The sequence below is a fragment of the Desarmillaria tabescens genome (genome assembly GCF_030435595.1).
Source record: "Desarmillaria tabescens strain CCBAS 213 chromosome Unknown EV420scaffold_34, whole genome shotgun sequence".
NCBI classification, from domain to species: Eukaryota; Fungi; Basidiomycota; class Agaricomycetes; order Agaricales; family Physalacriaceae; genus Desarmillaria; species Desarmillaria tabescens.
In genome coordinates this window covers 20,000-86,897 of record NW_026848333.1, presented here as the reverse complement: position 1 = coordinate 86,897, position 66,898 = coordinate 20,000, and the positions used below count along the sequence as shown (strand labels likewise).

Below are 66,898 nucleotides of genomic sequence, written 5' to 3'. Positions count from 1 at the left end.
CCACAAATCTGCATATCTCTTGTGAGGGCACGTTTTTTCACCAGGGCTGAAACGTACTAGGTCCAACTCCATACGATTCCACTTATCCTTAGTCAATGTCTTATAGCTTGTACGACTCATGGTTCCTCGAAGGCGTTATATGTACGAGCGGAAACCATTGATGTCATTTCCTCGGGGCACCACTGGTGGTACCGTAAGTAAAGATGAAGGTCATAAATTGCAAACATACTGAGTTTCGTGCGGCGTCACTGAGAAATCTGACACTCCAATTGCAAAGAGACATGAACGTCATCGACGGCTGACTTATCCGCCATTGTGTCGGATTCGGCATAGAAAAATCCACGAGGGAGGAGATTACAGTTGGCAGATACCGATATCAAGAGAGTATCAGATTCAGCAACCGAGACTACTGAGCACAACAAGAGGATCCCGAGTATTTTTGAGTAATTCCGGTTTACAAGCGTACTGGTCTAGCACTACCAGACAAAAGAAGCAGCTTAAATTGCGAAGACGCACAGAGACAGTGGGAGCATATACGCACAAGGGGCCCTTTTGAGACACAGTGCCAGGAATGAGCGACTCTGAGCGACTTTAGCGGGGGGCTGTGCAAAGAGTTGGGTCGGAGGGGCCTCTGCCAAACAAACAAAGGACAATGGGTTTCCCGCCACAGACCCCTTTTCTCTTGTCCTTCTTACCACCATCTTCCTTGCACAACGGTGGGGTCTCGGTCTTCTCCTTAGCAAGATATCCTTGCTCTCGTCGCGCTCATCGTCCTCGAAGATGTTGGTTGAAGGGCAGTCGACGGAGAGGGCTACGCGTTGCGAAGGAGGCTGAGGTCGTCATCCCCTCTTGTGCTGCTTTGGAAATTTCCACTCTATCGGCGTTATTCGTTGTCTTGCAGATTTTTTTGCCGGGTATTTGCGCGAGATTTTCGAATCCGTCTTTACCCTGCTTGGACGATGCAGCCAGCCACCATTTCTTCGCCAGTATCCGATAAGGGTCTGTCCTAGGTCTGCCTCTGCTAGCCACAGAATCATTCATAGTGTGACAGCCCCTGCCTTCGCTACGTCTAGTGTGTTGGTTTCAATCGGTGCCCAAGGGTCAGTGCTTTTTGCGACCACAGTTATACTTGTATACCCTATGAACTGCACTGTACGTGCATGCCCGAGTGCGAACAGCTGGTTTTGTGGGTCGATGGTCTGGCACCTCAGCGAGTCTGTGGTTGCGGATTGCGGCGTATGTACCTGGAGCTGGTGGGTTAGCGTACGAGGATGGCAGGCTTCATTGTTTTGTGAAGTGGTGAATTTTTTGTTTTCTGACTCTTCGCGAGTTATTGTTGGGCTGGTTTGCTACTTTTGGCATTTTATGGTGCGTTCGTAACGATTTAAACATCCTTCTGCGCTCATTGTTGACAGGTTTTCTTTGTAGTGATGGACGGTTTTTAGCATGTCCTGTCTCGCCGGCTCACTTTAATGTGTTCCAGCCACGGATATTGGTGCATACATACTTCTGCTGATATTTTCGTCCCAGGTAGGATTCGGGGGTTGTACAGATGGCGGCACGACATTTGTTACCTTCCGGAAATTTTGCTAGTTTTCATATGGATGTCTATTGTGTTCCTAACCTTTGAGTCTGTCGCTCGTATCTGAATGTCAACTTCTACGCGCTTCACGTATTGTTTCGTCCACGATCTTTGATGCTTTGGGTTAGTACCAGCACTCAAGGGAAGCTTCTCCTACGGCAGGCTTCTTCTGAGACGTCCCTCACATTACCAGGTGACTCGTGTCATTCTGTCGAAAAGCTACCGTGCTATGACAATGAGGGGTGGGTTCTGGAAGGCTGCTGCACTACGACTCCCCCTGGTTTGTTGCCGACAGCAGATGCACTGCCTATGACTGGAGTGCTTCTGCCCAGCACCCAAAAAATTGTTATTGAGGACAACATCAGCCTACTGCCGAGGCTATGAGGGAATACTCATGACGAAGTTTTACCATAGCGGCAGAGCGTAGGACTGGTTCGATACGTAGCAACATTGTTCCTCGTGTTTTTAGTCTACATCGATTAGCTAGTGCTATATGTACATACAGGGAGCCGTAGTACGGACCCCGGCACGCTTCTGTTGAGGGGCGATGTCGGGTAATAAAACATCCTATCCTATCCTACGGTAAAGCGTGATTTAATCATAATACATATAAAAATCCCCCGACCTGACCGTCTTTCTGCAACTTCACCTTCTTGTTCTCATACCAGAAGTATACCGTCATGATGCCGAGCAGAATCAATAGAAGTACTTGAAGGGAAATTGTTGCGATGATCCCCGGAAGGTATCGCGGAAGATCTTGCTGACGATAGATAGTAGTAGCAATGATCCCACCTATTCCACCGAAACTGACTGTGATCGCCGTAGTGACAGCCCGTTTAGATTGTGAGACGATATTATTGGAAGTCTGAGCATGGAAATGAGTATTGAAGCGCGAGAAAGAATAATGACATACGTATGCTAGAACACCAGGGATACTTGCCGAGCAGCCTGCACTAGCTAAGAATATTCCTGTTATGAGAGATGAGTCAAAGGAGATGTAGGAGAGACATCGCCAGACTCACCTGCATAGCGCCAACCAGACATGTCAGCATAGCCTATCAACGCCAGTCCAATTATAGTCATCAGTGCTTGTATGGCGAGGAACAATGCTCTCATGCGATATCTGTCCGACAACCACGCAAAAAATATGACACTAACAGCCTGCAGAACAAAATTGATAAGCTGCGAGTCCGATTGAAAACTCATGTCCAGCTACTTACCGTGAAAACGTACGGAGGAGTGATCTGTTCGTGGGATGAACATTAGCAGAGTGACAACTAGCCGAAGTTTACTGACAAGTAATAGAGACATCTCCAAATTCCAGCCCATGCCGCTCAAAATCGAACTTGCGAAGAATCTACGATAAATATCGTCAGTAAAGAAATATACATGAAAGCTGTAAGACGAACGCGACTGCGTACGCTGGGACTGTTTACACACAGATACATCGTAGCTACATTACTACTATGAACAGCACAGTCGGAGGTGAGAGTCAAGATACTGACCAAATATCCAGATTTTCCAATCACTGAGATGTAGCAGCACCTTTCCTCTCAATGAATCAGGCACTGAATCACCGCGATCCTCTTCAATACGTCGTAGCACCAAGGCAGTCTGTTTAGCGGTAAGGAAGGTATTCTTGTCGGGAAAATCGGGGATAAATATCCAAGATGCTATCCCAAATGCAATAGTGGCCGCTCCTTCGATGATCTGCAAGAATCAAGACATGTAGACGATCTTCAGCGTAAAGTTCTTACAAAGATCCACGCCCATCCACTGAGGCCTCCTTTGCCATCAAGAAGACTCAGAGCGTATGCCAAGATGGCGCTGAATCCACCAGCGAGGATCGACGTCACATGCATCGCAGCCAATCTACATCAAGCGAGGTCAGCCTAAAAGATTACAGCTCCCATGACACAGGCCCCTTCGTACTTCTTTTGAACTTCATAGCGTTTGTACCTAGTACACAGCATCGATGAATATGAAGTACAATGTGCTATATATGATTGGCCCACTCACCAGGTAGTCACGATGAACACCAATGCCGGGAAAAACCCTGCCTGATACAGAGTAAGCTACCAAGATGAGCCAACCATGCCATTTTATTCACCTCAAAGACACCTAGAAGAGTCCTGCAAAGCGCCAAATATTCCCAAGTTGGAACGAAGCCCATTGCCAGTTGTACAGCACCCCAAGTGATAACACCACCGCTCAGGAGATTACGGGCTCCAACTGCAGCGCAAGCACAAATTGCTTGGGAGTTCGCTATGAACATATAGTTATAAACGTGTCAAGGGAGCTTGAAGCGCGACAACATACAGAAGAATGTATGGGATGAAATAGATGCATGATACGATATTGTAGCGTGTGCCAACATCCAGTCCCTTCCAGTAGGGATGATGAATAGTAACCACAGCAGTAGGGATACATTCGTACGAGATCTGCACTCATTTTTGTAACAAGTGCTATGCCTATGTTCGTCCTATCAATGAGAGATAATGCGTAGAGAGATCCAAGTAGGGGTAAGAGCCGCCAATCGACGTGGCGCCTGCAAAAAATTGAGCATAGCGCACCGGAAGGACTGTAAAAATGAGACATACATTGTTTTGCGTTCAAACAATGCGGAATAGACTTGCTCGCCACTATCGCTGTCGGTCGCGACTTCGACATCAGATGACGATGGCAGGGGCTTCATAGAGAGTGTTGTCGTGTGTTCAGTAGAATCTGATATAGGAAACAAGGGGGGCATATCCGTAATGCCAGAAGAAGATGGAAGACCTCAGCTCGTTTCTTGATGTTTTAATAGCTCAGCAGAACTGACCAATCATGAAACCAAAGAGTTTTAGAGCATATCACCTAAATGCAGATAGAAGGGTCCCGTTGCAGTAAAGGTGCATCCATAGAGGAGAGCTATGTACAGTGCCCACCATTATGGGTCGAAGACGTACTTATTGGTTGCCGTGTCAACCGGAAGCACGGGTGCTCGACATTACAAGTCCGACACATAGTTACATACAGCTATCTTCCTACTCCCGTTAGCACCACATAGCTATGAGTATTTATGACTCCTTCAATCTTTCACGCCAAGCAGAACCGGTTTACCGGTCATTCTGCGATTGTTTATGTGGCTGAGCCGAATGAATTGGCCTTCTGATCAGCCACAACGTAGGGACACCTGAAACCGCTCACCCACGAATAGCCCACTCCCCTCGCTCCCTGTCATTGTGGCAGGCAGCGAGATCAAACTGACAAACTGGCCCTGACGAAAGCATCGGTTGCAAGCCAGGAGGATCTAGTTCAGCGAGCAAGGCCTCGGAATGTACTGGCGAGAGCACTCAAGGGAGCGATTCAACGAAATTCCAGGATTAAGTGGCAGGTAAAGAAGAATGTGTAACCGGTGAACAGGCTAACTGATGTAGGGCAGTTACCACCTGTCAGAGGCAAACAATGCGTCGTCCACAATACCGATATTTTTACCACGACATGACACAGAATTGGTCCGGCAATCCGGAAGACGCAGGAGTGCAGTCGAGAGTGTATTATTGGTATCACGTTGAGTGGAAGCCACAAAAATCTAGAGGGCGGCTAGTCTCATCAAGCAGACTCAGCAATCCGTATGAAGACGAGTTGTTCAATGAGGAAGGCAAGTTGCTTTTGTATGGCTCTCTTCTCTTTTACTTAACTCCCTTTTTAGAACTTCTCAATACTTACATCATCCGGCGTCTCATCCTTCATCGTTCTCCAGCACAAATGGTGCCAATTCCCGATAACGAACGGTAGTTCCCTAGCACAGAGGTGACGAAACTTTTGCGAACAGGCTTGCGAGTACTCTCTATGAGCTTCTTTCGTTGTAACCTGTAGGGCTTATGACTTGAAAGGACGGCCGCTGGCAAGCCACGGTACATACGAGTCCATGTATCCAGACCGTCATCTTGTGCGCGTGTTGATTCAAACTTTTGATATGCGTATCTGATTAGTGGGCTCTACTATAGGGTTATATACCGGAGTCGTTGCCGTCACATTGTGGAACATCTGTGAGGCCTTGAACGTGTCTACTACCATGTGATACAACCTGATGCGAATGTCATATTCACTAACAAGTCCCGGCCTGTCGGACGAGCCATAGTCGTCGACATAACCCTCCTCTATATTGTTACTGCCATTGACTTCGCCCTCATCTGGTCGAACATCCACTGCTCTGTATTTATCAACCACGGACAGAATCTTTGGACAGAAAATGTGTTTTATGGGAGTCCTGGGGTAACGACAATAATCAGTGCGGGTACAGCAAGCGCCGTCGGCACTATCCTTGCGGATTCTACCATGGTGTGTGAGGTTACAATGCTAATTTAGTAATTTCCGACTCAGCTTCTAACTCGGGTTAATTGATTGTAGATCTGGCGCTGTTGGATAGTCTGGGGCCGGCAGTGGGTGATCGTTCTCTTGCCTATACTTTTCCTTCTTAGCGCAACTGGTAAGATTTCCGAGATCCCTCACTCAGCTGGTCTACTTACAGATCAGCACAGCGTTCAAAATCATCGGTGAATACCAAGACTTCAACATCTCCAACGGCTACACCTTTGATTTCGTGCTCTATTCATCCTTCCTCCTCGCTACAACTTTGTGGTGCACCTCTCTTATCGTTTACCGCATTGTCACTGTAGGAGGCGAGGCAGTGGGGGGTGAAGTGAGAACTGACCGTCACATCATCGAGGTCTTGGTCGAGTTGTCGGCTCTTTATTCGGCATGCTTAATCTTATACGTGGGGTTCTACGCTCGTGATTCTTACTTGGGACCGTACTTTGATATCTTAGCGGGAAGTACAAGGGTATGCTTGTGTTCTTTCTCTGGGTTCACATCTAACAGACATGCCATAGGGAATTGCCCCGACGCTTCTTGTAGGGCGTGTCGCGGCAGGTCATGCCCGCCCAGACGACTCTTGGCAGGGAAGCGTCGTATTGGGTTCGCTCCGCTTTACTTTCGGGACGCACACCAGAGGCCATGGTTCCACGATGAGCGACGATCCTGAAGCTCAGCGGGAGGGAGATAGCGAGTATGGCCATCCCATCCTCTTAGTGGAATCCCAGGAAAATGGTCTCGACGCCCAGCAAGATAGACCGGAAGACGATCCAAACACCGTACTCGTTGTATCAAGGGATTGACGACGTGAAAATGTCTTTATGACTGCATGCATTTTTGATTGCCCTGTGTTCGTTTTGTATCCTCGTGCTATCGTTCATGCTCTACTTCTTTACTGCTATTGACTTTTATGCACATATTTTAGCCTTTACAAAGGTTTTAGTATCCTCTTACGTCCTCGTCTTGACGATGAGGGGTGGGTTCCGGAAGGCTGCCGCACTACGACTCCCCCTGGTTTGTTGCCGACAGCAGATGCACTGCCTATGACTGGAGTGCTTTTTCCGGGCATCCAAAAAATTATTATTGAGGAAAACATCAGCCTACTGCCGAGGTCGTGAGGGAATACTCATGACGGAGCTTTACCATAGCGGCAGAGTGTAGGACTGGTTCGATACGTAGCAACATTGTTCCTCGTGTTTTTAGTCTACATCGATTAGCTAGTGCTATATGTACATACAGGGAGCTGTAGTACGGACCCCGGCTCGCTTCTGTTGAGGAGCAACGTCGGGTAACAATACATCCCATCCTATCCTACGTGCTTCGATACATATATATGGTAAAGCGTGATTTAATTATAATACGTATAAAAATCCCCCAACCTGACCGTCTTTCTGCAACTTCACCTTCTTGTTCTCATACCAGAAGTATACCGTCATGATGCCGAGCAGAATCAATAGAAGTATTTGAAGGGAAATTGTTGCGATGATCCCCGGAAGGTATCGCGGGAGGTCCTGATCACGATAGATGGTAGTCGCAATGATCCCACCTATTCCGCCGAAACTGACTGTGGTCGCCGTAGCGACAGCGCGTTTAGATTGTGAGACGATATTATTGGAAGTCTGACCATGGAAATGAGCATTGAAGCGCGAGGAAGACAAACGACATACGTATGCTAGAATACCAGGGATACTTGCCGAGCAGCCTGCGTTAGCTAAGAAGATTCCTGTTATGAGAGATGAGTCAAAGGAGATATGGGAGACTCGTCAGACTCACCTGTATAGCGCCAACCAGACATGTCAACATAGCCTATCAATGCCAGTCCAATTAATGTCATCAGCGCCTGAATGGCGATGAACAATGCTCTCATGCGATATCTGTCCGACAACCATGCGAAAGATATGACACTAACAGCCTGCAGAACAAAACTGATAAGCTGCGAGTCCGATTGAAAACTCATGTCCGACTACTTGCCGCGAAAACGTACGGAGGAGCAGTCTGTTCGTGCAATGAAGTTTTCATTAGCAGAGTGACAACTAGTCAATCGGATTTTACTGACAAGCAACATGGACATCTCCGCATTCCACCCCATGCCGTTTAAAATCTCACTCGCGAAGAATCTACGATAAACATCGTCAGTCAAGAATTATACATGAAAGCTGTAAGACGAACCCAATTGCGTACGCTGGGACTGTTACACACAGATACATCGTAGCTACATTGCTATTATGAACAGCAAAGTCAGAGATGAGAGTCAAGATACTGACCAAATATCCAAATTTTCCAATCACTGAGATGTAGCAGCACCTTTCCTCTCAATGAATCAGGCACTGAATCACCGCGGTCTTCTTCTATACGTCGCAGCACCAGGGCAGTCTGTTTAGCGGTAAGGAAGGTATTCTTATCGGGGAAGTCGGGGATAAATATCCAAGACGCTATCCCAAAAGCCATGGTGGCCGCCCCTTCGACGATCTGCAGGAATTAAGACACGTAGATGATCGTCAGCGTAAGTCCTCACAAAGATCCACGCCCATCCGCTGAGGCCTCCTTTGCCATCAAGAAGACTCAGAGCGTATGCCAAGATGGCGCTGAATCCACCGGCGAGGATCGACGTCATATACAGCGCAGCCAATCTACATCAGCAAAATCAGCCAAAAATGTAACAGTTCCCATGACACAGGCCTGTCGTACTTCTTTTGAACTTCATGACGTTTGTACCTAGTACACAGCACCGATGAATGTGAAGTACAATGTGTTATACATGATTGGCCCACTCACCAGGTAGTCACGATGAACACCAATGCCGGGAAAAACCCCGCCTGATACAGAGTAAGCTACCGAGATGAGCCAACCATGCCATTCGATTCACCTCGAAAACGCCTAGAAGGGTCCTGCAAAGCAACAAATATCCCCAAGTTGGAACGAAGCCCATTGCGAGCTGTACAGCACCCCAAGCGATAACACTACCGCTCAGGAGATTACGGGCTCCAATCGCGCGCAGGCACATATTGCTTGGGAGTTCTCTATGAATATAATGGTTATCAACTTGTCAAGCGAGTTTGAAGCGCGACGACGTACAGAAGGATGTATGGGACGAAATAGATGCATGATACGATGTTGTAGCGTGCGCCAACATCCAGTCTCTTCCAGTAGGGATGATGAATAGTAACCACAGTAGTAGGGATGCATTCGTACGAGATCTGCAGTCATGCTCGTAACAAAGGCTACGCCTATGTTCGTCCTATCAATGAGAGATAATGCGTAGAGAGCTCCAAGTAAGGGTAAGAGCCGCCAATCGACGTGGCGCCTGTAAGGAACTGAACATAGAGCCCCGGAAGGACTATAAAAATGAGACATACATTGTTTTGCGTTCAAACGACGCGGAGTAGACTTGCTCGCCACTACCACTGTCGATAGCGACTTCGACATCAGACGACGATGACAGGGGCTTCATAGAGAGTGTTGTCGTGTGTTCAATAGAGTTTGCTCTAGAAGACAAGGGGGACATATCCGTAATGCGAGAAGAAGATGGAGGGCCTCACCTCGTTTTTGATGCTTTAATAGCTGAACGGGACTGACCAATCATGAAGCCAAAGAATTTTAGAGCACATCACCTAAATGCCGATAGAAGGGTCGCGTCGCAGAAAGAATGTGTCCATAGAGGAGAGCTATGCACAGCGCCCACCATTATGGGTCGAAGACGTACTTATCGGTTGCCGTGTCAGCCGGAAGCACGGGTGCTCGACATTACAAGCACGACACATAGTTACATACACCTGTCTTTCCACTCCCGTTAGCACCGCATAGCTATGAGTGTATATAGTAACACTTACTTGGCTCAGGCCATGCAGTGTGACTCGGAACTTTACCCTTTACTTTTTTAATTGATTTTGGCAGCTACGATCCCCGTCGGCCCGCTGGCCCCATACACCGCAGTCTCCCATCGAATCCACATGACCGACGGCACGAATCCGAAATTGATGACGATAGCGACTACCAGGGACAAGGCTCGAATGGTGCTCAAGGCACTGAAGTAAGGTACAGGGAAAAAAACTCACTAGGCCCAGAATTTATATATATGATCCAACGAATGTCGACCGTGTATCGTCTCAAACAGGAGCCCAGCACACCCTTAGCGACATCTGAAAACCTTAAAATTGCAAGGAAAGGCCTCCCCCAAAAGATACGCTGCATTGAATGAAGTGGCTGTCCGAAGAGAAACAAGTCGGAACTCGGGCCGTGAAAAAGCTCCTGCCAAACAGATAAAAGTTTTCCCACCATTATCTCTTTTTCTTCTACCACCATCCTCCTTGCGCAACGACAGGGCCTCGGTCTCCTCCCCAAGTACGATATCTTCGCTCTCTGCCCGCTCATTGTCCTTGAAGATGTCAGCTGAAGGGCAGTCAACGGAGAGGCCTTCACGCCGCGAAGGAGGGTAAGATCTTCGTCCCCCCTTGTGCTGCTCTGGAAAGTCTACTCTATCGGCGTCAATCGTTGTCTTTCCTCGGGTATTCGCATGATATTTTTGAATCCGTTGTTACCCTGCTTGCATAATGCAGACAGCCTCTATTTCTTCCTCAGTATTCGGCAAAGGACTGTCCCAGGTCGTCTGCCTTTGCTAGCCAGAATCATTCAATAGTGTGAGGGCATCTGCCCTCGTTGCGTTGATTTCAATCGGTGCCTACGGGTCAGTGAGCGTATGAGGATGGTAGGCTTCAAAGTGAGACGGCGAATTTGATGCTTTCTAGCTCTTCGCGACTAGTCATGCTTGAATTGGTGCGTTACTTTTCTTTGTTATTTTATGGTTTATTCTTAATGATTTAGCTGTTCTTCTTCAGTTCATTGTCGACAGATCCCTTTAACTTGGGATGGTTTCCAGCGTGCCGTGTTCCATCGACTGACCTCGACGTGTTTCGTCGTGGATATGGCGCATATATCCACGTTAGCTGCAGGTTCGTATCTTTCGCTCAAATGTTCTTTCGTATTCTCATTCTCTGCAGAAATTGGTTCAGTTGTATTACTAGCTACATCGAGATTTGAAACAGCACAATACATCAGTTTAATTCTCTTTTTACCAATGCTAGCACGCAAACTTGTGTCGCTGTTTGAGTGGGACAATTTTCTACAAACTTGCATACTTTCCCATGACAGCATGGTTTGCCATCACGAGTTTCGCGTTTTCCCTCGGAAGGGAGAAGATTTACAGTCAGGGTGGTTTCGAGAAGTCGTTCTGATCCGCAGAGAATCGTTCTGATCTTAAACCCTTCGATTCGGGAGGTCGTCATGATAGTGGTGCGGTTTCCACCGTTTCTACTGGGATGGCTTGCCGGGTGTGTAGACGCCTCGCACTCGTACTCGCATCAGAAAATCTCGGAAGTGTTATTGATGGTGACGGCCATCTCTGGTCTCTGTTGCAAGGTTTGGTATTCTTGCGGGTGTTCAACATTTCGCTGATCTTTTGACCCGTCAGTGATATTTGCTGGTAGTTATTTTTGCGGCAGTTCCGGCACTGGCACATCTACGATCAAGGGCGTGCAGGCCATCGAAAAAAGGGCTTTTCATTCTCCGTTCTCTCCCCCGACACTGATGCGGTGTACATAGCACTAAATGAAAACTTTCCCACTGACTTTCAAAGGCTGTTGGACTCGGCAGGGTCCACGACTGCCAAGCCACCAAAAATTGATCTCATGATATAGGTCGTGCCTGTTTCTCTGCTATATAAGTATGACGCTCTTCTGAAGCGTCTCCTTTGAGCTCCTGCTCGCCACCCGGTCGTTTTAATCCGCCATGCTCCAGTTTGTGAGCGAGTGCCTCGTGATCGTCTCCATCTCCTATCCGATCCTTTTCTTCTTCGTTGGGCTGCACCCTCGCTCAACCCATCTCACGCCCATACTACTCCTCGGGCTGACGGTTGTGTCGACGTTGATCGTTTCGACGATCTTGAATTTTATTCTTTGGTTATGGGGGGAGACGGAGGGGAGAGACGAAGATTCGTGTTGTCGAGAGAAGGGGGAGGCGCTGATCTGGGACGACAAGCCGATGTGAGTATCGTTCGTGTATGTTCACGTTCTTCGCTGAAATTCCTGCAGACCGGAAGACCTTGTCTGAGAGATCCGTACTGAGTCGAAACATCTTTTTCTGGGCGTTGAGGAACTACGTTATATATCGGTCTTTGTGTATGGAAGGATAATTGATTCCGAAAATTTAGCGGTCCTTTGGTCCGAGTTATCACCGGCGCTTGAACTCTTCTCGCGGCTCATGTTCTGATGACAAGATTTGCAGCGGCGGTGATAGGTTGCATCCAGTGTTGCAAAGATGAGGTCGGGGCTAACGACCAAATCTGTGCGTTTTTATCTGCAAGGTTCCCGGAAACCCAAGTCTGTTCATCATGAGAACTCATTGGTACTCTGGATACGCACCGTTTCCAGCTCGAGGTCTCACCCAAATATGATTCTTAGTACGAATCAGTCTGCTTACCGGAACAAACTTTGTCGACAACATGCTTGATACGGCAGATTGGTTTCAGTCTAGCTCACGTAGGTTCCGGTCGATGCTATCTTTCTTTTCAAACAAGATTCACTGCCATCCAACGCTGATGTCACTGACTGGTGAATCTTCCGCAAGGGCTTGGTGATGTTCTTACCGTCGGGGCATCGACAGTCCTTCCTTGGCTCTTCCGGAAGCTCTTATGGCATGCTCCTTGGTGCTCATATCACGGGCTTCCCGTGCCCGGTCTTCCCTTTTTAGAGAGCTCATCATCGCGCGCTTCAATTTATCAACTAGTATTAGATCCGGCCGTTGTGTTTGTCCGATCTCAGAGTGTATACATATTATATATGGCTGCATGCTGCATTACAGCTGTCCAGGCCATGTATATTGGCCTGTATATGAATTCTTTCCGGCGCTTCCTTTGTTTTTGAAAGCCGAGAAGGTATAAAACAATTCTGATAGCGTATTCCTCTTCCTGACGCTGGGGGAATAATAGGGTGTTCTTGGCGTTTCTCACGAGCCTACTTGTACCCTCCAAAGCAGGGTATCATAACTGCCTCTTTCGTCATAGAACTCGTCCATTAGATGGAAGATTAGTTTGATACGTTCCAGGACGTACTATTGTGATATCTACTATACAACAGGTGGATGTCGGATCCTACTTCCATCGCCGCTCCCATTGGCTACACACCTCGCGCTTTTCATTGGCTCTTCGCTTTTTTGGCCTGATTTTGTGCTTCTCGAGCGCTCTTCAACTTGCCGCGGTGATCATAGTCAAAATAGTCAAGGTTTGTCCAAATATCCGAAATTTACCACTGCGATCATTATCTAGCCAGAAGTTTAACTTGCGTCAAGTTATCCACTAGAGAGCACTGGGTACGAATCTACGATACAGAAAATTGAATGGAACACCTCGAGGAAGGTGAAATTCTCAGATTAGAGGTATTTGGGAGTTCGGAGGTCATTCAGTTGTAGTGACTCCGTATTAAGGGAAGTAAAGTAGTTTGCGAAGCTAGACAAGGGTACATAGACTCTATGCATAGTGATTATGAGCTGTTCAAAGGCTATGAACTGTAACAATGTGTGTGAGTGGTCTTTTCAGTCGAAATGCCAATGTTGATTCATTATGGGCATTGTGACATCGAGAGGGAGTTTGCTTGACTTGCCGTATTAGATTTTGATGAATGATACATCGTAAAGATACTGTGCAATTGACATTTCTATACTACCTCAATAAGTGTTCTTAAAGTCTTTATGGGTCCCCGCTAGTGTTCTAGTATAATCGTCATACGTGCCAATAACAGACCTTGAATTTATGCTCAAACACTTGAGTGATGCATTGGCCAAGGATATAGTTCTTGTCATCCAAACAAGACTTGGAACATCGTCAATGTCGATCATCAGTGACGACAAAGATGCAGAGAGTGCGGCCATTGGTAAGCGAGTCATGTCCTCGGGCGGTGGGAGTGTCGTAAGGTGAGGGTGGGGCACCGCAGGATCACGGCACATAATAATTTAATTGTGGACAATCGTTGGACCAAGTGGGTGTGGGTGGAGAACACGCAAAACTCGACAGCCAAATGTGTGATAGTGGCGGGAGTGGATTAATAGGTGAGCATCTTCGCCAAAAATCCTCCTCTGACGTATAGTCAAACTTCGCAGTATGGATCGCTAGCTTCTAGATGTTTGGGAACGGGGAGAGAGCGAGTTAGGAGAACTTTGCACACACAAGAATCATCCCTCCTCCAGGTCTGTGATATCAGAATATATAAGTAGTTCGAACTTCGTAATCGCCGGAGAGGGTTAGGGACTGGACTGAATGCAAGAAGGAGCAACATGGGCCGGTGAAAAGAAGGATGCATAATTTTCGTGTGAGAGTTCGACGGATCTGAAGAGATGATATCGGCCACGTAGCCTGGTAACCAATTTGGCTCGTAAGAAGAGGGACCGGCTCAGATCTATCGGCCACGTGGAAGCCAGGCTCTGCATATTAATGAGCAGGACGCCAAAGCAGCGACACGACCCCCCTCGTATCCCTTCGAGGGACGGTCAAAAATCTGTTGAACGTGTCGGGTAGGCAAAAGATCAATGCGGTCAGTAATTTCCTCGATGATTTCGGTAGTAAAGATGCTACTTATGTATTTTGATAGTAGAAGCCGTGATAGACTCGTCGCTGGGTGTGCGTCGTAGTAAGAGAGCAACAGAGCAAGTTTTAGATACTGAGATAAGAGGACGTGCTACTTGATATGATCAACGCCAGAGCGGTTACCGCATTACTTATTGTCTTTGTTTCCCCGAGACATAAATGATAACAATAGACGCAGAAAAGGTTGCCTTAAATGTTTGAATGCAAAGGATAACAAATTAGTCGATGATTAATATTCCGTCAGAGCTCATCTGGGAAGTCGCATAGAGTTTCAGTATAAGTAGTAAATTAGTCGTCGACGCATAAAGACCGAAGAGGGTCGAGGTAGACTATTTCACTGTCGTACTAAGAGGAAGGAGCTCGAAAAGAAACTAGATCGCTCTGGCCTGGCTGTTCGGCAAGAATCGACACGTGATTGAAACGCGACTTGACGCGTCATAGATCGAACGCGTTTCTGATACGGGTCAAGCCGTCGCAGGAATCTCAGAATAATGACGGTGTTAAATCCCCGTACTTAGACCCATTGTGCACTGAGAACTTACTGAGAAATCGTGATGTAAGCTCTGTCCCCGAGCTAGGAAACCCAAGATACAGTAAACAGTACTTAACATAAAGTTAAACAGTAAAACCCTCAAGGAGCTCTGATGTACTTCGGTAGCATCCTGTCAGACAGTATGGAGTTAGTAGCGTAGGGAGGATGTGCCTTGTGCAACTGTATCAGTTAATTTGAATACAAAGTAGCCGGCCATAATTCACACGTGATCGACGTGTTGAAATTTTTTTGAAGATCTTGATTTCGGATTCTGAGATACCACGATCATTGTCAATCAGTCACTCTCACCAGCACTCCGATGGATTTCTCAACAGTCACACGAAACAAGACCGGTTTTTTACGTTATTCCATTACCGGGGGACGATGCTGTTTGACAACAAACTCGATGGAGATCTAGAACACCGTTAGCTTCTCCGACTTTGTGAACACCGCTACTTCCTTGTCTGATCCCGGATCTGTGCCTTTGCTCGCATGAAACCTATGTTATAATTGACAATGCACCCGCCCTTGTCTTTGCTATGACTTTGCTAGAGTTTAAGCAAAGTAGTAATGCCACTGTGACGGCTCATCATATATAAGAACAACCTGCCTTGACTGATGTAGCTCACCGAATTCACGATGCCTCCTAGCTCGTCACCCAAAGGAGGCTCATACCTCGAGGAGCTCCCTGCAGAACTCATCCTCGAAATTGTCTCTTGCCTTGATGTCCCCAGTATCAAAAAACTCAGTCTCGCCTCGTCTACTCTCCACCGTATCTGCTTCCCGGATCTCTTCCAATACCTATTCTTCTATGATTTCGGTGACAGGACCCCGCGCAGATGCCTGTCTGACATGCGCCGCCGTTGCCCAGTTCCCTGCGTCCGAAAACTTTCCTTCAACGACCTTCGCGCGGATGTCAAATCACAGGCACTATTGAAGTGGTGTGCCGCAGTACGAGAATTCGAGATATTATCCGCATCCAATCCGAAGCTATACGCGCCACTCTTATCCGGACTTGGGGACCTCAGAGCCGTCGAAATTCATCGGGTTACCTTCCAACGCGTTGCAGACTTCTTCGAGCTTCTGCGTAGCCTGTCTGGCACGGTCAAAGATCTAACAATTGGAAATACTATAGAGTTCGTTTCCACTTCCGACAACTATCCGATTCTCCCGCAGACTGGCAGGAGGATCAAAGTAGAGAAACTTGTTGTCGGCTCATGTCTAGTCCTAGAGCTCCTCCTACGAGATGATTCTCCAGTCGAGCTTTCACATTTGAAGATCGCAGAAACCAGATATGTAACACCATCTATCATCAACAAACTCGGTTATCTCAACCCTCGTCTTGTCAAGCTGGTCATCCAGGATCCTGCGTTGGAATCAAACAGTGGTGCGTGCCTCTACCTTCGTTCCCTGTAATCCTGTTTAAATAACATATCACAGAATCTCTCGTACTCCCTGCTGTCAAACATTTGACTCTCTCTTTCCGCCTTTCGGAGTGGAGATCCACACCCCTCAGAAAGCTCCTGAACCATTCGGAGGTCAATTTGGAAGAGTTAACCATAAAGTTCCCATTCGAAGTCATCTTGGAGGAAAGGGGCGAGTGGGAGGGGTTGGCGTTGATGCTGTCACGGCAATCGAAGTTGCAGGGATTGAAAGTCGTGGCATTATTAAGGCCATCTAGAAGACAAAACCCTCAACTTTCTCTCAATGAATCTCGTCACCTACTCGTACACCAGCGCCGAAGAATACTGGCGATCCTGGAGAACAGTCGCTTCAAGGTCACGATGGATGTTGCTCACCAGCTTTGAATGTACCAAGCTACTATATATAATGTATGTTTAACGTCACTTGAAAATCCTTTCAACTTTTAGATCCTTCATACTATCGCCGCCAAGACCGAGGCAAAGAAAACGCGTCCTATGAATAATGACGAGATGCAAAAGTATCATCCATTCAATTTCAATGCTTTTAGCGAGGTGGAAGTAATTACACCGCAAAATGTCCAGCTGGTATATACGATGAAGAAACAATAAATAGTCATAGCAGTAGTCTGCGGATGCTTAATGGATAGAAATATTAGCGTCTGTGATATAGAACATAACCTAGAAAATAAGAAAAACGGTATAGTATATTTTGACACGCTAGCACGCTAGTAAGGACTAAGTATCGTCAGTCTAGAGACCATAATCATGAAAAACAACTCACCTTCAGGCAATAACAGGGACAGGCGCAGATCGAGCCCCTTCTCCATTGCCATCATGTACTGCTGCTGCAACTCGGGTGTCTAGTAACACGTCAGTATGAACCTTGTTAGGCTAGCGACTGGGACACTTACCGTTATCTTTGGGGTTTAGTGGCCACTGGTATTGGAGAGCTCGCTCGCTCGTCGACCCAAGTTCAACGAGAGGGGAAGCGGATGGATCATCTCCGACGACAATACTATTTGGTATGGTTGAGTAGCGATAACGTCGGAGAAGATGATACGTACGACTGCTCAAATACAATCAGTGTCGAAGCGCGATGAGACGGCTAGCACCAAAGAATGTATATGGAATACGCACAATTTTTAAAGACTCTGCAGGAGTTGGGTCAGTATCGGGCATTGGAAGTTTGAGACGTATAGACTCACCAGATTCGCCTGACCAGCCCAATGTCGTGGTCTCGCCTTTGGTGACGGTATACCTAGAAGGCAGCTTAGCAACAGAGTCCTGTGGAGAAGCACTATTGTAGAAACGTACGGCGCGTCGACCGAAGGTTGCCCCGACACGATTGAAGAAACATAAGCGATGATGAAGGGCCACCAGACGAGCTTGGACATCGTTGATTTAAGAGGGAGAGGGAGGAGTTGTAAAGATGAGAGAGAAGAGGTGTAAGCCGAATGATTAGCACCTGGTGAAGGACGCGCTTTTAAAAGACTTTCGATTTCGTAAAGTGGAGGAACCAAGGAAAAAATGTGGCGCATTTGAGGCTGCAGTTTCCATGACTGCCAGGTCCCCTTAACGTGTCCGTGTCACCGGCAATGCAAAATTATCTGGTCCTGTTCGGTGAAATCAAAGGGGCAGACGAAGGGATAAGCTGGGGCTTGCTGTGGGCGCAGCGCATGATTGCGGCAAGGCTGACTGACGTCGGCGGAAATGCAATGATCATGTCCTTGGTCAGGCATGAACATTCGTCTGAGGCTAGGAGACCTTTCAGCGTCTCTTTCTCTCCATTTCGCCGTATGATTCGTATCACAGTCAGAGAAAGCACCGAGAAATAAGTAGAGTTACGAGAGAATGGAGGACCCGAATAAGGGCGGAGCTCTGTCTGTGCTCTATTCAGTCCTCCATTTCATTCTCGTTCAGGCGAAACCGATTTTGGCGGATTAAAGAGTTCACGGTAAACGATACGCATCTGCTAATCATTTTCAGTATATATTACGGAATAGAATCAAACAACAGACAAAAGAAGTTGAACTATCAGCATCCTGGGACAGTGATAACAGGTAAGTAACTTCTTGTGGTCCGGGTATCATAGCTCCAAGAAACGGGCATTCAACGAACGCTTCGGCTCCGAAAAGCACATGGTCACAGGTTGCCGGTAGCGGTTGCTACCGACTGCCAGCCGCAAGTTCGGCTGCATAAAGACATTGCATTTCATCTCTGACGGGGGCGACATCACCTTGACAAGAAAATAGCGGAACATCTGCATCTGCATGTATGGTCAGCATAATAAAGTCTCCGTAATTGAGCAAAATGTGTTATGCAGTGAGATCGTCGGATGAGTTTACCCGACAGTGACGGCCAATTCATCTAGGCACATGAATTGCACACGGGAAGAAATTTTTATTGCGAGCGGTGGGGAAAGCCTAGAAAAAAGTGATCAAACTGACGACTATATCACGACGACGAGGCACATTTATACGTACCGACAACCTGTATCAAAAGTTTCATCTGACAAGATGCTGGATCCTGTACAGCTAGATATGTAGCCACTGAAAGGATAAAATTGAGAACGCTTTATTGACTGTTCTTAGAAAGGGGACTGCAGGACATCGCGAAGCAAAATGGGATGTCCGTTTATTGCGACCCGAGTCTCGCCCTCGAACTGCAAGCTCGCCGCTTGGTGATGGCTAGGTATTTGACTCCAGTACTGGAAATAGTCAGAAGGTTCGCTGGATAAAGAAGGAAATATGCACACTCTTGTGCCACGAAGCTTCCGAAGAAGACAGACATTCTTATGTCTGGACTCATGTACGAGATCGTGAGTATTATCGAGGGACGAAATGTCAAGATAGAGGCTCACGGTGCTACCCTGACAGATCCGCCCTGAGTGTCTGTTTCTCGTCGTCGGGTACGCCACAAATGTCGTACAGCGGTGCACCCATACGGTACGCGGACACAGAGCGGAATGAGGTAAACCATCCAAGCCAGCCCTGAGCGCCATTCATTTGTTTGTTATCATCGTGTGAGATAGCTGGCACTCGAAGGTCGTCCACTGCAACTGAGTATGGTTTTACAGAGGCGGGACGACCTTCCTCTTCGTCTCGGTCCAGCATAGCTGAACCAAAGTCGACAGGAAAGTTCATTCAGACAGACCTGGAATCAGCGGTACGTATACAATCTCTCGATACCATGCCGGCATTACTGCAATGTTAAGAAATCACAACTCGGGACCCCGTAGGGAAATGCTGCGCAGGCTGAGGGTATGTACTGTGTATTCAACAATGTTCTGGTCGTTATGCACGTTCTAATGAAGAATCTAAAATGGGCTGCGCAATTCCAACAGTCCAGGTATTGTCCAGGTCGGAAAATTATGTTCAGATGGAATACGGACATACCTCTGCATCCTTCTACTTGTTTTCTGTGTGTATGTAGCCAAGACGAGAACGTCGGTGTCTTGGGGAAAGGAACCTGGTCGTCAAGTGCCAATAAAGAACCTCACAGCCACATGCCTTTCCGGCCTAAGTATTTTCGGCCGCAAATTCGGCAATACTTTCCAAGTTATTTCCAAGTAAGAGCAATGCTTCAAGATTGACTTCAAAATTATTTTGAAACCAAATTATACCACTAATCATCTCAAATGAAAAGTATACAACTGTTCAAATTTGTCAAACTTCAAATGGATTTTCTAGACTTAAGAGCACTTCAGATGTTACCGAGATACCGAGATGCCGTCTGTCTTTAAATTACCGAACCTCGTGCCGTCGGTGCCTGCACTATGCGATATGATAGAGGAGAAGAACGGCGACGAGCTGATAAAAACTAGATTTGGCATCCTTGGGAAGGGGACACGTCGGATATTAGTGCAAGGAACGTTCAAGGCGTTGACAAGGAGAAGGCGAAAGAGAATGCCGACTGGTCTCCACACGCTCATGTGGTAATGATGTGGATGGCGTGGCCCATAGAAAAATATGTATTTAGAATTGACTACCATCCAAAAAGCGGGAACGTAACTGCCTCCCTGTGGTACCAAACCTCGACACCTAATGACGGATTTTTGACCAGCGATCCTTTCATCCTATTCGCGATGATACGCATCGCCTTGTCCAACAGATGATAATCCACTCTGAGCACAGAAATACTCTCCAGATCCGAATAGTTTTTCTCGCTCAAAACCTCGCTTATCGATGCCCAATCGACGGAATCCAGATCTTCCGGATCTTCTAAACCCGAACGGGTGTCGGAGAGGGTTAAAATGATCTGTCTGATAGACGACGAAGTGATCTTTCGAAGGATTGCAGGAACGTGTCGAGTTTTTTTTCCGCCCGTCTGATTTACTCGTGGAAAGATAATCGAACGCAATAGTCTCGAGGTTTGGGTGGCAGTCAAAATTGAGGGCGTCGTAGAACTCGTCCACTAGATAGAACGTTAGCATAGTTCCGTTCCAGAGTACATTATTTTGATACATACTACACTTGTCCCACGTGACCATCCTGGCCCATAAGGCTATGCTCAAATGCTTGAGCGACGCGCCCGTTATGGATATAAGTCTGGCCATCCAAACGATATTCATAGCACTGTCAATGTTGATCATCAACGACGACAATGACGGGGAGAGTGCAGGGATTGGGGATCGAGTCAGGTCTTCCCGCTCCGGGATTATTCTGAGGGTGGGGCACATCAGGTAAACGGATTCCAACGATTTAACCGACAACGCCTGGATCAAGTGATTCTGTGTAGGGAACACGTAGTATCTGAGAGCCAGGTGCGTGATAGTGGTGGGGCCGGATAGGTGGATGAGCATCTGCGCAAAGCCCTCCTCCGACATATAGTCAAACCTAGCAGCATGGATCATCAGCCGCTCGATGTTCGCGAACATGGAGAAAGCGAGGTCGGGTAGAACTTTATGCAGCCAATAGTCATCACCCTCCGGGTCTGTGCATCCGCTGTATATAGTTCCATCTCTGTATTCGTCGGAGAGGAACAGTTCATGGACGGAATGCAAGAAGGTGCAGCCTGGAGTGGCGATAAGCGCAAAGAAAGACGCGTAGTTTTCGGGCGTAACATTGATGGATTTGAAGAGATGAAATCGACTGCGTGGGAGCCAGGCTCGGGAGACCAATGAGCAGGACGCTAGAGTGGCGACACGCCCACCTTTGAATCCCGCTGACGAGTGGCTAAGAAGACTTTGGATGTCTTTGACGGGAAGACGATCAACGTGGTCAAGGATTTCCTCGACGAGTTCGGTAGGAAAGCTGCTTTGGATGGTAGTGGTAGAAGACATGGGAGTAGAGGGCGGATTCAGTCGATAGGCGTTGTGGTCACTGTAAGAAGGAGCAATGCAAGCCTTCAATAAGTATTTAAATAGTACAAGAGAACAAAGGGCCACTGCACGTGTTTTTGAAACGTTAAAAAGCCAATTGGCAATAACGCGTTATTGTACCTTTTGTCCTTGTTTTCATTAGAAACCTACAGTAAAATAATAACAATAATGGTCGCGCCAAAGGTTGCAAGGCTTCTGTTTGAATCCAAGGATAGTCATCGATGCATGATACGGTCCTTCAAACATGTAAGCCGTCTTGTAATTTTGGTTAAACTAAACGTCTTCTACATCACCAAGCAGTGGGCGGCAAGAAAGGCTCACGCCTCGAGGAGCCCCCGTGTCCTTGAAATTCCCTCATATCTCGGTGTTCCATCATGTCAGTCACCAATCGCACAGGCCGGGCCCCCCAAGAGACCCACACCAATGGATTTCGCTACGCATTTGACAGATACCGAGGGAAGGAGAATGCTCTCTTCGATCTACCACCACAGATTATGGCGTAGCACGAACCTCTTGAATTCAGCAGAAGAGCGAATCGGCTACCATGTGGTTGTTAGTGAGGTAGCCCTAAAATGGGAGACGGATGAGCTCACATGATGCCAGCAACCGAGTGAAAGACGTCGCTTCTCCGTTCCAAGAAAAGGTCAGATTCATCCTCGATAAATGCATTACTTTCCTACATCGCTCGATGTAACATTGTCGTAGGTGATATCAACCAGTTCCGGGTATGTAACATGGCGCCGACTGAAGGCGCATAGCAGCAAAGAGAGATTTAATTCGACAGGTATGAAATACATGACTTCGATGAGGGACATAGCACTACTGCTCACCAAATCCTCTGCTACAAAATGAGAATATGATAGAAAGAGTAGGATAAAGACACGAACCTGCAAATAACGTAGATATATGCGTTAATATCTGTGGGAAAAAACATGTGGAGATCAATCCGATGTGGTGAGGTATATCAACTCATTGACCGAAGATATCTGTCAATAATAAGCTGCAGAAGAGCTGTTTAAAAAAAAAGAGACGTACAAGCATCCCCACACCAGTGTAACAAAGGCTCGCAAAGAACCAGAATGCAAAAATTGACCACCACGCAAAAGCAATGGAGCTCGACATCCTCGTATGCCCAACCAGAACCAAAAAGCAACGTCCCATGCGGCTATCCCACAAGAGTTAAATGCCATTGTGCCCGAGCACGCACATAGGAGATACGGCTTGTATTAGCAAGCTAAGCCGTGGGCGCAGTGGTGTCTCTCGCCGCGGCGAGCACCGACGAAGCCAACGTACCCATGTACAGAGGCAGCTGAGAACGTCGCATTATTGAGAACTACTACCTAGGCTTGTGACCATAGGTAGCAGAACTCGCAAGCGAATCTCGTGTCGGCGACTAACGAAGCAAGTGGTGCTGGCGTCCACAGAAGTGAACAAATAGTTCCTGAAACTCGGGAGGGCAGGCTTTTGCAGCTCCGCCAAAACAACCCTATTGCAGCAACTGGCGTCTCAATAGATACGCGTACGACGTCGATAGACGGGAAATTCCAAAGGACCACAAGCAACGCCGACGACTTCACCACAAAGCCTATTTTCATGACGGGCAACCCTCTCCATTGACAGCCCTTCAGCCAACATCTTCGAGGACGATGAGCGCGACCAGAGAACAGACCGTATGCCGAGGCATGAAGGAGACGACACTAGACCCTGTCGTTACGGAAGATGGTGGTAAGAATAAAAAGAGGAATGGCCACGGAAAATAATTGTTTTGTTTGTTTGACACTGCTTGACACAACCGGGGCCAAAACCTGCCGAGTCCCGGGCCGAGCGTCTGGTGAGCTCGTACACTCGAATGTCTGCGCACCTCTTGTCCAGGTATTACGCTTTTGTCAATGATGGAAGAGATTGAAGTCGACATCGCTGTGTCAGGGAAGCTGATGACTTTGGACACTCTCCTATGAAGTTCCATCGCCAGTATTCGCAACAGATCAAGCACTCGAGACTGAAAAGAATCGTACGATCTTACCGTCGTCCTGCCATCACTCAGTCTAAAGGTAGGAGAACTGGTCTTCGCATGCTCTTATATATATCATCGGTAAGAATCCCTCTACCTGTGTCTACGTAAGATTGTAACAAGATACTACCATCCAAAACGCGGCGTCATGACTGTTTCTCTATCGTCCCAAAGCACAATGTCTACAGACATACTTTTCTTCGTCAATAGGCCTTTCATCCGTTCCACGATTATATCCATCGCCTTCTCATATAGGCAATAACTTACTTTGAGCACATGTATTGTCTCCAAATTCGAATAGCTGTCCTGGCTAAGAACCTCGCTGATCGATGCCCAATCGATAGCATCCAGATCAGCCAGATCATAAATGCTCAAACAGCTATCGCTGAGTGTCAAAACGACCTCCCTGATAGACGACGAGGTGATTTTTTGGAGGATTGCAGGAATATGCCGAGTGCTCATCCCCAGCCAGAAATCGCTTGTACATAGCGAATCGAATCCAATGGACTCGAGATTCGGATGGTAGTCAAAGTTGATTGCACGGCAGACCTCGTCAACTACATATATGGAAGATTCATTCAGTTCTGTCGGAGCATGTTATTCTGACACGTACTGGCATCATCATATGAGGTTATCATGCTAGGCACTATGTGTATACTCAAATACTTTAGCGATGCGCCGACCATGGACATGATCTTCAATATCCAATCAATATTAGAAATTTCGAGAATGCTGATCATCAGGGATGACAAAGATGCAGGGAGTGTAGCATTTTGAAACTGAAAAAGCATATCTTCGGGTGTCGGTTTTTCTTTGAGTTCGGGGTATCTCAGAGACAGGGAGTTTAACGCTCTGCACGAGTACAGGGTCTGGATAATTTGGTCGAGGGTAGAGAAAATGCAAGAGTTGAGAGCCAAATGTGTGAGCGTAGTGGAGAGGGATAATTCGGACAGGGTGTTCATAAAATCCTCCCCTGACATTAGGTTGAACTTAGCATCAAGGATGCGCAGCTTCTGAAGATTTGTGAACACGGAGAGAGGGACAGTGGGAAATGCTTTGTGCAGCCAATGCGCCTCCGAGTCCTCCGGCTGATCCTTTCACTGCTGTGGTAAGCCGGTATTTCGAGGGGGTCAAATACCTTTGTGTTTTTTGCACCGTATTTTAGTCGCAAATCCACCTGAGAAAATACTGAATGAAAACCTGACCGTTTTTTGAATGAAATTTACCTAAGAAGATTTCGGGGGCAAATCCCGCTTAAAAATGGTGCGTATTTGGATCCGTATTTGGAAGGAAGGTTTTGGCGTACAAAGACGGATAAAAATACCAACCGTCTTTGTTCTGGGATTTACATAAGGGATTTGGTCTCCAAATCCCGAACAAATACCTATGTCAGCCAACAGACAAAGGGTTGAGTATTTGTTGGGGATTTGGGCTCCAAATCCCTTATGTAAATCCCAGAACAAAGACGGTTGGTATTTTTATCCGTCTTTGTACGCCAAAACCTTCCTTCCAAATACGGATCCAAATACGCACCATTTTTAAGCGGGATTTGCCCCCGAAATCTTCTTAGGTAAATTTCATTCAAAAAACGGTCAGGTTTTCATTCAGTATTTTCTCAGGTGGATTTGCGACTAAAATACGGTGCAAAAAACACAAAAGTATTTGACCCCCTCAAAATACCGGCTTACCACAGCAGTGTTTGGCAATCCGTCCTCGGAACCGTATATAGTCTCTTGTAGGTCTTGTCGTCCAAAATAAATAGTGCGGATGGAATGGATGAACGAGCAGAATGGGTTGGTAATGAGTTGTAAGAAATGTGCATGATCTTCGTGTAAGATGTAGATCGATCTGAAGAGATGGTATCGGCTACGTGTGAGCCAGGCTCTGCAGACCAATGAGCAAGAAGCCAGGGTAGAAACGCGCCAGCCCTTGTATCCCTCTGACGGGTGGTCAAGAATACTTCGAATGTCTTTGGCAGGAAGACAATTAACATGGTCAAGGATTTCCTCGATGAGTTCGGTGGGAAAGCAACGTTGGGTGGTAGTGTTGGAGTTTCAAGTGTCGCGCATCACAGCGCAGTTGACGTCGGGATCATCAGTTGTCAGGGTTAGTCAGGCAAGAACTCATTTATTACATCCTGTTGCTTCTATTAGTGTACACGGTGAGTAGATAAATAGGTAGTCGAATGAAGACAACCCTCGCCTGTTTGCGAGGGTTCCCTGCTAAATCCGAGTGAGCGGCTGGAGAATTACCGCTCATTTCAACAGGTAGTGGAAACAGACATGGACGTTAGGAGGTAGGTATGGTCGATGGATGTGTGCTATCGTTGTAAGAAAGCAACGATGCAAGGCTGACGCAAGGAACTCGTATAAATTCTTGTTAGGATGAAGGGGCACGTGATCAAACGTCTTATTAACAGCAATTAACGGCGACGGCGCCTGACTTACAACTCATTGTTCCCTGGAAGCCTACATGTAAATAACACACAGGAATATACCACAAGAATTTCCTGTCCATAAAGCCACGCTTTCCACCCTCTCGGCGCCGTACTACACGGAACATTACCGCACAAAGCAGCTACGGCTTTCAGGCCACCGGCCCACCGAAATCTGCAATGAAGCATTATATATCAGGACAAAAGACATGTTTATCACCGAGAAGAATAAAGAAGGACCTGTATCTATGGGCCCAGACATTGGGGCAAAAGTCCGGAGAAAATCGATACTCGAGATTGAGGGCAAATCCGGACAAGATGGCTGCCAGGTGGTAGGAGGTCAGATCAACGATCTGGAAAAACGACCACGGCATGTGCCGACAGTCCATTGTCTAATTTTGAACTGACAGGTTTGGGTGTTAATCACAATTCACCCGCCATTGTCTTGCGGTATATTCCCTGGAATGATAGCATAGGTACTGATGCCACCGTGGTGGCTCATCATCCCGGATTATATAAGAACGGATTCCTTGCTTGTTGTAATTCACTGAATACGGGATGCCTCCTAGCTCCTCGCCAAATGGATATTCCCCCCTCGAGCAATTCCCTGTAGAACTCGTCTTCGAAATCCTCTCATACCTTAACGTCCCTACCATCAAGCGACTTAGCCTCGTCTCTTCTACCCTCCGCCCCATATGCTTCCCCGCTATCTTCCAAAGCATATCGATCTCCGCCTACAGGACTCCACGAGATTTCCTGACTGACATGCGGCTCCGGTGGCCAATTCCTTGCGTCCGAATGCTTTCCTTTAACAGCGTTGACGCAGACCTCAAACCATACGCACTATTGCAGTGGTGCGCCCCAGCACGGGAACTCGAGATGCGGTCTATATCGAATCCGAGGCTATACGTGCCACTTTTATTAGGCCTAGGGGAGCTCAGAGTCGTCAGACTTGATAGGATCGCTTTCCATCGTTTTGCAGACCTTTTCGAGCTTCTGCAAAGTCTATCCTCCAAGGTTAAAGATTTAACGATTGGGAGTGCTGTCGGGTTCGCATCCATGCCATCAGAGAACGACCCGATCCTCTGGACTAGAAAGAGGATAAAATTAGAGAAACTTAGCATCAGCACCTCTCTAGTTCTGGAGCTCCTGCTACGGGAAGACTCTCCAGTTGATCTTTCGCAATTAAACACGGCAGAAACGAGAAATGTAGGGTCGCACACCATCAACAAGCTTGGCCGTCTCAGCCCTCGTCTTGCCACGCTGGTCATCAAGGATCCTCCCTTGGAATCAAACAATGGCACGCATCTCCAATCCCCTTTCCGTGTAACCTCCTTTTAATACCTTATAACAGAATATCTTGAACTCCCAGCTATCAAAGAATTGACTCTTTCGTTCCGCGTCTTGGAGCGACGATCCACGCCCCTCAGTACCTTCCTGAAACCTTCGGATGCTAACTTGGAGGAGCTAACTATAAAACTCCCATTAGAGTTCGTTATGGAAGAAGGAAGAGGCGAGTGGGAATGGTTGGCGTCGGTGCTCTCACGACGATCGAAGTTGAAGAGAGTAAAAGTCATGGCATGGACGAGGCCATGTAGGATATATAAGTATGCTGTGCTTATGCTTAATGAGCTTTGTCACGAGCTCGAGCCGCGGGGTCGTAGAATATTGGCGATTCTGGCGAGCGATCATTTCGAGGTCACGATGGATGTTGCTCACCTGTCTTGAAGTTATCAAGTGCTTTCAATCATCGATAGTATGCGTAGCACCAATGTAGAATCTCTACAACTTGGGAACCTTCACACTTTCGTGCCAAGACCGAGGTAAAAAAACGCGCTACATGTTGACTCCTGACAGGACGCGCCTTGGACGCCTTGGCCTGAGATATCGGCGTTCGCCGAAATCTAATCGAAACTCCGAAATTTCGCTTGCTCCTTTGAAAATTTCCACTTCACTCCTCAGACGAGTGTCTTCATTTTTTTCTGTTCCTAGGTTCCGCGTCAAAACTCTTGAATGTCTATTTTCCTGGTTCATAATGTCTTGTGCAGTATACATTGGGGCGATACTGATGAGAAATGATTTTTTCTAGGTCAGACACAATTGTCTCTGCTTGCAACACCTGGAGCTTTGGCAGGTCTACTGCCCTAAAATTCGAGATGCTCATCAACGATGACGAATTTGCGCCACACTCTAAATTTATATAATCCCTCGCAAGTTGGATGATGACGTCGGCTGCGTCATCACACGCCATGAATCGTCGGGGGTATATAAGGGAGGAGTTGGCTTTTCGATCCCCACCATGTCTCTACCTCCCGCTCTCAAGGACGTCAGCGCGCACCCGAAGAAAGGCAGCGTCATCGACCCTGTCGATAAGGTCGCTAAGGATGTCGACGTTGACAGAAAGGTATGTCTGGCGCTAGGCGGGACGCTGTATGTGCTGATATTCGCATAGATCAAGCTATACGGTACCATTCAAGCATTGCGACAAGCACGGCTACCAACGAACAAGCAACTCGATTCATGGCTCAATTATGCGCTCGACCACCCGCCTGTGGAGACTTCGACGCTATCGAAGGATGGTCAGAAGCTCGTCGCCGACATTCAGGAGATTTTCAGGACCCTGCGCAATATGATAGAGGAGAAGAATGGCGACGAGCTCATACAGAACTGGATTTGGCAGACAAGGGAAGTGGAAATGTCGGACATTAGTGCAGGGAACGTTCAAGGCGTTGACAAGGAGAAGGCTAAAGAGGACGTCGATACAGGTGTGTGCCAACCCCATCTCTCCTCCCAGTTTGAGTATAAAATACCTTCGCAGCTACGCGCCATGTGCGCACGCTCGTCAATCTCGTCTTAACCAACTCCGAGTTCCGAAAGCTCATCAAGGATTTCAGCGTCGTAGGCCGAGATCTCGCAGCTAAAGTCATCGCTCCCAGCGCCAAGCAACTCGAAAATGTCGATGAGAGCGCACCTGAGGGCCACTTTGTTCCCGACGAGGAGAGGCTGGAAACTCGGCTTCCCGGCGTGAGCGGCCAGTCTGACATCGTTGATCCTGGGGAAGTCCAGAGGTCTGTCGACGCTGAGACCAATGCAAGCGATGAAGAAGACAAAAAGGTTTCAGGTATTATGGGCAAAGTAAAGGTCCGTGGTATTTTTCATTGCAGCCTCATCGTAAGTTCACGGTGCATGCAGAATGGTCTTTCGAACGCCATTCCTCAGCAGTACAAGGATCGCACGAACGAGAAGGTATCGAACGGCAAGCAGTTTTTGAGCGAGGAATATTTCCCCAAGGAGAGAAGGGAGCAGTGGATCTGGAGGGCCAAGAAGGTATTCTTGTCGTCGGCATTGCTTCGAGTGTATTGATGTTTTGGGTACAGGTCGTAGTCGAGTGTCAGAAACATCAAGATTATCAAGAATCTTTAGGATGGTTGCTGGACCGCGTTGAGGAGTATGCAAGCCACGGACGAAACATCGTAAACGGTGCCCAGAGTGAAGCAGGAGGGGCCTTGAAGAACGTAAGAACGAAAGTTGCTTTTCTATTCCTTTCTCATGTCGTTCCAGACTCAGCTTCAATCAACACTCAGTCAACTGCGTACGATTCTGGAGCGCTTCGCCAACGGCCTGTCGATGGATCTCATCATTGACCCTTTCTACGCACTTGCCGACGATGCTCATCGCGATCCAGAATTACGTGCGTGGTTTAAAGAAGGTACACAGTGGTTGCGGAGTGTCCTCCTTAAGCCCGGATACATTCTCGAACGTCAGGCCGGCTTTGACGGACGCAAATGGACTGACCGGGGCAAGGTCTTCTATGGTACAGATGGGAAGTATACGGAGCACTTTGACAGGCTTTTCAATGGCACCGGCAGTTGGCTGAATGGTATTGGAGACGATCACACCAACAGGAAATTTGCCGGTGGATGGACTCGACTCATGAAGGATCTTCTCTTTGCCGAGGATGGTTCATTAACATTCAAAAGTGAACTTTGGAGCGACGTTCGCAGGACAGTTCTACCGATGCTGGTTAAGAAGGTTTGGTTGCCTGTTACTCCTCGTGTTCCTTCTGACTGATCTGCTCCAGGTTGGTTATATCCCCATTCCGAGAATCGAATACATGGACGATTCTGTTAATATTGTCGTGGAGAACCTTACCCTTAGCGGTCGCAATCTGTTCCCCAACATCGTATCTATCGAGGCGCACAACTATATGACGTTCTCACCGTACAGTGTCATCCAAGAAGGTACCGAGGAAAGCCGGTGAGTGTTTTCATTGTGTTTTCGAGACCTAAGTTCAACGTATTCATAGGCATGAGATTAAGTTCACGCTTGCTCAGATACAGGCAGACCTACGAGACGTAGCCATCTACTTCCATAAGAAAAATGGGATACCCAAGGGGAAAGATTCAGGGCTTGCAGATATTGTCTTAGGCGGACAAGGACTAACTGTGAGTCTCGTCGCCGTATTCACATTCAGTGTTGTAACATCGGTTCGCAGGCTACTGTTCACCTCACGTCCTCATCCAAATCCGACCCAACATCGGTCTTTACCATCAAGAAAGTTAATGTCAAGGTGGATTCGCTCAAATTTTCTCTACGCGATTTCAAGCACGACTTCTTGTACCGGATGATTAAACCTATTGTCCTTCCTATAGTCAAGAAGGAGATTGAGAAGGTGGTAGGGGATGCAATACGGACCGGTCTTGAGTACGTCGATGGAGTGTTGGTCAATGTTAGACAGGAGCAGGAAGCGGATGGCAAAGGAAAGATGGACGCGATTCAAGAGGTAAGACACTTCTTTCATACTTGTGTATAAACCTGACGGGAGTTTTAGGTTTTCAAGAAGAAGAAGGACGAGGTCAGATCGATGGCTAGTACGTCTACGTCTACGTCACAATTCAAGGTTGTGGCGAACAAACGAGATTCCATGCTGGCGTCCGAGGGCGACCCTGCTGGATGGGTAAACAAGGCGGCAGAACGCGAAAAGTTGGTGATTCAGGGTGAAGGATGGCGGAGCGACGCGTTTGATATTGTCCCCGTTCATTGATTGCCTTCGTCCGTGTTTTTTTTTGTCATAGGCGTATTTCTTTTCTAGTAACGAACGTGTTCTTGTATTTTTTTTTCGTACTTGTTTTAATGTACATAAGCACGTTATCATTTTACGTCGTTGGTTTCGTGGATTTTATTCTAATATGGAGGAAAGGGACTGTAAGGGAAAGAAACGTGCAGGGGACGGTTTCGGATGGGACAGCATTACCGGGTGCGCCTGGTTGCCTGGATTCAAACAAAGTGAGTCGCAAAAAGAGTCACATCTGTAACAAACGCGTCATCAGACTAACTATCGCCTTATGTACCACAGTCCCCGAGAAAACACAAGTATCAGAACCCAAGCAGCAACTGACTGCCAGTGCGACGAAAATCTCGCACGGACAAGTCACACTCGGATGGTGTTCCGGATTGATCATTCCAGCCTTATTCAGCCAGATCTGGACTTCCTTCTTCCCGACTTGCCTTGTGCTGAACTGCGCTGAACATATCTTTCATTGTGCCGCGTACACTATTCAGCAAGGATTATAGAGTCTTCAAATCAATGTTATCGACGAAAGGAACTCGTCTTGCTTCATCACTAGCTCACTGACAGACTCATCCATGAAAGGCCGATATCGTCGAGGCATCTCGTAAAAGTCCATCAAAGTGTTTCGAGGTGCATTTATCGACCGTATTGCTGAAGTGCTGGGCTAACTCGATTTTTTGTTCATTTTTTGGTAGCAAATCAGGCTTCAAACACATGCTAAAATGATCCCCCAATCTGGTACAGGTTTCAAGTGTTTACGAGTACTACTCGTGAATGCTAATATCAGTTTTGATATCTCACAGCGGAAATCAACTACTACCACATGCTAATCATTCTCACTCGCGACCATTGATTCTTTTGTTTCATCCTATCAGTAATAAACGATGATGGCTGCTCGTCAACCCATCAGCAACACCTCCTCATGTTACGCATCAGTACTTTCCTAGTACTTTCCTCAGCGATACGTTTCGGTTTTGCAAATGGCACGATGCACCAACGCGACCTGAACCTCACGGCCCAACAATCTGGTCTCACCTTCGACATACCCAACCTCCCCCGACCTCAAAGCACTACTGTATCGCTCACTTCTATTCCTTCTGCATGTACGCAGTACACTGGTAGCGGCAAGGAATGCGCTGCTTCAATGGACGCGGTCAACATCACCTTTGCTGACTGTGGCTCGCCGTATACGGTCTGTCGTTGCAGCAATGCCAACATCACACTGGATGATGCCACAAACGCGCTTGCCCGTGTTCCTGTGGATCTGCGAAGACATGTTGGGACGGTCATGGTCATGCCGGGTAGCAGTGCGCACGCGTATACGTATATGAACAGTGGGGAGATACATTTCTTTGGAGTGTGCAGCCAACGAACGTGGATACACGAAGTGAGTGTTAATTACCTCTTTCCGGGAGTGCGCTGATTCGCAGTGAGCAGTCTACACATGCTGCCTCGGGAGCGCTGGGGATCAATGCTGCTAGCGGGAATGGGTCATGGGAGGAAGCGGTATCCAAGGATACCTGTGTCCCTGATAATTACGCGAAGACTGATCTCGCAGAGGTGGACATCTGATCTGTTCGTTGCTACTTGTGGCTTACTACCATCTTAGGATCTCGCCCAGATGAGTGTGGTCAAAGTGTACTCGCTTCTCAGCAATAATACGCTTCCTCCGGGATTTACGACGGATTGCATGTCAAATCAGTGGGCCTTTTTGGATGCGCTTCCTCTCTACAATCCAAACACGTTGTTCGGAGATTCCTGCTCATTTGAACCGGATAACGATAAAGCGCAGTGAGTTTTTATTTATTTATGGCTAACTATGAATTTTACTTACTCGGTATTTAGACATAACATTGCTCCGTGATGTGGCATGTATAGTTTTTTCCACCGCCGTCATTTATATTTATTCTCTGGTAAAGCAAGTCCAACGGACAGCTGATGACAGCTGTTGCATTTACTCTTTCATTACTTATGCGCCTTAAGTATCTTCTGTTATTTGAGCGATGTTTTCTCTTCCAGAATCAAATTCTCTAACTCGGATACGCGTCGCGTCGCGTGGTTGTGGCGGTACTGATGAAAGTGCCTCATCGAGTAAGTGTTGGTTCATAGTCTCGTTTGTCCGATTTCTGTTTTCAGACAATTTTGCCAAAGTCTCCCAATTCGGCACTTATCTTCCAAGGCTGACCCTCCACCCAAAATGGTTCCTAAAGGCCAAAATGTTTCGCAAACTGATGACGGAAGAAACAATGGTCTACCACTGCCCCAGCGCCTGCTTTGCTGCTCCGAATTCGTAGCATCTAGTGACCTTTAGAAACTTAGACAAACGCAGTCGTTAATCCGCTTCAAAACTTACCTCCCATAGCTCTGCAAGGTGTAATTGTGACGTCAAGAAGAACAATGTCTAGAAACTGGAAAAGAGATGAGTAAAGCACCGCTAGAAGAATCTTGAATGAATACTTACCGAGTGAGTCAGTGACGCGTTGTTTGCCTCGGCTAGCTTTCAGGGTCGGAAGGTTCGAAGTACGATACGATGATATTCAAGCCTGTAAAACGATAAGGCTACTTGAAGGATCAGAAACGAGGTCTTACCTTTTTAGCATGAGTTTGGCTCCGTATGGATTGAGGGTCCGAATTATTGAACACGAAAGCGAGCTCTAAAGCGCGAAAATAGTGAGTAAGATGCCCACTTGTTTATTGAAACCGACCTACTGCGCCAAATGATTTGGTTACGACGTCGAGTCCAAGCCCTGAGGTAGCGCAATGTCCTCGAAATGAAGACTCACTGAATGCCATGCTGGTTGGCTCCGCAAGGTTTTGAGATACACCTTTTTAACTGAGTTTTTGTATCTGAAACATGGAAATTTCAGCATCAAAATAAACCTAAATGACGACTCACTTACGCTGCCGGAGGCACGGACTCTGCACAATCAGAGTCAAGAAAGACTCGGAGGCAGGGCGAGTCATTCTGCATTACAGAAAGGCATCAACAGCACCGAATAAACGCACGAGAAAGTACTTACTACACGGCAGAAGTATGGCTCTGCAAGGTTTCGAGGTCGGAAATTTTGGCCTCAAATTTGATGAAAAGTGAGTGGTTTCAAGGGTAAAAACACTGTAAATAAATGACTTACAACGTACCTGCACAGGGATCGGCTCCGCGTGGGTCTCTTCTCGTTAGTTTGGTTAGCTGCAGACCATGTACCGCCCGTTTACAGGGAAGTTCGCACTAAGTAAATGGTAAGATTCTTTTCCCTTTCGGTGATGAAACGCTCACCCTTACCTGCAGCGCCAGCAATAGCACTACGAGACCGAGAATGAAAAAGAGAAACAAAGTAGAACACATTAGCGCTTGAATAAACGGGACCTGTAGAGACATTGTCTGTGGAGACTGTCGCCGTTAACGAATTCGGGGAAGTCGAGACTGTACATGGCACCTGGTAGAAATTCGAATCAACATCCCTCGCTTACCCACAACCCGCAACGTCGGCCCATCAATTATGTCTAACGCCCCTCGAATGCCAGTGTTCCGAATTTACGAAGATCGGCGATGGGAGAGGAGATGAAAGGGGAAGGTGCACGCATCACGTGCATATCACGGTCCGATATCATGAGTCGACACGACTTGTTCTTCCACCACCATGTCCTCCGTGTGTTCAATCCTCGGTTCCGCCTTCGAGTCACATCGTCCATGTTTCAAACCCGCTGAATATGTTTGAAGTCTGTCGCATTGTTTGTTCGGCTTCTGATTTCCTGTCACTAAATCCCCCAAGTCCCCGTAACTTGATGTGTAGGTCACTGAAACTTGTACATATCTCTCAAAACCAATTTCATCGTTCTTCCGCTTTTCTGACACTCGCCTATTTTGTCTCCGTGACAGGACTGTTCATTGATTTGATTTGAGAAGTCCCGAAAGCCGCAATCAAGCCCGTTCGGTCTCGCATGGTACCGCAATAGCAGGTTGAACGAAGTGAGTCGCAAAGAAACTGTAGCAAACGCGACATGAGGCTAACTGCAAAATATCCAGTCCTGTATAAATACTATGAAATCCCCGAGCAAACACGCCAGTATTAGAACCCAAGTGGTATCGACGTAGGTAAGGAACAAGTGGAATTTTGATTTTGACGTTGGACTTCGGCAAATGCCAACTCATAACTTTACCGCCATCATCTCGAATTGCTCACTTCTTTGATTCTCTGCTCTCAGTTCCTACCGAGTTTCTGCTCACACTGTAACTACACTATCTATCTACTAGCTCTGGATAGACGCCTCAGAGAACAGATAGATCCCAAAATTGTCTCTAAAGATTGTCTCCAAATTATTAAAACCACTTCCGCATACAGGCCCGCTTGCAAAATCGCAGCGAAGTTACGCACGATGCCACAGTGTCGTGCTAGCAGAGTCCGTCGAGACAACCATCGGCGGTCAATTTCGTGTCATGTATTGGTGTACCCCTCGCCTATACTCTTTTTGGGTGGCTATATTAAAACTGTGCAGTTGGACTGGCAAGTGCCGACACCAATTCTTGTTGGTCGCACTGGATATATTTGTCCCTCGGTGGCCAGGGAAGTGGTGATTCGGCAAGTGATCTCAGTGGTCCGGATGATGAGTCCTGCCCCCAGGTGTCCAGACCCTCCTAATCAGACACTCATCATCACGAATTATATCCAACTTAGTTGTGTTCTTCCGTTATTGTCTTCACTTGACTTACTGTTCCTGGGCGCTTCTTCTCGGCGACTGCGTGGGTGTTTGGCCCAGGATTGGGATGTTAGGCCTGGGCATCGTGCAGGTGATGGTGGTCGTGTATATCGTAGTTTGTACTACTAGTACGGATCACCATCACTGTGTACGTGATATCTGGAACCGGCATTCACCGTATGAACACTGTCGTGTAATATTACTCACCTACCTACCCACCTGCCAAAGTCCTGCCGAAACATTTATGGCACCTCCTGGTTGCTCTGAGAAGTACGATACACCAGTGTCCATCTAGCGGCAGGTCCGGGCCTCCTGGCCCTGGGTTCTATGTCGCCCATCATCTTTGCTGTATTTACTGATCTTGTCCCGGTTTGAGCATTTGGCCCTACTCTGCCTGCCTCCTTCCCGAATTGCTTTTTACTGAAATTGACTGAAGATTTATTTCGTTCTACTTCATACGCTATTCAACATGGATTACAGAGAAATTAATCCGGTACTATCATTAAAAGAAACCCGTTTTGCTTTATCACTAGCGCACTTCACCTATCCAGTGTCCATGGTGCTGGCCCAGCCTCTGCTCTCAACTTTCCCCATGAAAACCAATATTGATGAGGTGCCTCGTAGGTATTCATTTAACTGTATTTATGAAGTGCACAGTTGAACTCCGATTTTAGGTAGTGAACTAGGCTTCAAAATTATGCCAAAACAAGTTGCCATAGAGTCTGTGTTTGGTTTCAAGGGTACACTAGTGGTGAATTCTGAGCTCAGTTTCAACATCTCACAGGCAACAGCAGGAAGGAAATATCACCAGATGCTAATCACCCCCACAGCACTCCCACCCACTGATTACTCTGTTCTATCCTATCAGTTATAAATGACGATGTCAGCCCATCAATCCATCAATAGTCTTTCCCCATGCCATGCATTAGCACATTCCTGGCACTGTCCTTGGCGATACATGTTGGTTTTGCGAATGGCATGGTGCACTAATATGACCTAAACCTGACAGCTGAAGAAAATTCCCTTGCATTCAATATATCCAACCTCCCCCAACCTCAAAGCACCACTGCATCACTCACCTCTGTCCCTTCTGCATGTGCAGAGATTACCGGTATTGGCAAGTGTTGGAAAATGGGGTATCAGTTCGTTCCCAGTGTAGGGCTGCGCACCATACCATATATGGTATACGGCCATAAAACCATAATCCCAGATGGTCACGGAACTGTCCGTATACCGTACTGTATGATCAGCTTGAAAGCCTTGTCGGTGTCGGTACAGGTACCTTATGGCCGTTGACGACCGTGCACTGGAGGACAAAATGACTTTACTTATATAGAGTCACCATAGAGAATTTATGGTATGGTCTGATGGCTTTTGGATGGCTCGAGAGATGAAGAAGATAATATAAGCATGAAGGCAACAGATTTTGGAGGGGAAGACAAGTTAGATGTGTCTGAGATCATGAAGGAACTGTAAATCGCACCTATATTGAACTAAGTGGACACACATATGTATCCGAAAGTTACACATGCTACTCTGAACGCAAACAAGACAGCTGCATGGTGCTATTTTGCATGAAATTTTTGCTCTAAAGAAGGCTCTAGATAAGATGCAAGGTGAAGCTGTATTACGACATTGTACGGCCGTATGTAAGAACTCTTGACGGCTATGGAACAACCATACACCATACCGTACACATGGTCATTAGTGTGTGTTCGGCTTCGGTCCGTCTTCCATATAATGGTTACCGAAAACTGTATAATACGGTGATGGCACGCAGCCCTATCCCAGTGTCACATGCATGGTAGCAAGCCAATAGTATTGCGCTTGGCTGAGCTCTGCAAATGCATGAGGATCTATGCTACAGTACCTACATCAGGAAAAACCCACTTTGCTACATTGTGGTATGTAGGCTATGTAGCACAGGTAGTGCCATAGCACAGTCCCCCATATGTAGTGGCTTGTAGTGGACCACTCAGAGTACATAGCTGCCTGTAGCTAGGGCTGCATGCCATAACTGTATTGTATGGAAATACAGCTTCTGTGTATGGTATATGTACTGACACCATGAGCACCTTGAGCCATACCATATAACACAGCCGTCAACGGCCGTATATTTGTGGCAGTGCTACAAGGGGGGAGGACACATTTTCGAGTCCATAATTCCTCTTGAAAACAGACTAGAATTACTCACCATCATGTTCTATGGGTCTCCGAGTTGTACGTGACATATTAGGTGCCTTTGTGAGTTCAAAATGTTGCATGCAAAGCATTATGACATCATCAATAACCTCTTGAATCTTGTGAACTGGGCAAAAATGGTCAATTTCATGTCCAGAATGTGCTCTGATGATGTTGAGATGTATGGTACATTGATTTTCTTCACATTTGGCACTAAAATGAAGTCAGTTCTAGAAACATATCCAGTAGCCATGAATATGGCCATATATACAACTGTCACAGCTGTAATTGTATGGTCCGAAGCTGTCAGCGTCCTTGACCATACCGTTTATGGATGGTTATGGATGGTGTGCAGCCCTACCTGTAGCGGATGATAGCACCTCACTGAAGCTACTATATCGCAACTGTATCAGTACTGTATCTTTACATACCAAGACATACTCTGGTGAATACAGCCCATAAGATGATGCAAATTGATAGATTGGAACTAGCTACTACACTGGTATACAATGTCACCTGCACTATACCACTTACAACTTCTGATTCCCAGCTGATCTATGTAAGTACCATCTTGATCCATCCTGCCATCATAAAGTAGGCTTTCATTCTACTGACAGAGGCATGAGTAGTGGTCAATAAAAGCTCAGCAGAACAACTTACGATGGTGTGGGTTTGCTGGGGGAGGCTTTGGGGATGGGGGTGATGATGGCTGGTTCTTGGGCAATGCGAGACACCAATCTTTGGTACCATTATGCTTACAGCAATTGGGCATCTGTGGCTTGTTTGAACCCTGGAGACAATGATATGAGAACAATCAATGCTAAAATGGTTCAAGGTATGTATGTTCCAGTCCAAGACATTGATAGAACAAGATTCCTATGAAAAGCATGAAATCAGTGACAATGCATGGCATTATGGTTGAGGCACTTACCAGCAACCTTTAGTACAGGACATCCTACCCAGATGTTGCTGCCTGAAATACAAGCCATGTCAGAGCATGTCAGAGAAAGGGCATGCACATTGAAAAGTAGCTATGATGTTCAAAGCCTAACTGTGTGACACACTTATGGATCCAAGGAGCACAAATTCTGTATGGAGATTCATCAAGTATTGATCAGCTAGCTGCATTGCTAAGAGAAAAGAAGATAGAACCACAAATGAGGAAAGAGTAAAGGGGGAAGAGTGCATGGAAATGGAGGAAAGGAAGAAAGGTTGGTTGGATTTGATCGAAATCCAATGGCATGATCTTGTTGATTATGCACATGTTTCAAATGGACTTGGCAAATTTCTGCTACTCTGAATTCTTGCTGCAGTACACACTGAAGCTAGATAGAGTCCATTGTAACTGCTCCATATGTTATGGGGCATAGATCAAACATCCACTACAAGCTTCATTGACCAATCCTCTGCTCCCAACTGTGGTCTGATAAACAACTTCCTCCAGTCTGATAGCTGACATGGCAACCATTGTCTGCTTTCATTATCAAAAGGTCTGAAGAAACTTCATAATTACCGGCCTTGATGGTAGTATTCTGTAGCTCCTGCTCAAGGATACTGCTATCTATGTAGTCTCCACCAGTGCATATGGAACACTATGTACTGCTACATACTACTGAGCACCTGCTACAGCTGCTACCAGATATACATAGACTATGTATACCTGAGTGGCAGATATGTAGCAAAAGGCTTTTTCCTGATGTACTTTTACTAGAACTTTCCATGCTTTTCCTCTTTCTTCTTCCTTAATAAGTATCTTCGGCATGATGCCAGATTGCCAAATCCCAACAGCAAGAATTGTACTACTTCTATGGATGTAGTCAATGTCACCTTTGCTGACTGTGGCTCACTGTATACGATATGCCATTACAGCCAGGCATTAATCCCCTTACAATCAATTAAAAGACTGCAGCTGCAAAGCCATAGCTAATGTATTAAGGTATGCAACTGTAGAGCATAGCTAATTAATAGCAATAGTGGGGTCAGCATCAGGTGGGGCATGGTTGGGCTCTCATGTGCTCCCGCACCCCACACCCAGGACCAGAATAGGTTCCATAAATCATTTGATGATTGTAATTCTTCCATCAATATTTCTGCATGATCCCTACCCAATCTCTGCTGGGTAAATTTAGATTTCTTCCCTTGATGTGACATTTTTTGTCCTCCTGCCATTCCTTACCTGATAAATATAGAATCCATCACAGCTACCAAGTGTGAGCATTATTTATGGCTCCCTTGCATGTCATGTTATTCCCTTTTGCAAATCTCTCACTTCCGACCGGTGTGAGCACTATTATTAGGCCACAAACATGTCATGGTGCCCCCCTACCCATGATATGTTTTCCAATGTTTCTCGAGGCTTTCATCCATTTTCCCTTCTGTTGTGTCCTCTTTGCCACCTTCATGGACATGGTGATGTGTAATCTGCAATGTAACTCAAGCTTCCTCTGTACTTTTTGAACACCTTTCATGTGGAACAGCCCCTCTCAGATGTACTGGATCTGATGACTGCCTTTGACTGCCTTGTGAACTTCATCATTTCTGCTCTTCAGCCTACAACAAGTTGCTGCTGTGTTTCACACCCAGTTATTGCTGTCTAACACTGAACTGTATTTCCCACTAAGTCTGAGCAAATCTCGTTCAGGATTCTCAAAACACCAAAGTCGACTATTACCAATCACTAAGTACAACTACGTCTTCCTAGTCCTATGTTTAGAAGTCTTGGGTGCTGCTATTATCCCCCCCTCAAGCCCAGCATGCTCTGCCAGTGTCAGAATCTCCTTTGGCACAGGACCAGAATGAACTCTCTTCACCCATGTTGCTGTAAGCCCATCCTTGACCAGAGTGGATTGGCATTTATGAGTTTTACTACATGACATGAGTGGAGATGGAGATGGCAGGGATTTGGAAGCACCAGCTTCCTTGACAGGGAAGCTGTCCTTGTTGTTATTAGTAGCATTATTCTCCATGTCAATGCCATTATCCTTGTTCATCACTGGCTCATCGACCTGCTTTTCATTACCTGACAAGTCTCCACCATCCATCCCAGTGCTGGCAGAACCACTAGATTGGGGGGGAGAATGTCCTCAAATTCCATGGTAAGTGGAGATGGCAGTGATGTGGGTAGAGGTGGAGATGGTGGTGATTTGGAAGCACCAGCTTCTCTGACAGGGATGCCATCCTTGTTGTTATCAGCAGCGTTAATCTCCATGTCGATGCCGTTTCCCTTGTTCGTGTTTGTCTCTTTATCCTTTTCCTTCCCAGACTCTCTGCTGTCTATCTCTGCACCAACAGAACCACTGATTGTGTTTGACAAACAGCCCGCAGTGTCAGCATCCATTCAAATTGCTTGGGCAAGATGCATATCTGCAGCTGAAACCAACATGTCAAATCACGTCAAGGCTCATTATGTAAATACATACAATATATTTGCTGAGGAATCATGTAAATGGCATAAGATAGGTTTCCTTGAATTTAGGATAGACTTGGCCAAATGTCCTTCTGTGTTCATCTTCTCTGGTGTGAAAACTGAATGCTCCATCAGCCAACACTGTCATGAACAAATGAAAGTCATAGGTGTACCCATAAGTCGAGATCTTGCCCTTCTCCCAAGGGTCAGGTCCTCCAATTATAGTCATCATCACCCAGCTGGTCACCTTCGACAGTGCTGCCATAAATCTCTTAATCTGATCAGGAGCTGCAGCAAGAGCACTAACAATAATCTTTAGAACAAAATTGCAGGTCATAGGGTATCAACATATGCCGCATACATCTCTGGAGTGATGACACCATCCTTCATGACTAACAATGGTTCCTGCTCATCTTTCCACTTCATAACCTCAGCCTGTACATCCTCACTTTCTGCCTCAAACACTTCTTTTGTAGTGTCTTTTATTAACTTCAGTACCTCTCCTCAACTACTAATCTCAGTCTTCCTCTCATCTACCAATGGTTTGATGCGTTTGACATAATACTGATGCAAATAAATTTCTTCCGCCTTCAATGCACAAGATCTTGTTTTTGGGAAAATATTGTCGATACGAGCAGGGGTGACAGATTTTTTACTATGATTTTGAAACCATTCTCTGATGTGCTAGAATGATTTCAGTAAAGAGAACATGGTAGGAGAACATAGCTAACCTTGCAATCCATAGCTGCAGTTCTGTCACCCTGCAACAGAAACTGGGCCCAGAACATCAGCATGAACTTGGATAGAAACATCACTATAGTGGCATTCTTCCCTTTGGCTGCCTGGGCAGTACAATAGCCAGGGACCCCTCCCTTGAGAAAAGTCCACTGTTCTGCCATTGCCCAAGGTTTGGGTCCAGGTTTCTTCCATTCCACAGGAGCTGATGCAGGACCTGGCAGTGACATTGATGTTGTGGGACCTGATGGCGGTGATGTTGTGGGACCTGGTGGCAATGATGAGTCTAATGTTGCCATCTAAACAGAAGGTTAACAGATGTTTTTGATACAATAACATAAATACCATTTGTAAATCACATAGTGTACACCTAAGTCAGGGTTTTTTCTCTCCCAAGCACAAGCAAGAGATACAGTTCTTCTTGGCATCTTAGCTGCCAACATGTATGCCAAAATGCCAGAGTAAAGCCAGTTCAATTGAATCTTAATTGCTCTACAAATACTAGCAAAGTCACCATGGGGGTATTTAAACTGCCATAATCACCTTAAGGGAGCTTTTCATCTCTTGATCAATATCATCACTCAACCCTGGCAATGGCACAGCAACAGCTTAACTTAACTCCTGAAGCCCTGGCAGCACTTTTACAGGCACTTATGGCCCTTAACCTGAATGGTCAGTAAATTTTCCCTCCTGCACTTTCACCCAGACTTACTTGTTCTCAGTAAACAATGCTAATGCATCCACTGTTGCATCTACCTCTGTGATGGCGACTACCACAAGCACTGCTTATGAAGAGCCAGAGGGTGACATGGCTCCTGCTACTTCCAATGGATCTGGTGAACAAGCCATACCAAGTCCCTCTCCCATGTCCACTGGTAAGCTTCCTCTTTCTGGTGTTTAGCATGATGCTGATTTTCCAACTAGGTGCAAGCACATTGATGAGCCTCTAGGCTCTGTGCGCTCGGAATTCGTGAATTTATCAGGCTTTTCTACATCAGAGCACAGCCATTGATCTTCAGGCACTTTGATTGCAGATCCTGATTGATCAAATCCCATCATTGATCCCAGCACATAGCCACCCCACCCCAAAATAACCCAATCTTGATAATGAGTTAGAGAATTATTTAATTTGCAACAGTCAGCAGTGGTTTAGAGGTTACTAAGCCTGTTTAATTCGCTAAGCCAACCTCTTGGATTGCTTGGTAAACTTGTTACAAAGCTTGCTTACTTGCAGTGCAATGCACAGTAATGCACAATCCTTGTAGCATGCGGATTTGACTGTGCTCAACTCAGCATTGGTAAGAAAGGGTTAATCATGCCTTATTACTCAGTAATTAGTTTGCTTGTGTTATAAATCAACACAGCAGGGAACAATGTAGCTTACAAACCTGTAATTTGCAAACTAGTATAAAAAGTAGCTAGCTAATTAATTTAGGACACAATGTATAGAGCGAAGAAGGGAGACCCCAGATTATTCTCTATGCTTACCTTCGATCTCTAACACCTACACCATACAACATACACCCTTGAAGTAGCACAATAAAGACATTTTGCTGCTAGAACTTTGTCTCGAACCTTTATTTCTCTAAGCAATGGTGAACCTTTAATGGTTACTTGTGCTTACAACCCATCCCTCTCTTCTATGCAAAGTAATTAGGAGTCCCGCCACTAGGAAACTCTTTTATTGCTTTGCTTCACAAACAAATTCGCTTGCTTCCACAGCTAGGAGACAGCATTTTCATCCCTCCCATCAATGCCTTCTCTTTCTTGCAGCCAGAGAAAGTCTCGTCGAGTATCAGACCGATCCTCATCACTTCGATTCAACCTTACTGCATGAGTTTAATAATTTGCTACAGCCTCTGAGTTTGCAGCTAGAACTTGGACAGTCTCTTTAGAGCTCTTATTCATTGCACTCGCAGCTAGAGTTGCAACAGGAACAAGGTATAGTCCTTGTACATTTACTGATTTGTTTTAGGGCCTCTTCTAGAATCCCTTTCCCAATTACTTCCCTTCCTGTGAATTTTATAGTTCGCTACCACCCTCCATGCTACCAGTAGAGAAATTTCTTTATCTTTCTGAACTTAGGAGGCTTTAGTCACTGCACGGAGGTGCCCCAACTAGACTTGCTAGAACCATCCTTCAGATTCCATGTCTGTTAGCACATACCGCACCTAGGTTTTGTGTTTCTGCCCATGGGAGTCTATAGGTTCATCAATGTCAACTGACATGGGCACTGTGACTGAGACGATGAATGTCTTGAGGCATCCATTCACCAGAGCTCCCCTGCCCTCACCTATGCAACCTGTGGCATCTGGCTCTCGAGTTCCTGCCTCACAGCAGCCACCTGCCCAAGTCCATTCAGGCTTTCATTGTTCAAACTGTGGGGTGTTCAACCCCACAGTTGGGCAATCTGGAGAGGCATGGTATGTGGTGACAGCAGGGTGCAAAGTTGGCATTTTTACTAATTGGTATGCGATTATCACTTCTATATGATTTTGATTGACTGGCATTATAGGGAGGTGGTACAACCCTTGGTTTCAGGAGTTCCCCATGCATGCCATCACAAGTACAAGATGCATGCTGAGGCTGAGGAGGCTTTCCAGCTTGCTCTGATGCAAGGCAGGGTCTGTGTTCTTTGAGTGTGCCACCTCTTTTTGGGCTTGATTTACACCCTTTTTTTTTGGACTTGTTTTATATCGACTCTTGCTGTCAGTTGCTCACTGTGTTCCCTCATTTACTCTCATTTCACTCGTTTACTGCTATATACTATTTCAAAAACCTGAAAAAAAAATATCTCTAGTATTGTAGTTAGATATACCTAGCACGCCAAAAATATACTGTGATTATACCATATTAAATGCATCTGTGGATTGTGGAATGAAAAAAAAAAACCTCCATGGAGGTTTGACTTGCTTCATTCAAAGAAAAAGCTTCCACATGGTCCTTCCATTATTACGGTTTTACCTCTATTTTCCTTATCTTATCTTATCCTTATCCATCGGAATCCTGGACCTGCCTATCTTATCTCTCAGACCCATGATATTCCGCCAGCACACTCTCTACCCAGTTACCCAGCTGCCATCACCCCAGTTCATGCTTGTTACGGTTTATTCATTTCTTTTTCTTTTCTTACGCATTCACGCTTACGCTTAGCTGCGGTTCTGATCGGACTTTCTCACAGTACTATTTTTAGTTTAGTCAACGTGTATTTAAGTAGAGCCTCAGCTGGTCTAAACCCCAGCTTCGGCTAAGGTTAATTCTACCTAACATCGAACTCCGTTCTTCGTGACTATCTGTTCGCTCGACTTACGTCGCCTTTGACTTGCTAAAGTGTCATCTACCGAAGTGCGAGTAGCGACCTTAGCACGATCTAAGTCGATTCGAGTTAGTGGCTAACATTTAGCCGAAGCTCGTCTTCAGTTGCCCAACGACTTATCGTTGCCCAACATAACTCCCATCGTTCTCATAATAGTCGTGGCACTGTCGGTGCTGCGATTTCTTCTTGACGACCCACTTGGATTGGTTATTGTAACCATCCTCCGAACTTTCCTCCTCTGCGTATACGTCCCATCCCCAGTTCTTGCAGGATACCTCCTGTTGATCTGGGCCGGATTCCTACGCCATCATTAGAACCACGAAACCCTTCATTCTCGTTCTCCAGCTTGCCTCGATACTGACAATCTTGTTGTTGGTATTAACGAGCACCAATTCCGACGAAACCTGCGAAATTGTGTTGATGAACGGCTCCAATTACGAGACCGACCTCAGCTTGATTATCGCCCTCCTCATTGTCCTCACTATTCTCGCCGTCTATCAGCTTGCATGGTCAATCGTCGACTTACGCCAAGGATAGACCCACTTACGAATGCCCTGGTCCGAAGCCATTCCCGCCGTCTTCGCGACTTTTATACTCTTTTTATTGTCCACTATTTTGTACCATCTACGCCGTTGTTTTCAGCAACAGGAACGAGTTCGCACGCAGCTACCCTTTCACTACGTTCCCAGCACACCGGCATATCCACCACCAGTAATCGACATTCCCTCGGCATCCCAGCAGACAATAAGAGATGTCGAGTCCAACGCCTCCGGGAGGTCTGGAGGATCCCTCTACACATCGTCGCGACCCAGCTCGCGATCCTCAGAGTCGAGCACCGACTCCTACAGAAGCGCTTCCAGCGCATCAGCCGACTCAGTCGACATCACCGATACCAGGGGGGTACTCCTCGACCGAGGAGACTCGCCCTTACCAGGTCTCTTCGACCAGTCTCCAGTCCAAAGCGAGTCTGGCGACGATGGAAGCAGAAGACAAGACACCAGGCATCTGGTCGAGGGCGAAGAAACGCCTGATACCGAGTTCGAAGGGGACGAGCTCACCGAGTGGGAAAGAACCCGACTCGACGACCTCTACCCAAACACGGAGGAAGATGCGACCGATACCGGAGACAGCTCCAGCAGAGGAACGGGACATAAGTGGACAGACCCCGTCTGGAAGAGTGAGAGTAGGAGATACCGGGTCGCCCAGCCTGACGACTACGACAGCGACTCTGGCGAGCTTGGCCTCGGAGCCTCCGTGGCTTCCACCAGTTCAGCTCAGCCACAGCCTGTTCCAAGGTCCTGGCCGACCAATAGGGGGGAACCAGTTGCCTGGCACCCTAGAACCAGTTGGGTCTACGCTGACCGGCGGGAAGAGGCTCCTGTGGCCGGAGTCACGACCAGAAGAGAGTCCGACCAGGTCCCTGAAAGGACCGAGGCCCCAGCGGTCTCTTCCCCCGTCCCCCAGGACGAGCCGACGAGTGGGGAGCTTTGGAGCGAGTTCCCAGACCTCAACAACGAGGAACTTGGAACAATTACCGCTGCCGAGCGTCTCGCCGGAGTCTCCAACTGGGAGCCGTCAGTATCAGGAAGAGCCTTTGCCACCCCTGTCAACCAGCGTCCGTGGCCCCTCCTCTATCACACGTACGTCGAGTCCCTCAGACTCCCTCGAAATGCCCGGGAGTCCCCAGAAATGGAGGCCCGAATGGACAGAGGCCGAGCGCACGACGCACGAATACGACGTGCAGAGCAGGACGCGCTCCAAGGACCGGGAGGCTGGTGGGATCTCCCTCTCGAGCCAGATGCCACTCCCGACGAGGTCGACAACCGAATTCGAGCAGCCGCCACTCGATACACCGGGGCCGCTCGAAGAGCCGGCGCCAATCTCGAGGCTCGAGCAAGAGCCTGGAACGCCTATCAGGCCGAGATCAGCGACCCCGATTCCGATATCGGCAGGTGGAGGCGCAACAAGGAGCTTGACCGACTCGCCCGAGAGAGGCAGGAGGCCAAGGATGCCGAGTCGGCCTCCCAACCCGGCCCTCGAACCGACAGTGATGGCGGCGGTGACTCAGGTTCTTCTTAGAGGACCAGTACCGCGCCCCGACATTTTTAACATCCTTCCATGGCACGGCTTATACGAAATCATCATGGAGGATATGGAGAAGGATCCCCAGTGGTTATTCACTGACGCTGGGGAAGACTATCAGCACGCTAGGAGCATGGGGGATGTGTACCTCATGAAGAACATTCTCGAAGTAGAGACATGGCACCGAGCGGCCATCGTGTGGAATCTAATGAACCCCGAGATGCCACAGCACGAGTGTGAACCGTATCGGCGACCCCAGCCGATGCCCAATCCGCTCGAGACCGAACAGTTTTGGGCCGGGGCTGGGCCCGATGACGATAACGAAATGGACGACCCAGAAGCAGGGCCCTCCGATAAAGGAAAAAAATCCACAGTCCCACCATTGCCGCCGACTCAGCCGCCGCGACCAATATACCCCGGCGACTACCCGCCGCCGGGCGACAACTATCGCCTCCGGTCTCTGCCTAGACCACCAAATCCCCCAATACCGCCACGCATGCCGTCGCCCCCGGATCCGATTCCTCCATGGACGCTAGCGTCCGGCAAGGACAGCAATCTGTGGAATGATGTCAAACCCAAGTTAATCACGCAGCCCGAGTACTTTACGGGGGAATCCACTGATATTAACCGGTTCCTCCATCACTGCGAGATGTACTTCCAAGTATTCCTGATGCACTTCACTATGAACGATCAAGGGCAGAACCCCTACCGCATTACATTCGCGCAGGGGTATCTCCGGGAGAAGGCAAAGGAGTGGTGGGGTGACCAGTACTACAAGTACCGTGATGACCAGGGTCACTGGAGGTTCCCCACCTGGGCGGAGTTCTCCCGCGACGTTAAGGTGGAGTTCCAAGAGGTTGCGGAACTTGCCATATGGAAGGCGGAATGGAAGAAAGTGCGGCAATCGGACTTCAAATCGGCAGTAGAGTTCTTCGCGAGGTTCGAACGACTGGCCCACAAGTGCGGAGAGTTTGGAGACGAGAAGCAGATGTTCGAGGCGATCGAAGCGGCGATTAGGCCGACAGTACGCAAAACGGTTATGCATGGGGACAACGAGCGCCCCACAACCTATGCGCAGTGGAAGGCGCGAGTCCTAAGGATTGACGCCAACTACCGATATGACGTGGCCCAAGGCCTCGCCAGTAAGACCTCCCCAGGCCAAGGCGGTTCGGGTCGAGGCAATCAAGGGACATCGAAGGGAAGCAGTTCCAGCGGCGATAAGAAGGACGCCACGGGAACCACGTACGGTGGAGTGGGGCAGCCAATGGAAATCGACAAACTTCGATCCGATAAGCGCTGCTTCAAGTGTGGGAATACGGGGTGGAACCCGAAGCATAAATGCCCGGACGACAAATCCAAGTGGCTTCCCATCAAACTCCCCCCTCGTAAGAAACCCAACGTCGCTCGACTCCGTCAACTACTCGCTGAAGCCGAAAAGGAGGACTTAGGAAAGGACACCAAGGTCGAAGAAGTCAAGGAAGGGGAGAAGTCGTCAAAAGACAAGCCGACGTCGAAATAAGCGATTCGACAGCGTCGGCTAAGGACTTAATTTCTGTTGGTACGCAATCATGTACTTCTAGTCGGACTTATGCTACGTATGTAGGTACCCCGTTTGAACAATATACGAATTTTGTTGCCGCGTTACCGATTGAAGAAATTACGAACGATGAATCGCAAACCGCTCACGGCGTAGGAGGGGATTACCGCCTCCTAGCGCAGCCTGCGCCTGGAACTGAACCCCTAGGGGCCGTCCCAGCTCAGGAACCCCCGGCTCACCGTACAGGGAAAGCCCCTCAAGGGCAGAACCCCCTAGGTCGAGTCCCGACTGCACCCCAGACGTGGGGAGGTCACCCCGGAGAGGGAGAAAGGTCGACAACCCAGCCCGCTGGGCCTGCGGTCTCGTCTGTGGGCCCATCTGTTCCAGCGGGATGCGTCGGGAAAGCAGCTGAGGCGATGAACTCGGAAGACCACCCTTACCCAGTAGCCCTTATATCGGCAAACAGTAAGGACCTTTCGGGAGAGCCAATATGTGTGCCCCCGCGAAGGGTTACCCGAAGTACCGCCGGGTGTAGGAAGAGCAGCAAGCATAGGACCACGGTGGGGGTTACAACGCCACGCACAAGCACCCTTGGCCGGGGTCGAACACAGGGCAGCGAGCCCTCCCCCACCACCTCGAATATCAAAGGCGCCCAAATGCCGCCTCGGGACCTTTCTCGTCCCGGTGACCAAATGCCACTTCGAGGGAAGACCCCCTCAGTCTCGTTGGAGGAAGTCGAAGACGAGGAAGCCTACTTACGATCCAACATCCCGACCATCGGACCAAAGGGGAAGTCCCGAGTGACCCCCGAATCCACAACGAAGGATGAGGTACGGAAACCCGTCCTGGACACGTACTACGAGCCATTCGGCCCCCACTGGACCCGAAGGGTGCTGCGACTCACCACCAATGAATCAGCCGCATTCGCCACCCTCAATCGATGGGTGCACCCCCGACGCATGGGGGAAGTGACGGTGGAGTTATGGGAAGCCCTCAGAGAGCAGCCTGAAATGGCCGCTGAGGCGCGAAGCAGGTGGGAATGGATGGAGGATCTCAAGAGGCCGCCCATGTACATACGAGGGAGAAAAGGGCGCAATGTATCCATTACCGTACAGTTGGAAACCTTAGACACCCGAGAAATGCACTCCGTAAAGGCGCTAGTGGACAGTGGAGCCACGGGAAGTTCAATCGACCGCGACTGGGCTCAGGCACATGACCTTAACCTCAAGAAGGCGGCCCGACCTGTCCCAGTGTACAATGCCGATGGCACCTGAAATAAGGGTGGGGACATCACCGAATATGCCGAGGTACGATTACGTATTGGGGATCACGTGGAACGGATCGAACTAGCCGTAGTCGATCTAGGCTCCACCCCCTTATTCCTCGGGCACGACTGGCTACAAAGGCATAATCCCCTAATCGACTGGGACACCGGGGCTGTCACCTTAGCCCGCTGCTCCTGTCGAAAAATACCATTTTCCCTACCGGACACAGACCCCTCTTCTCGTTGGGATGAGTATGAGGAAGGAGACACCATCCTAGTCATTGACTTTGAAGAAGCATTCCAGGTTCGAGCGATGGGTACTAAAGCCAACGAGTTGGCTGCCCAAGCGAACGCTCGTAAAAAGACGAAGTCCTTTGAAGAAATCGTACCCGTCGAGTACTGGGATTTCCAGGACGTGTTCGCTAAAGAAAACTTTGACGAATTACCTCCCCGAAAGCCGTGGGACCATGCCATTGAGCTGATTCCCAATGCCAATGCCAACCTGGACTGTAAGGTTTATCCTCTAAATCCCGCAGAACAGGAAGAGTTAGACAAGTTCCTGGACGAGAACTTATCCACGGGACGCATTCAGGCCTCTAAATCCCCAATGGCCTCTCCATTCTTCTTTGTCAAGAAAAAAGATGGGAGACTTCGCCCGGTCCAAGACTACCGCAAGCTCAACGAGATGACCATCAAGAACCGGTACCCGTTGCCACTCATAGGGGAACTCATGGATCGGCTAAAGCAAGCCAAGTATTTTACCAAGCTGGACGTGCGGTGGGGGTACAATAACGTCAGAATAAAGCAGGGGGATGAATGGAAGGCCGCCTTTCGCACCAACCGCGGCCTCTATGAGCCGCTGGTGATGTTTTTCGGCCTTACAAATTCACCCGCTACTTTCCAGTGGATGATGAATGACATATTCAAGGACCTCATTACTGCAGGAGAGGTATCGGTCTACCTCGACGACATTCTCATTGCCTCAAAGGACAAAAAGGACCATAGGCGTATCGTACGTGAGGTACTTCGAATCCTCCGCGAGAATCGACTATTTCTCAAAGCGGAGAAGTGCGAATTCGAGGTGGAAGAAACGGAGTACCTAGGGGTGCTCATCAGCGAAGGAAGGATCCGAATGGACCCCGTTAAAATTGCTGGCCTACTGGACTGGCCTACTCCATCGAAGAAGCAGGAGCTTCAGTCCTTTTTAGGCTTTTGCAACTTTTATCGTCGATTCATACGTGATTATAGCAAACACGTTAGGCCACTCACGGCGCTGACAGGAAAGGTAGAGTGGAAATGGGGAGAGGCCCAACGGGCGGCGTTCCTCAAAATCAAGGAGCTTTTCAAGGAGGATGTAGTCCTCGCAATCCCGCTCGACGAGGGGAAATTTAGAGTAGAAGCGGACTCCAGTGAGGGAGCGGTAGGGGCAGTACTCTCGCAGTGGCAGGAGGAAAGGTGGCGACCAGTAGCGTTCCTCTCCAAGGCGTTGTCGGTCACCGAACGCAATTATGAAATTTACGACAAGGAGCTCCTTGCCATCATGATTGCGCTAGAGGAGTGGCGACAATATCTTATGGGCGCCCGAGAAGATTTTGAGATTTGGACGGATCACTCCAATCTCCAATATTTCCAGAAGCCTCAAAAGCTTAATCGACGACAAGCTCGATGGGTAACGGAACTGGCCGAATACCAGTTTACCCTGCACCATAAACCGGGGGCCCAGAACCACAAAGCGGACCTGCTATCCAGGCGAGCAGACCACGACCAGGGGAAGCAGGACAATCAAGACATTATAGTCCTCAAACCGGCTCATTTTCGAGCCCTCGTGATGCCCACCACCGAAGAGTTACACGAGAAAATCAAGCTAGCCACTCATGACCCCCGCAAGTGGGATCGGGGTATCTCGGATTCCCTCAATCACGAGAAGGGGATCTCTCGAGAACAAGAGTTACTGTGGTATGACGGACGCATCTATGTTCCCCGAGACAGACAACTACGAGGGGAAGTCATCGCGCTACGCCATGATCATGCAACTGCCGGGCATCCAGGGATAGAAAAAACGAAAGAGCTCATCCTGCGTGACTACTGGTGGCCCAGAATGCGCTCTGAAGTGGAGGCGTACGTGAAGGGATGCAAAGTCTGCCAACGAACAAAGGCAGACCGTCGCCCCAAGAAGGCGCCCCTTCACCCGAACGAAGTTCCGAACCGACCGTGGACGCACATCTCGGTCGATATGATCACCAAACTCCCGGATTCCAAAGGCAACAATTCCATTCTCGTGCTAGTCGACAGGTTTTCCAAAACCATCATCCCCATAGCGTGCACGGAGGAGTTGTCGTCCCTCGGGTTCGCGAAAATCCTACGTGACTATGTCTACGTGCCGTACGGAGTAATGCCCGAGAAGGTCATCTCTGACAGAGGGGCTGTTTTCGTGTCAAAGTTCATGAAAGAATTCTACGCCCTTCTCCATGTAACAGGGAACCCTTCAACAGCGTACCACCCTCAGACGGACGGACAAACTGAAAGAGTTAACCAAGAGATCGAAAAATACCTCAAAATGTTTGTTAACTACCGCCAGGACGACTGGAGCGATTGGTTACCCCTCGCCGCGTTCACTCACAACAATCGAAGACATTCAGCCACGGGCTTCTCCCCGTACAAGGTAGTCTTTGGACGCGACGGGCAAGTAATCAAAACGGCTCAACGCCCGGACGCAGTACCTGCGGCCTCCAAACTCGTCCAAGGGATTCAGGAAGTGCAGGAGAAGGCAAAAGAGTCGCTCGAGCGAGCCGCCGAATCAATGAAAAGGGCGTACGATAAACACAAAGGGAAGGCGCAGGACTACCAAGTCGGGGATAAGGTTTGGTTAGATTCAGGTTGGTAAGGTTTGGTTAGATTCTACCAACCTGAATCTTCCGCGCCCAGCGAAGAAGCTAGGGGACAGGTGAGTGGGGCCTTTCGCCATCATTGCCAAGAAGGGAGCGTCAGCATACGAACTGAAACTCCCCACGAAGTGGCGTGTCCATAACCGATTCAATGAGTCCCTCCTAACTCCGTATCACACTCCCGAGTTCCCCAATCAACCACGACCTGAACGACCGCCCCCGGAACTAATTGACGATGAAGAGGAATACGAGATCGAAGAGATCGTAGGGGAAAGAGACCGTATTATTGGTCGCGGACAAACTCGCCGCACCATTACAGAATATCTTGTCAAGTGGAAGGGATATCCAGCAGAGGAAAATTCGTGGGTAAAACGTTCTGATATGGCCAACGCCGAGGAACTCGTCAACGACTACGAAAGCCATATCCAAAAAATGATTTGGACGGTAAACGAAGCGGGGAAGACGATTGGATTCGATGACAAAATACCACGTAACCTACCTGTCGAATACCATGATCCTGACACCCCATGCGTCACCGACATCGAAACGGTGTATTCCTCCGAGTGTACAAATCCAAAACACTCCGACACCCAACAAGACTCTTATCCCTCGTCAGCAGTCATTGACCATATCACCCTTCCCGAATATTCCCCGGATGAGGAAGAAGAAACAAACCTCCAAAACCTCGCATGTATACGGGAGAATTGGGATACAGATACCAATAACGATGAAGACACAGACGATGATACCTGGTCTTTCTACTCACAGTCACAACAATCCGCCTCAAGCGAAGGAGACAACTCAAACAGCTCATTCGGGATGAACGAGTCTTAGGGAGGGGGTAATGTTACGGTTTATTCATTTCTTTTTCTTTTCTTATGCATTCATGCTTACGCTTAGCTGTGGTTCTGATCGGACTTTCTCACAGTACTATTTTTAGTTTAGTCAACGTGTATTTAAGTAGAGCCTCAGCTGGTCTAAACCCCAGCTTCGGCTAAGGTTAATTCTACCTAACATCGAACTCCGTTCTTCGTGACTATCTGTTCGCTCGACTTACGTCGCCTTTGACTTGCTAAAGTGTCGTCTACCGAAGTGCGAGTAGCGACCTTAGCACGATCTAAGTCGATTCGAGTTAGTGGCTAACAATGCTGCCACCTCCCAGATGACCAGTGACCTGCATGTGCCATCATGCTTCTTAGTAGTTGGATGAGAGTCGACTGCCAGTCGAGGGCGGTCTATGGGATGCAGCTTATTCAGACGGAGTCCTGCGCAGATGCAGGTGATATGCGCTCTTTACTCTCATTCGTCGGGAGCCTACTTCTTTTAGTGTCCTCCCTCCTCATTTGTTGAAAGATGCCTTCTCATTGCACATGCCCTTGTAGATACTATTCTTAGTACAAGTCTAACATGTATTTAAGCTAGCCTATGCTGTGGCCTCAGACCCCAGCTTTGGCTAAGGTTATATACTCCTAACTCTTACAAGCTCCTTGCTTTCGCTATAAGTGACGCCTAACTTCTTGCAATCAACCAATGCCTCTCTAACACTGAATCACCAAATGCGAGTGACAGGATAGAGATCAGCCTTGGAGTAGATTCGAGTTAGTGCTTAACAATTAGCCGAAGCTTGCCCTTACTACCCTTACCGTTGTCGATGGTAACTGTACCGCTTCAAGGCAGTCACTGTTATACTTCCAAAGAAAAAGAAACCTTCAGCCTGTTATTCGAAAAATGGCACCCACTGTCCCCCGAGATCATAAATGTTCGTTGTGGTACAATGAACTTTATGCCACTCACCCCCTCAGACCGCACTGCCATTATCTTCGGAAGTACCTTCAGTATCTTGACACTAGTAACTGCAGTCGCAGTCCTTCATATCCTCCGACCAACCTGCCGCTAAAGAGCACCGACCCCCAGAAGAGGGAGAGTACACGGGCTCAATGGCTCATCAACAGGAACCTCACGAACAACAAGCACCGTCCAGCTCCAGTCCCTCACCCCATGGCCAAGGAGGGAGCGAGACACACTTCGATACCCCTTACCCAACAGAGAAGAGCAACCCCCCACGCTCGAGCTTCAGGGAGAGGATCACCGAGATGGTGAAGGTGAAGAATCCCTTCGGGAAGAAGAGCTCGGACGACTCGGCATCCCTCCAGACGATGGAGATGACCGAGTCGACCCCAGATTTACTGCCGAGTACTGGACCAACACAGATGGATCCTGAGATGACACGACATGGGGTGACGACAATGACTCCAAGGAGCCATCCATCACCTCCACAGAGTTATCCGCAGCCATCCCAGGGTTTGACGACGATGGAGAGCATCTCTATCAGAGAGGAACAAGTGGGTTCTACTGCAACGTATTTGACTGAATCGTCCATGGATGAACCAGACAAAGAACCACCTTTGAAGAAGGTGAAAACCCGTTCCTCCCTGCCCGGGAATGAGGGGAAGTATGGGGAATACCCGACACAGGAGGACATTGAAGAGATGAATCTCCTGAGCTGGAGTGGCATGACGCTCCAACCTCTTGCATCATACACCCCTGATGGAACCTACAGAGTCGAAGGACCCCCATCCTGGTGGGACGACGAGTCTGTCCATGAGTTAGACTTTGTTTGGCCCTCCCCCCATCCCAAGTCCGAAGTCCTACCCCGAACAATTGTCACCATCGCCGACCTCAGAGATTTCGCAGAGCCACGTTTTGCCCACATCTCAGAAACTTCCACTAATGATGCCATCAAAGATGGACCTGACAATGTCATACTCGGACGAGCTGAGGACATCGTATTCACCGAGTACTCTGACAGTAATAATGAGGAGCTCCCAGAGTACTACACCCACCCAGGACCCCTGTTTAGTCAGGGACAGTGGGTTATCTTCCCAGGAGACACCCCTGAGGGAGACAGAATCCTCGACTGGTTTGCCGGAGACTAACCCTTTCTGGACCCTATCATCCTCCCAAACCGGGTCCTGAGGGAGCTTGACCAGACCTCCTATCTGTACCCCTACTGCAACTGCTCCATCTGCCGACGTCTCAGGAACTTGGCTGCCGACGAATATGAGGGAGCAGAACCCTCCATCGAGCTCGAGCCTCTCCTTGCCCCAGAAGGAGGGTTCCTACCCGATGGATACTATGGCTTTCTCCCACTCCGAGACCTATGGCCCTGGGTCTGGAGATGTGAAGATGCCCTGGAGATCTGAGATGAGTACTACAGATATGCCAGGGGTGTATGGGACTGGAACGATGACTGGGATGCAGGATACGGGATATTCTCCCGATACCAGATCATTGGTTTTCCACCCGACCATGACAACAGGTCAGACCCCTGGACCTGAACTGGAATGGTCATCGACCAGCGACTCGAGGAGGATGGGGCCAGTTGTCCCCCCAGTAGAAGCCCCTCCTATGACCCACCTGAGTTCATCCAGGGCTCAAGCGCAGGAGCTGACGAACCGACAAATATATGATCTAACATGGCAGCAAATGTTAGAATGGACCAGCAGACGACTACGGTACAACGTAGATTGGACCATGTCTGACCAAGGACAAGCATACAATGCTGCAGAACTAGGTTCCAAGTTGGAAGACAAGATACTTTGCACTGAAACCTGGTATTACGCCGCCATTGATTGGAACAAAATACACCCTGACCATCCTGTAGCACCAGGGAGACGCTACGGTGAAGAATCATTCCCTAACCTGAGAATAGTGGGCCCAGAAAATCCGATCCCTGACATCACCTGGGCACCTTCCAGTGCCTTAGGACTAGAAGTGGCAGGAGGAGGAACCTTCCATGCCTGTAGCATGGCTGGAGAAGCCTCCCAGTCAGTGCCGATGGGAAAAGCAGATGGACCAGCACCTGCTGCTCCTGGAGGAGGTGGCGGTGGCCCAGGAGGACCAGGAGGAGGTGGAGGAGGACCTCCACTGATACCACCTCAACCTCCAGCACAACCACCGTCACCGCGTAGTGATCAAAATCTCCGATCACTGCTGTGACCTACCAATCCTCCCCTACCACCCGATCTGCCAAATAGATGGGTTATCCCCGATGGACAGGCTAACCCCTGGGGAAACGTAAAACCAACGTTAATAGAGGTCCCCGACAAATTCCATGGGAAAGCCAGCGACTTGGATCACTTCTTCAATCACTGCGAATACTACTTTAAAGTCTTCGTCCAATACTTCACGCTTAATGAAGCATATGGGTACAGCTCAAGTCGAGTAGTCTTCACAGCCCACTGATTCGGTGGGGAAGCGATGAACTGGTGGGTCCATCAGCAACGGCACTACAAGGACCCACACAGTGGAAGACATCGCATTCCCACTTGGGAGGCCTTTCAGGAAAATGTTTGAACACGTTTCTGAGAGGTAGCAGAGATCCAAATCAAGCAGATGCAATGGAAGAAACTGCAACAGGCGCAGTTTAAAACGGCCATCGAATTCTTCGAAAGGTTCGAACAGCTGGCCGTGGAAGTGGAACACTTCAACAACAACGAGGAAATAGAGGAAGTCGTCACCCTCGCAATCCAACCCAGGGTCAAGAGATCATTATGGGTGGAGACAATATGCGGCCTACCACCTACTGAGAGTGGAGGCGCAGGGTCCTACAAATGGATGAGAACTACTGAGTTCATCTCGCGCAAGGTGGGAAGTATCCCAGCAGGACCGCTGGTTCCAAGCCTGGAACAGCAGGGGCTCTTCGAGTGGCTTAAAGGGTAAAATGGACACCACTGGACAGCCTGGTCTGCTAGATTTCTGTTTGAAAGGTGTTAGTTGACAGTTAATTGTGATACATCAGGAGTGTCAGTTTACATCCAGCCCATATACAGTAGTTCCATCAGGATGACAAAGTAGCTTAGTAAGCTTCCCAATCTGTGTCAATGATGGCATCATTAGAAAAGAGGGCAATTCCGGGAATTGAACCCGGGACCTCAAAAATAAATCCAATAATGTCACATGACTTTCTCGAGCAGACATGCTAACCACTACACCATATATATATATATCTTTTTATCTCTATATATACCCTCCCTCCCTTAACATTTATGACCTCATATTGATGCCCTCCCTTTGCTCCGCTCTGGTGCGCTCTTTTGCCTTTTTAGGCTCCCCAAATCAGCCCATCAATTTTGGCTGGATCCAGTGGCAGTGCCGCATTTTTAATACCCAAAATAGGGGCTATTTTCCGGTCAAAATAGCTATTGGGCTATTCTCAGGCTACTGGCTGGGCCAGGGGATGGCACTATAATCTGTATAGACATAAACAACATAAAATAGAGCCCTCTAATGATGCATAGGAGCCCTGGATAGTGGGATAAAAGGGTAATATAATGAAAATCGCATAAATATTCGCTTTTGGGGGCTGCTGCATGCATTTGATCGGCTGGAGGACTTCACCAATCGATTCCCTGACCTTGAAAACACCCAAAAGACCCCTCCACAGTACTTTTTGGCAGACTTTATTCCTGGAGATAAACGAAAATATTCGCTTTTTAGGGTGCAGCATGCTCCAGATCGCTTTGAAAACATTACCAGTCAATTCCTATGCTATAAAAACCCTAGAATACATCCTCCTTCATAATATAGGTCCAGTATAATACAGTATAAAAGGGGGTATTAGGGGGCATACATCGCTTATTTTGTTTTTCGCACTTCGGATGGCCTGGAGAGCATCACCAATGGATTCCCTGATATTAAAAACCCCAAGACGACTCCAGCCTTCATTTATAGGGTCTCAAAAACAACAGAAATAATGATATTACAGTTTAGGAGGAGCACATGTAATAAATCCTATTTCTGGGCTTCGGACCACTTCGGAGTTTTGTCTATTGTGTTTATTAACCTGAATAACACTCAAATGACCCCACAGGACAAAGGAAACCATCAGAAATACGTGATAAAAAGAGTAATAGGGGGATGGAGGAGACATACCTTATATTTCACATTTTTAATAGTTAGGGAGGGTATTCTTGTTATATAACAGACTGTATATATTGTACAATGGTGTGTACGAAGCCCCATGGATATCCGAAATGTATTGAATGAGATATGAGCAGATCATTCTGTAAAACAGGAGGAGCACATCCCATATTTTGATGTTCTGCTCATTCTATGGCCTGGGGACTATCAGAATCGGATTCCTTGACCCAAAAAACAGTAGGGCCACCTATCATCCATAGGAGCCATTTTACCCAGATAACACATACAGCCATATGTAGCTACAGGACAATATAAGTAACAAATGAGAGAACATCTTGTACTTCGGAGTTTGAACATCTGAATACCATGGATGATAGGTGGCCCTACTGTTTTTTGGGTCAAGGAATCCGATTCTGATAGTCCCCAGGCCATAGAATGAGCAGAACATCAAAATATGGGATGTGCTCCTCCTGTTTTACAGAATGATCTGCTCATATCTCATTCAATACATTTCGGATATCCATGGGGCTTCGTACACACCATTGTACAATATATACAGTCTGTTATATAACAAGAATACCCTCCCTAACTATTAAAAATGTGAAATATAAGGTATGTCTCCTCCATCCCCCTATTACTCTTTTTATCACGTATTTCTGATGGTTTCCTTTGTCCTGTGGGGTCATTTGAGTGTTATTCAGGTTAATAAACACAATAGACAAAACTCCGAAGTGGTCCGAAGCCCAGAAATAGGATTTATTACATGTGCTCCTCCTAAACTGTAATATCATTATTTCTGTTGTTTTTGAGACCCTATAAATGAAGGCTGGAGTCGTCTTGGGGTTTTTAATATCAGGGAATCCATTGGTGATGCTCTCCAGGCCATCCGAAGTGCGAAAAACAAAATAAGCGATGTATGCCCCCTAATACCCCCTTTTATACTGTATTATACTGGACCTATATTATGAAGGAGGATGTATTCTAGGGTTTTTATAGCATAGGAATTGACTGGTAATGTTTTCAAAGCGATCTGGAGCATGCTGCACCCTAAAAAGCGAATATTTTCGTTTATCTCCAGGAATAAAGTCTGCCAAAAAGTACTGTGGAGGGGTCTTTTGGGTGTTTTCAAGGTCAGGGAATCGATTGGTGAAGTCCTCCAGCCGATCAAATGCATGCAGCAGCCCCCAAAAGCGAATATTTATGCGATTTTCATTATATTACCCTTTTATCCCACTATCCAGGGCTCCTATGCATCATTAGAGGGCTCTATTTTATGTTGTTTATGTCTATACAGATTATAGTGCCATCCCCTGGCCCAGCCAGTAGCCTGAGAATAGCCCAATAGCTATTTTGACCGGAAAATAGCCCCTATTTTGGGTATTAAAAATGCGGCACTGCCACTGGATCCAGCCAAAATTGATGGGCTGATTTGGGGAGCCTAAAAAGGCAAAAGAGCGCACCAGAGCGGAGCAAAGGGAGGGCATCAATATGAGGTCATAAATGTTAAGGGAGGGAGGGTATATATAGAGATAAAAAGATATATATATATATGGTGTAGTGGTTAGCATGTCTGCTCGAGAAAGTCATGTGACATTATTGGATTTATTTTTGAGGTCCCGGGTTCAATTCCCGGAATTGCCCTCTTTTCTAATGATGCCATCATTGACACAGATTGGGAAGCTTACTAAGCTACTTTGTCATCCTGATGGAACTACTGTATATGGGCTGGATGTAAACTGACACTCCTGATGTATCACAATTAACTGTCAACTAACAGTGTTTGATGTATCAAAGTAGTAGCTACAGGTGCACTGGATTCACCTATGGTGGTGAAAGTGAACCTATGGACATTGATTGTCTCAAAAGAGAAAAGCAATGTTTCCGGTGCAGACACACCGGACACCAGGGGCAGGACAATAAATGCCCATCCGACAGGTCGAAATGGCTGAAATTCCTGAAGAAGAAGCCATTGACTTTTGCAACCCGTCTCTGAGCTGTTCTGGCAGAAATAGAGGAAGAAGACCTCACCAGCTCGACAGAGATCAAGGAAATAAAAGAGACACCGGCGTAGGACTTTGCGATTCTACTTCATCAGCTGGGGTTTATCATGGTGCGCCTTATGACATGAATATTCATGCTTATACTGTATCTGTAGATACTTGTAACAATACATCACATTCATCTCACACTATGAAGGAATTGCAAAACAAGAATGGTGTATCAGGGGATTACCACCGCCCGTTGGGCAATGAACCCCAAGGGTCGGGCACGAAAGAGTCGGACCTGACTAGCAGCTCGAGGCTGTACCAGTGCAGGACGGATCTTGATCAATTGATCGAGGATCCAGAAGCAACTCTCGATCGTTCAATCAAGAACCTGGAACAAGTTCTCAATCAATGGATCAAGAGTCCAGGCATGACCAGGAATGAAGCCCAGGATCGACGGGGCTCCTCACACCTGTCCCCTCCACCTGACACTTGCATAAAAGCAGGAGGGGGACCCTCGAACTGGCCCTTTAACAGCATACATGGGATTTCTGCTGCTTTAACTAGCAATGAACCCCATCAGCCAAATCCTAGTGCTGATGGTACCTGCTGTGTCCAAGCCTCTGCAAATACCCCTTTGGGGCACACGTATGATGCAGAGGAGTATACCGGTTCGACAGGCGACCAAGGGTGGAACCTTGGGGGTGCGACATTGTTGTTCCCTGCGGGCAACATCTGCCATATGGGAGGTCAAGATGAGGACTATGTAGTCCAACTCCTGGGAAAGTCGCATATAGCAGCAGCAGATCCAGATGATGGTGAACTGGCATCTCCTCCGTGCATCAAGGTTTCCCGACAACAGACCACTTCAGTGATGGTGAGGTCGGGGAGTCCAGGTGAGCCTAAGGATGAAGCTGAGGGCTGGTGGAGCCCAGCAGACCTGATGGCGGACTATTGTAAAGCCTCTGGAGATAACCCTGCACCACATGTGGAACCAAGTGGAAAGAATAACCGAGGAGTGGCTACCTCTACCCTAGAGGACACCGGCCAAAAAAGCTCAATCACCCACAAGAATCAAGTGGGCTGCACAGAGGAGAGAGACTCCCCATTTCAGGTACGTCTCCCCTTTAAGGATGGCACTAATGGTGGAGATGATCCTAGTTATTTAAAGAGTTTATGGAACTCTCCAAAATCCAGTGAAGTCCCAACTAACCTGAGTAGGTGTCTGCACTGAGGTGAAAGGGAACTGACCAGTCACACGGTCATAGGAGCAGGGTCTTTGTGGCCTATGGACTGCAATGATGAGAGGAAGACCCTGATACTGCCAGCATCAGTGGAGTACTCTCAGGGCTCCCAATGGCTGAAGCCCTTCAGAGCTGCCTGGACTCAGTGAGCTATGCGACTCACCAAGACCCCAGGAGAGAAGATATCACTTCTCAAACAGTGGGTCCACCCCCGACGACAGATGGAGGTGGATGAGCTGCTGGTAGCCGACTTGGAGAACCAAGTCAGGGAGTCCTATCTGGATGAATACCAAAAGCTGGAACATATGGACCAGCTTATCAAACCACCCCAATATGTCTGCGGAGTGAAAGGGCAAAATATCACAATCACCCTACAATTGGAGACCTTCGATACTATGGCCCATCACTCCGCAAAGGCCCTGATCGACAATGGCTGTACCGGAAGCACTATCGACTGACAGTGGACCCGTGATCATGGTATTACCATGCATAAAGCAGCTCACCCCACTCTGGTCTATAATGCGGATGGTACTCGCAATAAGGGCAGCGATATCACCGAATTCACTGAAGTCCGACTCAAAATCAGAGACCACAGCGAATGTATCGAACTGGCAGTCGTTGACCTAGGAACCACACCTATCTTCCTAGGACACGACTGGTTACAAAGGCACAACCCACTTATTGACTGGAACATGAGTTCGGTAACCTTGGTGCGCTGTGACTGCTGCAAAATACCGTTCCGTCTCCCAGATGAAGATCCAGAACAGCAGTGGGGAACCGAAGTCGAGGATGGGGATACCATCCTCATCATAGACTTTGAAGAAGCCTTTCACATATGAGTGGTGGGGCATAAAGCCAATGACTTAGCAGCCAAGGCCAACGAGGGAAAGAAGATAAAATCATTCAAGGAAATCGTCCCTGAACATTATCGAGAGTTCATCGATGTCTTTGCCAAGGAAAACTTTGATGAACTTCCCCCTCACAAACCCTGGGATCATGCCATTGAGCTAATTCCCAATGCCAACGCCAGTTTAGATTGCAAGATATATCCCTTGAACCCAAAGGAGCAGGAGGAATTGGACAAATTCCTTGATGAAAACCTGGCTACTGGCCGAATCCGACCCTCCAAATCCCCGATGGCATCCCCCTTTTTCTTTGTCAAGAAAAAGGATGGAAAACTGCAGCCAGTACAAGACTACCACAAACTTAATGAAATAACCATTAAAAACTGCTATCCTTTACCACTTATCTCTGATCTTATGGATAAGCTGAAGGATGTGAGCTATTTCACTAAACTAGACGTCCGTTGGGGATACAATAATGTTCGAATCAAGAAAGGGGACAAATTCAAAGCCGCATTCCGCACTAACCGAGGGCTCTATGAGCCCATGGTTATGTTCTTTGAATTAACCAATTCACTGGCCACATTCCAGTGGATGATGAATGACATTTTTAAAGATTTCATTGCTCAGGGAAAGGTCACCATTTATTTGGATGACATTCTCATCTTCACCAAGGACAAGGCGGAACACCAAAGAATTGTGTGGGAAGTCCTAAAGATTCTGCGAAAGAACAAACTGTTCTTGAAGGCAGAAAAATGCGAATTCAAGGTACTCGAAACTGAATACCTTGGAGTCATCATCAGTGAGGGATCCATTAGAATGGACCCAATCAAAATTGCTGGTATCATGGACTGGCCGGCACCCTCCAAGAAACAGGAACTACAGTCATTTCTGGGATTCACCAATTTCTACTGGTGATTTATCTGGCACTATAGTGCAATCGTCAAACCCATGATGAAACTCACAGGGAAGAACCCTTGGACATGGGGGAAGGAGCAACAAGAAGCATTTGAAGAACTCAAATGTCAATTTGCAACAGGAGTCATTTTGGCAATGCCAAACGACTATAACAAGTTTCGCTTGGAGGCAGACTCCAGCGAAGGAGCAATCAGGGCCATCCTGTCCCAGGAACAGGAAGGAAAATGGCACCCGATTGCATTCCTATTGAAGTCCCTTTCTGTTACAGTTTATTCATTTCTTTTGCTTTTCTCTTTTCTTTTTCTTTTCCTTCGTATTACTCAGCCGGATTACTCACATGCGATCGCAGCGGATGCATTCTCATAGTACTATTTTTAGTCTACCAAATGTGTATTTAAGTAGAGCCTCAGCTGGTCTAAACCCCAGCTTCAGCTAAGGTTTAATCTACCTAACGTCGAACTCCGTCCTTCATGACTATCTGTCCCATCGACTTCATACTTCGTCTTTGACTTGCTAGAGTATCTACCACCGAAGTGTGAGTGGTGATCCTAGTACGATCTAAGTCGATTGGAGTTAGTGGCTAACATTTAGCCGAAGCTCGCTCACCTGTTGCCCAGCGCCACACGCTGCCCAACACTCTTAAAACATTATATTCCCTAGTTGACCGAATCGGTCGCTAGTGGCACTTGATGCTTCGTCGGTGCCATCTACCTTGCAGATTCGCAACATTTATACCTTCATCATTATCCTCCTAGTAGCCGATTGGATCCTTCCGCTCGTGCTACCTGACCCAATACTCACCGTCGTCCTCATAGTCCTTGTGACTACTCTCTTCGTCCTAGCGACCATCCCGGCACCACTACTAGCAGCCCTGCTTGTAGCGGCCTACATTGGTCTCTTAAGACTCTAAAAACACGAACCTCCCCCGAACATCCCTCCAACTTGCCTCTCTGCTAGCAGTAACCCTGCTCGCTCTGACAAGTACCTTCGAAGCAGACGATTCTTCGTTGATGACCGGTTCCACCTACGAAACCGACCTCAACCTAATAATCGCATACTCACCGTTCTTACCATCCTTGTGTTGACCATCTTATGGTCCACCGTAGCCGTCGGATTCAACAAAGGATAGATCCTCGGACGGATGCCCTGGTCTGACGCCATTCCTGCCGTCTTTGCGACTTTTATACTCTTTTTCTTGTCCATTATTTTGTACCGACTACACCGCTGTTTTCGACAACAGAGGAGAGTCCGCGCCCAACTCCCGTTCCATTACGTTCCCAGCACCCCCGCATATCCTCCTCCCGTGATCCACATTCCCGAGGCATCTCAGCAAACGATACGAGATGTCGAATCCAACGTCTCCAGGGGACCTGGAGGATCCCTCTACGGATCGTTGCGGTCCAGCTCGCGATACTCAGAGTCGAGCACTGACTCCTACAGAAGCGCCTCCGCCAAGTCAATCGATATCACCGATACCCGGGGCGTACTCCTCGACCGAGGAGACTCACCCTTACCAGGTCTCTTCGACCAGTCTCCAGTCCAAGGCGAGTCAAGCACCGACTGAAGCCGAGGACAAGGCACCAGGCATCTGGTCGAGGACGAAGAAAGCCCTGACACTGAGTTTGAAGGGGACGAGCTCACAGAGCTTGAAAGGATCTGACTCGAAGACCTCCTCAGTGACCTCTACCCGAACGAGGAGGAAGATGCAACCGATACAGGAGACACTTGGAGCGGGAGGTTGGGAACTTGCTGGACAGACGCCGACTGGAGAAGCGAGAGTAGAAGGTATAGGGTCGCCCAGGAAGATGACTACGACCATGATTCCGGAGAGCTTGCCCTTGGGGCCTCTGCCACAACTACCACCTGTACAGATGGAGCAGGATCTGTTCTTCCTGCTTGGCTGACAGACAGGGGCCCCCCAGTCGGCTGGCACCCCAGCACCAGTTGGGTCTACGCTGAGCCAAGGGAAGAGACTCCTGTGGCCCGAGTCCCATCCCCGAGGAGCATCCTTGTCCCCAAGCACCCAATGACCCCAGCGCCCACTCCCGCCGTCACCAGGCCTGAACCGACGGATCAGCAGCTCTGGTCAGAGTTCCCGGTTTACAACCCCGAGGAACTTGACACAGTTGCTGGAGCTGGGGACCTCGCCGCCATCACCCCTTTTACCCCATCAGTCGCGGGTCGAGCGTTCGCCGACCCCGTCCCGATCGACCAGCGTCCATGGCCACTTCTCTACCACATGCTCGTCGAGTCGCTCAACGTCCCTCGAAATGCCCGGGAGTCCCCAGAATACGAGGCCCGAATGGACCGAGCAAGAGCGGCAGACACACGCACTCGACGTGCCGAAATCGCTGCCCTCCTTGGACCCAATGGCTTTTATGACCTCCCCATCGAGCCCGGCGCCACTCGCGCTGAGATCGAGAACAGGCAGCGAGCCGCTGCCCTTCGATACTCCGGTCTCGCCGAGTGGGCAGGAACCGATCTTGAAGCCTGAAGAAGAGCCTGGCAGGCCTATGAGTCG

General features: G+C 47.9%; 14 protein-coding genes across 14 annotated transcripts; 7 read left to right on the top strand and 7 right to left on the bottom strand.

The window, feature by feature from the left end:
- Positions 1-2,180: 2,180 nt before the first annotated feature.
- On the bottom strand, positions 2,181-4,331 carry EV420DRAFT_1646225 (major facilitator superfamily domain-containing protein; the record flags this gene model as incomplete). The annotated part of the gene is made up of 14 exons (XM_060477877.1): positions 2,181-2,447; positions 2,496-2,551; positions 2,605-2,764; positions 2,816-2,826; positions 2,879-2,939; positions 2,992-3,035; positions 3,088-3,292; positions 3,340-3,454; positions 3,515-3,541; positions 3,602-3,642; positions 3,693-3,847; positions 3,902-3,966; positions 4,011-4,130; positions 4,183-4,331. The coding sequence occupies 14 exons, from the start codon at positions 4,329-4,331 to the stop codon at positions 2,181-2,183; spliced, it is 1,476 nt and encodes a 491-aa protein (XP_060327481.1).
- Positions 4,332-5,634: 1,303 nt separating this feature from the next.
- Positions 5,635-7,019, top strand: EV420DRAFT_723987 (uncharacterized protein). The gene is made up of 4 exons (XM_060483215.1): positions 5,635-5,908; positions 5,978-6,056; positions 6,109-6,410; positions 6,460-7,019. The coding sequence occupies exons 1-4, from the start codon at positions 5,906-5,908 to the stop codon at positions 6,742-6,744; spliced, it is 669 nt and encodes a 222-aa protein (XP_060327480.1). The 5' UTR covers positions 5,635-5,905; the 3' UTR covers positions 6,745-7,019.
- Positions 7,020-7,293: 274 nt separating this feature from the next.
- On the bottom strand, positions 7,294-9,295 carry EV420DRAFT_1274349 (major facilitator superfamily domain-containing protein; the record flags this gene model as incomplete). Its single annotated transcript, XM_060467831.1, has 13 exons — positions 7,294-7,560; positions 7,609-7,664; positions 7,715-7,853; positions 7,922-7,936; positions 7,998-8,058; positions 8,111-8,153; positions 8,206-8,410; positions 8,457-8,571; positions 8,630-8,656; positions 8,717-8,757; positions 8,808-8,961; positions 9,017-9,081; positions 9,134-9,295. The coding sequence occupies 13 exons, from the start codon at positions 9,293-9,295 to the stop codon at positions 7,294-7,296; spliced, it is 1,350 nt and encodes a 449-aa protein (XP_060327479.1).
- Positions 9,296-9,891: 596 nt separating this feature from the next.
- Positions 9,892-11,192, top strand: EV420DRAFT_1482552 (uncharacterized protein; the record flags this gene model as incomplete). The annotated part of the gene is made up of 6 exons (XM_060469909.1): positions 9,892-9,971; positions 10,263-10,373; positions 10,578-10,625; positions 10,687-10,714; positions 10,791-10,890; positions 10,939-11,192. The coding sequence occupies 6 exons, from the start codon at positions 9,892-9,894 to the stop codon at positions 11,190-11,192; spliced, it is 621 nt and encodes a 206-aa protein (XP_060327478.1).
- Positions 11,193-15,744: 4,552 nt separating this feature from the next.
- On the top strand, positions 15,745-17,138 carry EV420DRAFT_1482551 (uncharacterized protein; the record flags this gene model as incomplete). Its single annotated transcript, XM_060469908.1, has 3 exons — positions 15,745-16,492; positions 16,546-16,883; positions 16,977-17,138. 3 exons carry the CDS (start codon positions 15,745-15,747, stop codon positions 17,136-17,138), a joined length of 1,248 nt encoding a protein of 415 aa, XP_060327477.1.
- Positions 17,139-17,312: 174 nt separating this feature from the next.
- Positions 17,313-17,923, bottom strand: EV420DRAFT_1646221 (uncharacterized protein; the record flags this gene model as incomplete). The annotated part of the gene is made up of 6 exons (XM_060477876.1): positions 17,313-17,389; positions 17,441-17,544; positions 17,594-17,634; positions 17,667-17,680; positions 17,735-17,787; positions 17,844-17,923. 6 exons carry the CDS (start codon positions 17,921-17,923, stop codon positions 17,313-17,315), a joined length of 369 nt encoding a protein of 122 aa, XP_060327476.1.
- Positions 17,924-20,355: 2,432 nt separating this feature from the next.
- Positions 20,356-22,106, bottom strand: EV420DRAFT_1561078 (uncharacterized protein). Its single transcript, XM_060473845.1, has 3 exons — positions 20,997-22,106; positions 20,885-20,942; positions 20,356-20,790 (listed from the first exon to the last, which is right to left on the bottom strand). The coding sequence occupies exons 1-3, from the start codon at positions 21,808-21,810 to the stop codon at positions 20,514-20,516; spliced, it is 1,149 nt and encodes a 382-aa protein (XP_060327475.1). The 5' UTR covers positions 21,811-22,106; the 3' UTR covers positions 20,356-20,513.
- A 1,579-nt stretch (positions 22,107-23,685) lies between these two features.
- EV420DRAFT_1561075 (uncharacterized protein) lies at positions 23,686-26,257 on the bottom strand. Its single transcript, XM_060473844.1, has 4 exons — positions 26,134-26,257; positions 25,562-25,906; positions 24,474-24,958; positions 23,686-24,417 (listed from the first exon to the last, which is right to left on the bottom strand). Exons 1-4 carry the CDS (start codon positions 26,142-26,144, stop codon positions 23,987-23,989), a joined length of 1,272 nt encoding a protein of 423 aa, XP_060327474.1. The 5' UTR covers positions 26,145-26,257; the 3' UTR covers positions 23,686-23,986.
- A 296-nt stretch (positions 26,258-26,553) lies between these two features.
- On the top strand, positions 26,554-28,106 carry EV420DRAFT_1561073 (uncharacterized protein). Its single transcript, XM_060473843.1, has 2 exons — positions 26,554-27,594; positions 27,649-28,106. Exons 1-2 carry the CDS (start codon positions 26,853-26,855, stop codon positions 28,020-28,022), a joined length of 1,116 nt encoding a protein of 371 aa, XP_060327473.1. The 5' UTR covers positions 26,554-26,852; the 3' UTR covers positions 28,023-28,106.
- Positions 28,107-28,243: 137 nt separating this feature from the next.
- On the top strand, positions 28,244-31,523 carry EV420DRAFT_1561072 (uncharacterized protein). The gene is made up of 11 exons (XM_060473842.1): positions 28,244-28,322; positions 28,384-28,698; positions 28,747-29,059; positions 29,113-29,435; positions 29,487-29,621; positions 29,672-29,809; positions 29,856-30,326; positions 30,376-30,551; positions 30,601-30,739; positions 30,790-31,077; positions 31,126-31,523. The coding sequence occupies exons 2-11, from the start codon at positions 28,594-28,596 to the stop codon at positions 31,336-31,338; spliced, it is 2,301 nt and encodes a 766-aa protein (XP_060327472.1). The 5' UTR covers positions 28,244-28,322; positions 28,384-28,593; the 3' UTR covers positions 31,339-31,523.
- An 830-nt stretch (positions 31,524-32,353) lies between these two features.
- EV420DRAFT_1703946 (uncharacterized protein) lies at positions 32,354-33,229 on the top strand (the record flags this gene model as incomplete). The annotated part of the gene is made up of 4 exons (XM_060479522.1): positions 32,354-32,752; positions 32,803-32,925; positions 32,975-33,156; positions 33,211-33,229. The coding sequence occupies 4 exons, from the start codon at positions 32,354-32,356 to the stop codon at positions 33,227-33,229; spliced, it is 723 nt and encodes a 240-aa protein (XP_060327471.1).
- A 268-nt stretch (positions 33,230-33,497) lies between these two features.
- EV420DRAFT_1482544 (uncharacterized protein) lies at positions 33,498-34,708 on the bottom strand (the record flags this gene model as incomplete). The annotated part of the gene is made up of 8 exons (XM_060469907.1): positions 33,498-33,569; positions 33,719-33,766; positions 33,827-33,862; positions 34,149-34,212; positions 34,266-34,330; positions 34,386-34,435; positions 34,504-34,591; positions 34,646-34,708. The coding sequence occupies 8 exons, from the start codon at positions 34,706-34,708 to the stop codon at positions 33,498-33,500; spliced, it is 486 nt and encodes a 161-aa protein (XP_060327470.1).
- A 6,220-nt stretch (positions 34,709-40,928) lies between these two features.
- EV420DRAFT_1646215 (uncharacterized protein) lies at positions 40,929-42,612 on the bottom strand (the record flags this gene model as incomplete). Its single annotated transcript, XM_060477875.1, has 6 exons — positions 40,929-41,246; positions 41,300-41,537; positions 41,821-41,949; positions 42,009-42,126; positions 42,160-42,331; positions 42,379-42,612. The coding sequence occupies 6 exons, from the start codon at positions 42,610-42,612 to the stop codon at positions 40,929-40,931; spliced, it is 1,209 nt and encodes a 402-aa protein (XP_060327469.1).
- Positions 42,613-42,975: 363 nt separating this feature from the next.
- EV420DRAFT_1646214 (uncharacterized protein) lies at positions 42,976-43,332 on the top strand (the record flags this gene model as incomplete). Its single annotated transcript, XM_060477874.1, has 3 exons — positions 42,976-43,054; positions 43,105-43,257; positions 43,307-43,332. 3 exons carry the CDS (start codon positions 42,976-42,978, stop codon positions 43,330-43,332), a joined length of 258 nt encoding a protein of 85 aa, XP_060327468.1.
- Positions 43,333-66,898: the final 23,566 nt, after the last annotated feature.

Coding starts and splice junctions, on each gene's coding strand:
- EV420DRAFT_723987 (XM_060483215.1), top strand. Junction 6,057..6,108: donor TTTCCTTCTTAGCGCAACTG/GTAAGATTTCCG, acceptor AGATCAGCACAG/CGTTCAAAATCATCGGTGAA. Junction 6,411..6,459: donor TCTTAGCGGGAAGTACAAGG/GTATGCTTGTGT, acceptor GACATGCCATAG/GGAATTGCCCCGACGCTTCT.
- EV420DRAFT_1561078 (XM_060473845.1), bottom strand. CDS start 21,810: ATGTCTTCTACCACTACCATCCAAAGCAGCTTTCCTACCGAACTCGTC. Junction 20,943..20,996: donor GGTCACGTGGGACAAGTGTA/GTATGTATCAAA, acceptor CGTTCTATCTAG/TGGACGAGTTCTACGACGCC. Junction 20,791..20,884: donor CCAAACCTCGAGACTATTGC/GTTCGATTATCT, acceptor GTCGTCTATCAG/ACAGATCATTTTAACCCTCT.
- EV420DRAFT_1561075 (XM_060473844.1), bottom strand. Junction 24,959..25,561: donor GGTTCCGAGGACGGATTGCC/AAACACTGCTGT, acceptor ACCACAGCAGTG/AAAGGATCAGCCGGAGGACT. Junction 24,418..24,473: donor AACCTCATATGATGATGCCA/GTACGTGTCAGA, acceptor CCATATATGTAG/TTGACGAGGTCTGCCGTGCA.
- EV420DRAFT_1561073 (XM_060473843.1), top strand. CDS start 26,853: ATGCCTCCTAGCTCCTCGCCAAATGGATATTCCCCCCTCGAGCAATTC. Junction 27,595..27,648: donor TCCCTTGGAATCAAACAATG/GCACGCATCTCC, acceptor ACCTTATAACAG/AATATCTTGAACTCCCAGCT.
- EV420DRAFT_1561072 (XM_060473842.1), top strand. CDS start 28,594: ATGTCTCTACCTCCCGCTCTCAAGGACGTCAGCGCGCACCCGAAGAAA. Junction 29,060..29,112: donor TAAAGAGGACGTCGATACAG/GTGTGTGCCAAC, acceptor ATACCTTCGCAG/CTACGCGCCATGTGCGCACG. Junction 30,552..30,600: donor GAAGGTACCGAGGAAAGCCG/GTGAGTGTTTTC, acceptor ACGTATTCATAG/GCATGAGATTAAGTTCACGC.